Source organism: Vanessa cardui, chromosome 24, assembly GCF_905220365.1.
Source record: "Vanessa cardui chromosome 24, ilVanCard2.1, whole genome shotgun sequence".
In the NCBI taxonomy this organism is placed as follows: domain Eukaryota; kingdom Metazoa; phylum Arthropoda; class Insecta; order Lepidoptera; family Nymphalidae; genus Vanessa; species Vanessa cardui.
Window position 1 is genome coordinate 2,327,572 of NC_061146.1, and position 59,432 is coordinate 2,387,003.

The following is a 59,432-nucleotide window of genomic DNA, read 5'->3' on the forward strand; positions in this document are numbered from 1 at the left end:
TTAAAAACTTAAATACTATTAAAAACTTATATAATATTAAAAACTTATATAATATTAAAAACTTAAGCTAGAACAAACATAGGCAATTACGGTTTAACCAACACTTATGTAATATGTCTTTAAAACCTAATCCATTTTCAACTTATTTACCACATAACAATTCTACATTTTCTATATAAAGTTCTACTAAATATTCTTAATTTCTGTAAATTCTTTATAGAATGACAATTTCCTTAACCTTTTCAGTAAGATTTTTTCACAGCATGTACGTACGGTTACTGTCGATTAAAAGCTTATCACAATCATTGTTACTATCGAGTTTAGCAATGCGTTTTATTATTATGATCATATTTTAGTTCGATATCAATGAAATGAATCTAATATCGCAACTATCTATATTCCTAAGGATACTACAAGGTAAGTTATTTTGTTCTTGTTCCACCGAAAACATCACTATAGTTTCGACAGTATATTGTCCTATAGTTATCATCGTTGAGGAGTTCCGCAAGGAGGCGTTCTGACGCCATTGTAATTTTTTATCGTTATTGCTCATTACTTTCTTTAGTTAACAATCATTCGTAAAGCCGATTTTATTATATTTTTTTTACATAATATAAGCCTGGTGAAAATTTGAAAAGAATTAAAAGTCCTCTAGTTTTATAAAGACTTTAAAGTGTAGAAGCCGAGATGACCCAGTGGTTCGAACGCGTGCATCTTAACCGACGATTATTGGTTCAATCTCTCAAAATCTTAATTTATTTTTATAATTCATCTCGTGCTCGACAGTGAAGGAAAACATCGTGAGGAAACCTGCATGTATCTGATTTCAACGAAATTCTGCCACATGTGTATTCCACCAACTCGCATTAGGACAGCGTGGTGTAATATGTTCCAAATTTTCTCCTCAAAGGGAGAAGAGACCTTAGCCCAGATGTAGGTAGTTTACAGGCTGTTATTTTAAAGTGTTTAGTTTTAGTAACACGTAATTATGAAACATCATATTTTATACACTTTTGCATTTATTGTCACTTTGGAAGAATTGTTTGTATTAATTTATAGTTCTGCAAGACAGTAACGATCCTTAACAATTTTTTAACTACTCATACGAAGCTAGAAAATCGCTCAAGAGAATATTATTTAATTTCAGTTTTAATAATTAATCTGTTTACGAGCCTTGAAACACATCGTGGGACAAATTAATTCTATTTAGATATAACTCTGTTAGTTTACAACTGTGATAACGCATGTATTAAGGGTTTCACTTTAATAATTAAGATAATGCTATAACGCTGTAAGCTGTTTTTTTGCTTGGAACTGGTTTAATCTGGTTTAAACCAAATACATTTTCCTGTGAATAAAGTAAGCCCGAACTTGATAATTAATTCAATACCTTCTTCATTTAAATAATTTGAATTGTAAAGACAAAAGCTCTGCAAATATATTTAATGGATTAATAATAGTACTTTAACATAGAAATTATCTGATGTTAATACTATATTATTTTTCGTTTTAAAAATAGTAATATTTACTTCAAAAAGATCATACACAAATTATTCTGTTTAATTTATACTCCCGTAACTTCAAGCATTAAAAAAATAACTTAACAACGACAGACAATGGAGTTTTTTTACACGCTCATAATTCTAATTCCAACGGTGCCTTGTATATAAGTACAAAATACGTGTCTTTTATGACAGAAGCATATGAAAAAGCGAAATAACCTTTTGTTACGATCTTCCAATCTGCATACTGACGTGACCGAGAACACATAAGTAGACTTATACGACTTACATTGAAATGTCTCTTAAGAACACGGACAGACTATTTTGTGTCTCTTTCTATTTATGACATACATAAATAAGCTTCTTCCTATTCTAGATATAATTGTCTTTTTTTTTTACTTTAGAATTGAAGTTTAGTAATAAGTTTTAAATATAATTTGATTTGATGTTGATTTTGCATACACAAATTTCTTAATCGATTTTCAATTTAGAAATAAAACAACCGCGAGAACAGAGAGAAAGAGGCTTATAGACGTGATTCCTAACCAAAAATTTCAGATTCAAAGTACTGAATTTTCATACATTTATTTTATGATATAGGTGGACGCAAAAATGAACCACCTAATGGTAAGAGGTCACCACCACCCATAGATACTACTGATGTTATCGATAATACTGTAAGAAATATTAACTATTCCTTACAGATATATAATGCTTACCCTTGTGCTTCTTTGCACTAGCTTACTCACCCTTCAAACCACAACACGACGAATATATGAAGAATATGAAGAAAACTGTCCAGGTGGGCTTTTCTGAAACTATAACAACAAGTCGTATATAATTTATTTAATTCATCTTCAGCGATTAAGGAAAGCGTCATGAAGAAACCTGTATGAACAAAATAAGAGTCTCCCACATGTTAATCTGATTTGGTGCAATGTGGGTAATCTTCAAACCTTCTTTTTAAAAAGAAAGAGCAAACTTTAGCCCAACAGTGGAACATCGAGCGTTATATTTTTATCTTAATTTGTAAAATATCTTCTAAAATATATTCTCCGAAGAGATTCAGGTAAATTCAATTTCGATACATTAAAACGTCATTAAGCCTTTGACTTTGATATCAATCGAAAGTAATTCGAATATCTTTGTGGTAACGGGCAGAAAATTGCCTTTACAAAGTGATAGTCATCATTCCAGCCGTCTATCACACCGAAACAGATGTGTCAGTGAAATGGCTAATTATTTTTTATTTTATTTTTGGAAAGGTGAACAACTTCTTGTGACTCTAAGATCTGCATATATATCTATATACCTATAGACTCAAAAATTGCCAATATTTTTACTTCTTATATTATCAATAATCTAGATCATAGTAAATTGCCATTTGGTGATAGAATGACGATTATGCCTAATATGTAAAATTCCATATATTACAGATCGTTAGAGATTGAAAAATTTCACTTTCCTGAATCGTATATTATCCCAATATTGAGGGATTGAGTGGAGAAAATTGAATGAAACTAGGGAAGTGCGCTCCGCTGTACAGAGATGAAATGTGATTTGTAATTGAAGTAATAAGAGAGGTAACCAAACGCCACCTTGCGGAACGCTTCCGCAGATAGTACACCAGATTGATTGTTAATTATCACTGTATATACATTGCCGAAACTATCACAAGTAACTAATTAACCAGTCAATTATTTTAAGAGATATATTAAGGGTACTTAAATTGGCATGTACTCTATCGAAATCTATAATAGTGTTAAAGAGAAATTTAATTATTAGCGTTATTGAAATCAAACAGCGCGACCTGTTGATTGTTTATATCAAGTTTGTTACCGTCCGTCATCTTAACAAAAACAGTGGGCGTACCACAACGGAATCCAGATTGAAAAGGGTTGAAGAGATTATGCTTGAAGAGAAAATAAAACAAGGAATATCTGTATTTTTCCAAATGAAAAGAAAAGTGCAACACTGCTATGGAAAAGATGAAAATTAATGATGATGGGAGCTAGAAGGTCAATAACCGGTACGCCTAAATCAGCATCAAGGCTGTCATTCATAATGTTCTTATTAATTTCACATCTTAAACTGGCTAAAAGTCTACATTCTTGACCGACTTAACACCAGATTGAATTAAGTTTATTGTGTGTAATTTTCAAAAGTACACATAAAAGCCTCCATGAAATGAGAATATTATGATTTTGAATGGCAAATAAAAATATAGCACATGCAATTTAAATTAAAAATGAAACGTAACTGTGTAACGTCAGAACCGCAAAGACAAAGGTCTGTTAGATAAAAGGTAATCTGAATAATTTAAAGGGTTACAGCTGCCCTTAACAAGGCAACCGGTGACGTACAATCAAATTTCTCCAAAATTCATTCCACAGATTATTCTGATCGATTTAACATTAAACCAAGGTAATTATAAAAACCTTATTTTTAGTCAGTGTGAAGATAAGGAGACGAGATGGTCCAGTCGTTGAACGCTTAGAACGCTTGCATCATAACCGATGATTGCTGGTGCAAATCCATGTAAGCACCACAGAAAATTCACGTGCTTAATTTATGAGGAAACCTGCATGAGTGCAAATGTCATAGGAATTCTGCAATGTTACACACATTACATAATTCCAAGTCAAACAAGACGCATTGGAACAGTGAGGTGAAATTATAGTGCGTGGACATATTTAGATACAGCCCCTATTCTCTTGAACTTATTGTACGATGGAATTTAAATCTAATATCCGGAAATAGTTAAGTCGCAAAATAACATACGTGCTATCCGAGGTGCCGAAAAGAAAAAAAAGAAAAGAAAAGAATACTTCACACTAGTGAAATTGCCTGTGTCTAAAATACATTGTCTTTGATTAGATCTGACAGTTCACCAAAAGTTTATGCTCGACTACTATGTTCCCTACATAGTCTGTCATACTCTGTCGTAGTAATGAGTATGTAGTGTAAATAGTAACTAAACAAGACTATGAACTAATATGTGATAGTTATGTATGTGCTCGTACAGACCAACTTCTATTAGTTTAGAACTAATAGGTATTTCTGAGAAAGTTTTGATAAGAACCTTATTCTGAGGTTATGTAGCCAAATAAGTAACTTCTTAATAAATTAATGAAACATAAACATGTATCTCAGATACAATTCGATTGAATTTTAATTTTATTGCTTTAGGGTGTAACATTATTAAGCAAACAGCTAGCGGTACCCAACGCACTCAAATCTTGCGTTGATACCATCTACTCAGAATTTGGGAGCACACCGGAGTCGGTACTCGGCTCTCGCAGCACCCCGGTTCTTTCTTTCAATGCTAAAAAGTCCGTTTTAATAATTCTCAAGATCAGTAATAATTAGTTATCCTGATATCTAAATTCTTTATTTATTATTTTTACTCATATATAACACATTTTTAAATATAAACTACAAAGTATATAAAATATATTTAAAAAATATAAAATACAGCGGCCAACCAGTGGCGGGAACAGGGTCCAAGCCACCGGTGGTCAGACTCCAGCGAGAGGAACTTCCTCACAATACGCGCCGTGCCGAGGAGTACTGCCTTCTTCATCAGGCCCTTGACCCAGCTGCCTAACGAGAGTCCCTTAAGGTGTTAGTCGAGGCTCAAATCATCATATCTAAATTATTGTTATTAACAATTCTGTAAACCATAGTACCGTAACTGTATGTGTTTTCTGTGGTTATATCTAAGTTCTGATAAACATACATATATTACTGAATTTTTGGTTTCACGTTAACTAGAGTTTGCAAGAATAATCAAGCAAACGTAATATTTATTTATTTGGCAATTTATTCACGAACAAGGACAGTTCAATAATGTATGTATTTATTTTCTCGAAACAGTACCGTTTTCAGTTACCATATTTCACTCGTGTTGCAATATCGGCTGCAATATATTGTATCGTATGATTACTTAGCGTGTTTTACGGTTTACGTAATGTATTTAACAACATTTCGAAAGGTGACAATAAATATTTAAATTTCATATTAAAAATTGCTATTTTGCGAGAAGCTCTTTCGATACTTAAAGGTGAACTCGGTCGTAAATATAAAAATTTACTGTTTGCTCTATAAAGATACTTGCATAGGTTAATGTAGTTATTATAACTGTATTATATAAAGTGCATTTTTGAGAAATGCTTTGAGTTCGCATGTCAAGTAAATTAAAAAAAACAGCCTGTAAATGGGATACTGATTAGCTAAAGCTTCCTTTCGCTCTGAAAAGAGTTGGAACTTCGAAGGGGGGGGGGGGGGTAGTGACATTTTCCTACCACACGATTCCCAAAATATCTTATAAAATGGAGATATTCTATGATTTCTTGGAAAATTCTTATTGAATTCTGTTATTAGATATCTTCATCAATGTAAGGAAATTAAGATGAGGGAAGTAACTTCACTTATCATGTGTACATTTAACAAGGGCTGTATCCTTAAATTCATTCAGCACTGTCGATCAGAATCTATATGTAAATTCGTGATAAAATAATTAAAATTAATTAAAGCCATAAAATTTGCACGTGTTACACGAATTACAAAGCACGAATTGTACCCCTTTTTTTGACCGTACGATATTTGTATCACACATCATAAAATAATACCATTCGAAATAATAAAAATTTAATATTTTCCATATTAAAAAAAAATAAAGGAACTTTATTGAAAAAACAAATAGATAATATGAATAAATAGTAGCTTCATCTATCCGAAAGTAACTTGAAACTTCTTTGAAATTCTGGTATGCTAAGAAATTCTAACTTTCGATAAGTTATTAGGAAGATAGCAAGGGCTAAAGAACTTAAGGGCGAGGGCTTAAGAAACTTTATTCAAGTGGGCTTTTACAAGCGATTTTGAATCGTCATTTAACAATAAGGTGAAGCTACCACCCGTTCAAGAAACTCAGTAGTTACTCTTTTTGAACATTTAAAAAATACAATTACAATTAGTTAAATATAATTATATATGTATGTAATGTATCCTGCCTGGCAGTCAACAGGTATTAATTCCAAGCTTTTTTATCATCTACAAAATCTTGTATCCAATAATATGCCTTTTTTACCAATGTATTTTTTATAAGCGATTTAAATTTACGAAACGGCAAAGTTAAAAATGTCTGCGGAATTTTATTATAGAAACGGATACCTTGCCCTAATAAAGATTTATTCACTTTGCGGAGGATAGGCTGTTGAAACGATTGTTTAGCTGTATTCACGTAAGATCAGTATGGTTAAATAAATAACCCAACCAAATATAATAATTAAATAATATTTCGTTATTATTATTATAATACATACCGTAACGAAAATATAATTCGGAACACACTTTCTGAACGCATTCGTAAACGTCAAACATGGCCGCCCATTGAAATGTCATGCCATTGAATTTCACGGATTTTATATCGAAATATCTCGTTTATATAAATTTTGCGGATATATGTTATCGAAAATCTTTATTTTTTAACGATCTGTAATTTGTGTATAGGTTTCGATAGGGTACATTTTAGACCTAAACGAAATTGTTACTATAAACGTGTTATGAATAATGACAAACGTTAAAATTTATTCAAATTTAGAATCATGAAAACAATATATATATAACTAGGTAAGTCTTAATATTTATCTAAACAATTTGCATAATTAACAAAGGTACAGTCATAGTAAGAAAACCTTCGTCAGTTTTCAAATACATTCCTTTATCGAGTCTTAAACTTAGTACCTTTAGAATCTAAACATGAAATCATTGCGACGCAATATGTCATTCTCAATCTGAGCACACGAAAATAGATCTTAAGGTAAAAAGAACCTTTTCTTACCCCGACTGTACATTACTATAACCGTTACTGTTTGGTGTGTATTTCTCTTTATTTTATTAACGCTGTAATTCGCGTCTTCAATTATCTCACGTTAACACGCGCCGGCTACTAGCTACAGTTATTAAGGTAGTGATATTACTTCCATCCCATATACTGCCCATAAACAACACTACTCAGTATTATTGTTACGATTTGAAAGGTGAATGAACCAGTGATTACAGACACAAGGAAATAAGAATTTATTCTTAGTTCCTTAGCTTTTCGGGCACACTGTACTTAGGCACGTATATTCTACTGCCCAGCCGCAATACTTATTAATACTGTGATCCAATTTTAAAGGGCTAGGGCGCATAATATAATACGCGACTATCTCGCAGACTGTCTTGTAGTAAGTCCGAAGCTTCGAATGCATGGGTTTAGATTTTGGTAAAATAAATATAGACAACGAATAAATCTAATCTCAATGGGTGTCATAATCATGAACCTTCTTCAATTTAATTGTCTTTCAATTTCGATTTTCAAGTACATAAGAACTTGAAAATCGAAATCAGAGTGACATTATTGATGAAATTCTAATGAAATTAAAAGAAAATTATAAAGATGATCGTATTGACACCTACAGTCACTAAGGACAATTGACTGACGAAGTGTTTTTCAAAATACGAAACACTACACTACACTACACTTCGAACTTCCCAACTCCGAAACTCCGGAAAAGCCTGATAACGCAATAATATTGCCCTGAACCATTGAAAACCATTAGAAGGTACCCGGTCCCCTGTTGATGAACCGGGTTATGTGGGATTCCTTAGGAGAGGCTGCAACCGAGCTCCTGAGTACTGCACTCGTGCTCCACTGTTTGTTCCACTCCTGGCTCGATGGAACAATCTTCAGGAAGCGGACACAGGAACTCCACGCTAGTGTGTACAACAATATGAAGGCACCCTTGACGCTATCCTCCTCAGGGCCGTCTGGAATATGGCTCGCGAATATTCTAGCCGAACGAACGCAGACAAATAAGAATACAATAATTTTGAATGGATTGAGAAGTAATAAGTAATAAAAGCGTATTTCCGTTAGGAACATCTCGTAAATAAGTAAATAAAAAAGGGATGCGCCTAAAATAGGGTTAAGAGGATAAAGTCTAGACACGTTTCGCTTAATTTCATCTCGTACGTTTCGTCACTCGAGACAGTTCTGGACTTAACAAACGTAACCTTGATAATAAATTGTATTTTAATGCAAAACCTTTTCTGTGAAACATATTGGTGAAACTTGAAGTAAAAGAGTCAGCTTTACTTAGTGGTTAGAACTCGTGCATCTTACCCAATGATTGCAGATTCGAACCCAGTTAAGCGCCTCTGAATACTCATGTGCTTAATTTGTGTTTATAATTCATCTCATGCTCGGCGGTGAAGGAAAACATCGTGAGGAACCTGCATTTGTCTAATTTCATAGAAATTCGGCCACATGTGCGTTACACCAATCCGCATTGGGACAGCGTGGTGGAATATGTTCCAAATTTTCTTGTATACTTAGAGAGTAATTCTTCGTGTAAAGGTGTCCTTATGAAATTTTTCTGACTACTAAGGCTATTTACCTAATAATGCATTCTATAAACGTTTACATATAAAAATATTTGAACTTATTTGTATTTAATTAAAAAAGATAATTCATTAATTCCGGATTAATGAATAAGATATTTACATGTTTTATTTTAATTATTGCTTCGAATATTCGTTTAAGAATAGTTCGAAATTCAAGACCATTTTTATTATGAATAAACAATGATAACAATAATGTCTTTTTCGCCAATTTTAAGCGACCAATATCACGAGAGATCAGCCAGTCACACAAAAGCCATTATAGTGCATAAGTGTATTCAAACACAGACTTTTCATAGAAAAATTTTCTTTTCCCCAAATTCCTTGTGATTTGCGACTAAAGATACAGCCCTCGGTATATATTTAAATAAACATATTTTATAACATTGTTTAGATATAAGCCAATGCATAGAAATTGGTGCTAAAGTTGGTGCATTGGTTACAAATATTATCCAAACAGGTATAGCCACTTGACTGTAGAATAAATTAAAATTTCAATTGAAATTTAATTAAATAAACGATCAACGTTATATTACTTCATAATGAAAGCTAATTAGTTTCCGTTTAAAGTGTACAAATTCAATAGTTTCAATTTCATCATTCAATAAGTAGTATTATTAACAATGTTTTGAACTTTAAATACTAAAAACATCGAAAGTAAATGCGACTCTCTGTTTTTATTGAGATTCATTAATCATAAATTCGAATTAGATATTATGTATACATTTATAAAAAGTCGAGTAAAAAAATAAATGAAGATTTGGTGTTTATGCAGAATATCAGTAGATCTGGTTGCAATATCAAAGATCACCTTCGAAAACAACCGTGAATATATATCACACGGACATAAAAATAACGTACAGTAATATTGTTTTACAATATTTAGAGATGGTACTTGAACTTTAATTTATAACTGTATACTATTTATATAGTTTTAATATTTACAACAAATTGTATAAATTTTTCGCACATTGTTAATTATAATCAAATTTCCAAATTCCAATTTAAAAAAAAATACGTATAACAATTAAATAAAACTATTTACAATAAATATAATGCATTTATTCATAAATTCAATAGCGGTATCCTCTTCATTTGTTTCTCGATTTGTCTGACGCTCTTGCCTTTTATGTTAGGCATGCTTGATAACGTATAAATCGCTCCGAATATATTGACGCAGGCAAACATATAAAATAATGTATAAATACCTATACTATTTTCCAAATATTCAAACGTTAATACATGTACCAGTCTAATTATTTGAGAGTATGTATAGATGATTCCTAAAACAGTTGATCGGATCTGAAAGGAAAGTAATTGAAGATTATTATTAGCTACTCGTAGCGACCAAGCTACGAATGACAGCTACGCACATATGTAGCCGCGTAGCTGAGATTCGTAGCTCATTAAGCTGTCTATAATTATCTAACGCAAAAATAAGTGATATAAAAGGATTCTGAAATTAAAAGGGAGACTAGAAAATAACTAAAAATGTAGGATAGAATATATCAAGATTATTTAATAATTATTATTTATTTATTTGGTATTGTAGTAGTACTTAATTATTGACGATTCAAAAACGCTTCATTGTGTAGTTTTCTTGAATAAAATTGATTTGATTTTTTTTATTTACTATCCATCAAGTAAAAATAAAAAAATATTTAGTTACTTTTTTATTATTATAGATCAAAAATATTTCTATTCATTAGTTATAAAAATTATATATTAGGATATTTTTTTATAATAATATTAAAAATAAATAATAAAATGTATTATAACCCATGGAGACAACGTTAAAAGCTCAAAGTAAAAATAGTATATATTTTCTAGAGCTTTAAGCTTGAAAGTAGCGGGAAGTTGTAGGGACACCCTCCGGGGTGAACCGCTTATGTAAAGAGTTTCTTTGTAGTGGAATATTATGTACAATGATACTTTTTTGCTCTTTTATTGTGTCAAAATAATAAAATTATTAAGAGGAATTCCGAATTGTTTTAATATTTTAATAATGTATTGTGACATGTGGAATCTTTATGTGCGCTTAAAAGCTTAATAAATAAATATGAGACATCACATACATTACTCTGATCCTAATGTAAGTAGCTATAGTCCATTCCAATGACAAAAGGAAACATTCAAAACATACCGTATTTTTCAATATCACAAGTGTTTTGTTGATAATTCTACTATAAGATTAACTACAAACAGTTCTTGATTAATATATCTTCATTTGTAATACAACAATATTTCACTAAACTACATAGATCCACTTTAATTTCACTTCTAAAGTAACGAAAACAGTTTTGTCGACATTCAAGACGCCATTTCTCGATGACGAACATTAAAAATAGAGGCCTCATCTAGGCATGTTCGCTAAACGAATGTAGACGAATGAATTTATACAGATAAAAAATATATTATTTTAGTTTTACAATTCATAATAGATATTTTTTTTAAATATATTTATTTAATTGGTTGTAATATATAACATGAATTATTTATTACAAACGTAAAAAGTTACCTAACGATAGATAAAAAAGTTATTTTTATACAGTAAGGTTTTTACATAAAAATAATATTTTTAACAAAAATGTTAAAAGAATTATTTTACTTAAAAATAATCTCTTATCTCGAAATGTAGATCAGTTTTGTGCATAGCAATTTTATAGTTTTGAAAATAATACAATGTTAAGAAAGACATTCGTCTCTCATCTTTCGTATCATGTGCACGGATGCATATTCGGAATTATCTGAAGTTTTTTATTACGACCTGACTTTGTTTAAACGGAAAATTACTTTTAAAATCAAAAAAAAAATATATCGTTCTTTAGCATTAATTACCCATTCATTCAATTATTTTCACCTCACTAGTCGAACGCAAATGACATATCAATTCAAGGTCAAAGTTGTTTATTTACCTTTTCTCCTCTTCCCATTGGAATAGACTATAAAGCAGTTGTGTTATAGAAAAAATCACAAGTAACGACGGTACCACAAACACCCAGACCCAAAACAACATAGAAAACTAATGATAATCTACATCAATTCGACCGGGAATCGAACCCGGGACCTAGAAGTAGCATACCCATGAATACCGGTGTACACACCACTCGACCACGGTAGTCGTCAAGCTTATAAGTAAATGATAATTACTAAAGTTAGGTTAAGCGTTTACATGCATTTTACCAGATCAGTAAATTGTTTTAATGGAGTCGTTATGGTCCCATGTTAATCTTTAGGCTTAACCAGAGAATTAATACTGTACAGTACCGTATAATAATATGAGAGATTGTATTGTATTGATAAAATAATGGCATACATTAAATTAAACCCGCTGGCTCATAAAAATATTGGAAGATAAAATTGTGCACTACATATGTAAATGTACAATAATGACTAAAAATAGTAATAATCTTGCTTGACTACTATTTCTATGATCTAATGGAATCTCGATAATCGACCGATAAGAAATCATGTGTCGGACTATTACGTTTTATTGCTTTTCGAAAACTATTGAATGATACTATGTGTTAACAATACACACTAATCAGGGAAAGGAACATAAGACACTGAGAATTTTTCATCAAAAGAAATCCATTTTCCTTTTATTAGTCAAGCTCAGCAATAATACCGAGGACTCTTTGGATTTAAAGCTTAATAGCCTAGTCAGTCAATTAAGAACATTTATAATAGTCTTTTAGTTGCGTTGGGTTAATATTCATTGCAATTTAAATTATCAAGAATAAAAAGTCGAAGTATTCAATTTGCAAGGAATGAATACATACTTGCAAGTTCAGCATTTCTACCATGATCATAGTTGGCAAGCCCCATGCTAGACCGTAACCAAATACAAGGACACCCAAAGCCGCGACTGGAAGCCATCTTAGTGACGTCACTGTGAGATCAGCTTGCGTAAATACACCTAGTGTTCCCATTGATAATACCATCACTGAATAGGCGAACGTCAAGAGATACTGAAATAAGAAAATTACAAACTGTAAACACATCAATACCATATCAATAATCCTCTCATTTTAAGGATAAGGATTGAAGTGAATTCCAGATATTTGCATAATATTATATCACGATCATTTCCTTTGCCGTGTAATAAGGAAATTATAAAAAAAATTACGATAAAAATTGATTGATGCGAATTTAAATCCTAGAGCCTTCTGTTAAGGTTCAAATTCAACTAAATAAGAAGAATTAGTAGATAAACTTGGATAAGTCGTGGTCAAATCTAAATAAGATTACAAGAGTGCTCAAGTGATTTTTCCAATAAGCATATACAAGTGCTTAAGCGCTTGTGCCAAGCAAACACGAGTGCTTCAAGTTATTGTGCGAAGAACGTGCACTCAGTGAATGAAATCGTCGCAGCGAATTTCGCATTTTAATATTGGATGAAATTAATATCATCACAATAGCTAAATATTCTGTATATGTAGAATATAATTTCGACATTCAGCAAAAAACAATTGGAATATGATAATCAAATACTATGCATAAAAGTGCTTTTATAAGCCTGTATGATTTTAGAATAGATTAACGAAATAAGTTAAATCCAATAAATATAAAAGGTTTTATCAAAGATTTAACTACTATTAATATACTCATACTATTATTCTCAACAATAATATATAATACTTATGCCAGAAGATACGTCAATTTTTAGAGAAGATATAAATATATAGTATTCTTATATACAGTATTTCGCAGTTTTATCAGTGATATAAATATAGAAATCAGTATCTGCCAAATCATACTTACTTACTTTTCTCTCAAATAATCTTACTAAAACAACGCAAGACATCGTTCCAGCAAACAGACAGATAGGCACCAGAATATTCTCAGGGTCCGCTGACGTTTTTAGTTGAATGAGGGTTTTCCCCTGGTCCAAAAATATGATGCAGCCGCTAAGTATCGTTATCGTATATAACATTAGACCAATCTTCATTTCGTCCCGCCATATTCGATTAGTCCCTAAAATATATTGTAATTAATAACGTTATGAGTTTATAATATTAATTCGCTTGCAAGGCTGCAGATTCCAAAATTCTGTGTTCAATATGTTAGGTGATTTTTCCATCAACGGCGATTCCCGTGTCCCGGAAGCCAATAAAGTCGGAACACACGCACACACACACACCATCGGAACACATCGTAACATTTGAACTCTTTTTTATGTCACATCGGTAGGAATTGATAAATAGGTCATCTGATTAAATTTTGATCAATCATCATACCAGCAATACGCCATCAACATTAAAATTAAGATATACAAACAACTACGAACCAGATTATGCCTGTATTTATTGGTACACTGGGTTACTCACGCTCAAAACATAACACAGTAATGGTAATCGTCGTTTTACGGCCTACCCAAAAGGATTGAAAATTTTATATAAAGAGACCACCACGTATAAGACTGCCGGAATAGAGGTGCACCTGAATTCACGCACATAATACGCATTGAGACAATGGTTACAAATACTTAAAGACAGTTAAAAATCGGATCCAAAAGTCTAACGTTAAATAAATAAGACTACCCACATGGGTCATTATAATCTAATATTAGACCATTTACAATACACCGTCTGATGTTCTTCAATGCCATATCAATGCTGTGATTCAAAGAGAAAAAAAAAATCACGAGAAATTAATCAAGATAATACTTAGAATTCTGTTATGAAAATATTGCATTGAGAATTGGAATACACGTTCAAAATATTTAGAAATTTTCTTTTAGAAAAATCTCGTATTAAATTTCGTGGAATATTAATATCATCAGATCATTTTTTTCTAAGTCTAACTTTTGCTCTCGATTGATTAAAAAAGTCAAAAATCAGTATTTTTTATGCGTCTCTTACGACCTTTCTCCAGCAATTTTTAATGGTTGAGCAAGAAGTGGATCTGATTTGTTCAATCCATATTATCGTATATCGAGCACGTGGACTTATTCCTTCCACTCGACCAAGATCCATCAGATACTTAATCTATTCTTCCTGCAATTGAACAGACGAAAAATTTTTCTGGTCTATTTTTTTCTGCATTAAGAAGAAGTTTAATAGGGTTTCACAGTTCTACGAAGTTAAGGGTGTTGTGTTTGAGAAACAGTTCGACTATTTTTATGATTTTCTAAGAAATTTTACAGACATAGAGTGTTGTAAATTTGTATAAAATTTTAGTCTTGTATTTTTTTATTTCGTAGACGAATTTAGTGTTAAGGAATCTTACATTAATAAATTATTTTGTTCATTATTATCTATGATATGCATTTGGATTGGTTTAGAATTGAACAGGTTATCTCTCTAAAATTGGGTGTTTTTTACCATTAATATAGAACTAATAAATCCACTTAGACTGCAAGAGTCAAATCCATATTATACCTCTTTTTTACTCTTGCAAAGCTGATGTATATTATTTGGGACTGTGGCTTTTTTACTACATTCAAGATAAGATAGTAGATCCAAAAACTTTCGATATTTCGATCTCGATATTCTAGAACTCGCACATTTTAAGTACAAGAACGACTTTAACAGTTCCAGTTCCTGATGTACAAAATTATGTATGAAAAATGAATACTTACAAATGTCTGAAAGCTTCAATTGATCATTTGGGGTGGCACGAACACTTTCCTCCTTCAGTAATTTTACTTCGTGTAGAATATACGTATCGTCGATTGACAGACATTTTAACTTTGCCATATTGACTATTGCAGCCTGAAAATATATATAAATAAATAAATATTGGACAACATCACATACATTACTCTGTTTCCAATGTAAGTAGCTAAAGCACTTAGAAAACAAATGAATTTTCTACTTCGACTCGGCCGGGAATCGAACCAACGACCTCTGAGTACGGAGGTCTTCATGAAACATGTTATTTAATTTTAATCAGTATATTTTAAAAATTCTAAATTGATTTTTTATAATTTATCAACTAATTTCAAACCACCAAACAGAATTTCATTAATTCCAACGATATATTTTAAAATCTTAAAATGTATTTTAAGATTTTAAAATATATCGTTGAAATTTTAATACAAATGTTCTTCCCGGAAACTTATTGCTACAAAGTTATCGATATATTTTCAAATGTGTTCAGGGTTGTCAACGATTCGATTTCAAATCCAATCGGAATTCTGAAATTATTAATTTGCGGTCGATTGTTAATAGAGCAGGCAATTAATAGCGTGGTAACGTTTTATTCAGCAAAAATGTGGTGCGGGTGCTATATTATATAACGTCCAAGAATAAAGAAAATAATACAATGTATTATTGAAAAAAATATACATATAGAAAGTATAGATCAACGTTTATTTATTCGGTTATTTTAACCAGAGGGAATCCGGGTTCTCATCTAGCTTTTTTTTTTTTTTTTATTACGCTGGAAAAACGCTTTGCGCGCTTCCCCCACGTGATGGAAAGTGGGGGGGTGTGTGGGACTCCCCGGAGCCCTGAACGCCGAGTGCGCCCAAGCACACCGGGTTTACCCACTAAAAAACCAGCGGTGCCCTCTCCGTCTTTCGGCGGACGCCACGGGATCGCTTACGCATGCTACCGTGACGCCCTGACGGTCGGCCCGCTTATACGGGCCTTCAACAGCTAGGGGGGATTCCCAGGGTACTGGGACCCCCCCTGGTCCCTACGGCGCCTATTGAGGCGGAGGGAGAAGATGCGCGTAGCGCCTTTTCCTTCTCCCCGGTCGTCTTCTGCGGAGCGAGTCAGCGGCGGCATTTTTTTCCCGCTCCCGCTCCGCTGCTTCCTTCTGCGACATGACACTTTCGCAGAAGGAGCGCATCTCTGACCAGCACACCTCGCTACCGAGCATGGTGTTGATAACGATCGGTAGCGAGAGGTCTCCGCCCATAGGCGCCGCAAGGATGTGCCTCTGGGGCCCCCACGCAGCACACTCGTACAGGGTTTGGTACGCCGTGTCCACTGGCGCACCACACTCGTGACAGGAGGGTGACTCCTCCCGCCGCGCTATCCCGTGCAGGTACTTACCGAAGCATCCGTGTCCGGTAAGTACCTGCGTCATTCTATACGACAGTGTGCCGTGCTTCCTCTCGACCCAGCGACTCAAGTGGGGACGGATCGCCTCCACTGTCGCTAGGCCCGCCGTGGGAGTCCCCAGATCCTCCTGCCATCGGGCGATCAGGGCTTGCTGGGCTAGAGCCCTGATCCGCCCGATCTCCGCCGACCCTGGACGGTCGCCGCGGTCCCTCGCCTCGACCCGGAACCGGTACACTTCCGCGAGCACCTCCGCCTGGAGCTCCCAGGGCGGATCGCCCGCGAGAAGTGTCGCCGCAGTCCACGACACCGTACGGTACCCTCTGATGCCTCTCACCGCTATGACCCTCTGCGGCTTTCGCAGCAGAGCCCGATTTTTAGCGGTGAGGGCGTCTATCCAGATCGGGGCACCGTACAGCGCCATCGACCTCACTACGCCGGAATAAAGACGCCGGCATAGCGACCCCGGCCCTCCCACATTCGGAAGGAGGCGACCAAGAGCGGCAGCGGCGTTGATGAGCCTTGGGCCGAGATGGGTTCTCATCTAGCTAGGCAATATTGGCATTCAATTCAAACAGGTTATAATGCTACATTACATTGTCGTCAACAACAAACAACAGCAGCCTATAAATTTCCCACTGCTGGGCTAAGGCATCCTCTCCGTTTTGAGAAGAAGGTTCAGAACATATTCCACCACGCTGTTCTAATGTCGGTTTGTGGTATAGACATGTGGCAGAATCTCTATGAAATTAGACATATGCAGGTTTACTCACGATGTTTTCTTTCACCGCTGAGCACAAGATGAATTATAAGCACAAATTCAGCACATGAATATTCAGTCGTGTTTGCCTGGGTTTGAACCCGAAATTGGTTAAGATGCGTTCTAACCACTGGGCCATCTCGGCTCGGCTCATTGTAGTCTCTGTCGTACAAAAAACATTGATATTTTTTAAGGGGAATATTTGTCTGGGGTTCACAAAGCGTAATAACTAGGAGAATTGGCGAAATTAAAATTTAAATAGTAGCCATTTCATGACGCCACTGTTATAATAGAATATTCCGGCAGCCATTTTGTTTTGCAAAGCGTAATTTCCGTTCCCGACAGCCTAATTGTGCTGTTTGTGTATCCGCATAAATTAATTTACGTTTCGTCTTAATTTAAACTCTTCTGCAGGAACGTTAGTGTGGTCCCTAACAAGCAGCGCTCGTTTGTAATGTTACAATCTAATACTTGAATTTGAACATTCTTTTTAACACCTTTTTAATAGGGAAATGTAACAATTCATATAATATTTAAATACAATAAAAACAGAGAAACCCATTATCCTAAATGGGTTATTTAGGTGTGATGCTTTTGGTTGTAGGGTTTTGTGCAAGCCCGTCTGGATAGGTACCATCCACTCATCAGTTATTCTACCACCAAACAACAGTACTCAGTATTGTTGTGTTCCGGTTTGAAGGGTGAGTGAGCCAGTATAACTACAGGCACAAGGGACATAAAATCTTAGTTCCCAAGGTTGGTGACGCATTGGCGATGAAAGAAATGGTGTATGTTTCTTACAGCGCCATTGTCTACGGGCGGTGGTGACCTTTTACTATCAGGTGGCCATATGATCGTCCGCCAACCAATAGTATGTAAAAAAAGTTTACATAGCCTGCGTCAGGATGTATGTTAGGATACCATGTAACAATTATTAACTTAAGCTTAATATATATGAATCAAATACATTATTTATGAGAATCACTATATAAATAAGTAAATCTTATCCAACGTTGGAATTTAACATATTGGTTGAATTTTTCATATATTAAATTTTTGCGGTTCTGAAATGTTTATAAGCTTCTACAGTATGTACAGCACAATCGCCAACCCTTTTGAACCGGTCTCATATATCATAGTCTTGTATATCTTCAATATATCCAAGGAAAGATGATTTCGGTACTCTTTTCTAAGAACTATGCTAACTAGAGTATCCTACAAAGTATGTCCCTTCGGGGCGGCGTATTGCGGACGTTCGGTGCTATTTTACAAAAGACAAAAATATTTTTATCGAACAAGGTTCTACATTAAATTGTATGCACAAAAGAGGTTCTATGCAATTGTAAGAATGACTAATAACATGAATTTTGTATAATATGACAATGATTTTCAGCCAGGCAAGTCAAGAGTTGTTATACGGGTTTTTGAAGCGTCTTTGTCAAAAACTGAATTGGATACAACCGAGGCCGCGAGTTAATTTATTAGACAATAAAAAAGCTAAGGATATAATATATATAATATAATACAGTTACAATATAATTATAACAATTAAATATACTTAATAAGTAATAATCCAATTTGCAACTAAAATTATAAAGTAACTGCCTGTAAATGTCCCACTGCTGGGCTAAGGCCGCCTCACCCGTTTATGGAAAAGTTTCAGAGCCTACTCCACCAATGCATTATGCCTAACGATGTTTTCCAATGTGTGTGTGCGTATGTATGTGTGTGTGTTTGTAAATCTTTGTGTGTTTATGTTGTAAAACATATGGTTTATATATAACGCTACATATAATGTTAATTTAGTGTCTCCAATGTTATCGTTGTGTTGCACATCGTATTAAAATAAAGAAATAAATATTAACCACATGAAAATTTAACGGTGCTTGCCTGGGTTTGAACCCGCAATCATCGGTTAGATATACGCATCACTGGATCATTTTGTCTAATTCATTGTTTATTTATTTATATGATACCATTAACTACTAATTATACTCAATATAATCTGTATTCCGAACCATAAGTAGGTATTTTTTTATTTAATATTAGTAATGACACTGGTTACTTATTACAATTTATATTTATTAAGGTTCTATTTTAATATACATAAGTGTTTGTCAATCTTTGAGTGTCACATAACATACGGTTAATATATAACGCTACATATTATTTTAATGTACTGTTTTCACTGTTAGTATAATGATGCACAGAGTATGAATTAAATAAATAAAATAAATTACACAAAAAATAGTCTTATAAAACATTGTATTATGACCCTATACTATACAACTACACTTATGTAATTATATAAATTGAAATCAACTTCGAAATACAATTTATTAATATGTATAAACAGCGCTATAGACTTTATCCTTCACATTAGTAACGGTACGTATTTAAATAATAAGTTACTGACTAACTTACTAACTTGCAAATAAATACTTTATCATTCAGTAAAAAAACAACTAAGTCAACAAAATACAGTTATGTTAAAATTAAACAAATAATTTTATATAATATATTTAAAATATAACAAGGTTTTTTTTTTTTAATTTCATTATTTTAATATTATGCGTTATATAAGTTGAATTTTATATCAAGCCTACGATAAATTATGCCACGTCTACAAGCGACCGTGTGGCCTAATGGATAAGGCGTCGGACTTCGGATCCGAAGATTGCAGGTTCGAGTCCTGTCACGGTCGAATCGATATTTCATTTTACATATCAAAATATTTTTTACATTATTTTTTAATCGAACATAAAAAGTTAGCAAGTAATAAGTGAGCTCTTTTTCTTTTATAAGGTACATAAAAGTTTTTTTTGTGCAACATCTATTTTATTTGACACTATTTTGTTAATAATAATCGAATAGCGTCATATAAATCTATTATTTCAGGTACAACTCAAGCAAAACTACCCCTAATTAATTATACTCTTAAAGATTAAATTTCCATGAGTATGCTTACGATATAAAATCATGTTTAAAATTTCACCTCTCTAGACTATGTTGATAGTTATGCAGAGCAAAAGACTTTATAATTATTTGTTTCCCACTATATGCTTATGTTTTGTACTTATATATTATACGGTTAACCGAATATCGTACATATATGTATAATACTATGGTTTTAAGTGCAATTTATGTTATGCCTCATCGCACAAGCGGTTCTCGGTAGAAGTGAATTCAAAGTAACTCTTATTTTTACCCGGCAAACTTCAGAGCCGGATAAGTTGTTCTTTATCTTACGATTCTTAATAAAGAACGCTTAATGTTCTCAGAATCTATCCTTTCTGAGAAGAAATATTAAATAACGACTCTCGATTGTTTCCTAACTTAACCAGCAACTGTGTTTTTGTTTACAATGCCGATATAACCCAGAGATTAGAACATGTAGATCTTAACCGATGAATGCAGGTTCAACCCCGGACAAATATCACTAAATTTTCATATGCTTAATTTGTGTTTCTAATTCATCTCGAGCTCGGTGTTGAGGGAAATCAACGTGAGGATACCTGCATGTCTAATTTCAACGAAATTCTGCCACATGTGAAGCCATCAACTTGCATTGGAGCAGCGCGGTAGGTAGGAGAGGAGGCCTTTGCCCAGTGGTAGGAAATATCCGGGAAGTTATTATTATTATTATAATTTACAAAATGTGACGATATTGCTGTTATTACTATAGATAATATAAAAAGAAACATTTATTAAATCAGTAAAGTATGACAAATATTATTTTTACATGTTTATTCTAAGTCGGATTCAGCATGCATTGGATTTTCAGATTGTGACACGTCAGATGCACAGTCAGAAAAATTGGCAAAAAATTTATATTTTCATTCAATAATTTTTTTTTAATTATTTCTCTTAACATTTATGTTTTATTTTCTACTTAATTTTATTGAATATAAAAGTAGATCTAAAAGATTGTTTACATAAATTGAAATAAAATACGGAGGTATTCATATTTAATTTTATATTTTAATGCTATCCGTACTCTAAGTTTTCTACACATACTAAGATATATATTAAGTACAAACGTCACTCACACCAACACCTCACTCACACACACACACCAATAATTTAGCGTAGAGGGCGCGCCTTGAAATGAAAATCAAATATTTTGCCTGAATATTCTATTTACAAGCTCATAGAGTCGAGGGGCGCTAACATAAATATCTTATAGAGATAAACATTCCGTTTTCTTTGTAAAACTTTTCTCATGTTAAATATGCATAAGGTCATAAAATAAAAATCAATATATTCTTCATGCAAGTAGGCTTTTACAAGCATTTTTATCAATATACATAAAATTGTTACAAAAATATGTGGATCATAGTAAAGGTTTTTGAACATGTATTTCGTAGTTTTGTAAATAATAAATGAATTACCTAATTAAATAAATTAACAAAGCAGGCTCACTAGCACATTGAATCGTCGTATTAATGTTTAGTAAAATGTAAAACTACGACTGGTTTGGAAAGTTGATTCTACAGAGAAAAACAGGAAAGAAACTTAGTTGTTACTCTTACCAACATTTTAATAAAAGATTATGTCAATAATGTAAAGTTCACTTTAATTATAGAGTATAAATAACGTACTAATAAAATAATGTTATATAATTATACTGCCTAGAAATAAACAAACTCTAGCGCAACGCTTTTAATAATTAATATAGTAACGAGCATATGTTTTATTCATTAATATTTTTTCGACATAAGATTTTTTTTTCTTAATGTCAGGTTAAGAAAAAGAAGGATGTATTAGCTCTTCGAAGTCCGAAACTAGTAGTTAGTTCACCTTTCCTACTCATATACACAATGAATGGCACTGTTTCAAAAATATTTATATTTTTGTGAATATGCATAATATTCTTGTAAACTGTAATTGTACCCACACTACCAAAAACATCCTTGAGGGAGCCTCGAACGTAATTAGTACGAGAAGAATAATTTCTAATTAAATATTAGAAATAGAATAGTGTCGTACGCCATATTTTCAACCGACTTCAAAAAAGAGGACGTAATCAATTCCTCTGTATTTTTTTTATATTTGTTACCTCATAACTTTTCACTGGGTGGACCGATTTTGATATTTTCTTTTTGTTGGAAAGGTAGTGCTTCCCGTAGGGTAATTTTATATTTTTCCGATGATGGTATCCCTATGAAAACGATATAAGTCTTAAATTTGCATTAAGTCTATGCGCGGCAAATAGGTGAATAACTCATAATTGTGCAAACCTTTGTGCAAAGTTTTTTTTTTTTAACAACTGTATGTTGTTTTAAATCTCACTCAATCAAAACTTCTTCACTACGTATCAACACTAAGTATTGCTTTTTCGCGGTAGAATGAATGATGAGTATAACAGGGAGAATCAAATGGGCCACTGGTAATAGCTCTGACTAGTACTAGTTCCAAAACATTACTATTAAAAGGTTTCCAAATTAATCCATCCAATTTATAAAACTGTACTAGCAAGGTCGACAATAGGATAGGCTTTGTAGAATAAATTATTTTCGGAAAGCTGGAAATAGTTTAAAAATTTTCATTTGCATGTTACGAGAGTTTGTTGAATTTTCTGCCAATTTTCTACTCCATTAAGATTAGGGGACTTCGATAGATTTAAGCCTAAGTGGTCCTTTTGGATTGTGGGTACGAACCCAGGCAAGCACTGTTGAATTTCATATCATTTTAAAGAATATTTAAAATTCCCCTGTTCCGATAATTGTTAATGTAACACACCCCTCCATTTAGGCAGATTAGGAACATATTGCACCACGCTGTCCCAAAGCAGATTGGTGAATACGCGTGTGGCAGAATTTCTATTAAATTAGACACATGCAGATTTCCTCATGATGTATTTCTTCACCTCCGAACACGACATGAATTATAAACACAAATTAAGTACATGAATATTCAGTGGTGCTTGCCTGGGTTTGAGCCCGCAATCAACGATTAAGATGAATGCATTCTAACTACTACACAGCCCAGTAGAGCTTGAAAGTCGTATAATTTTATAAAGTTGCCTTAATCCTGTAAGAGCCTACTCAACATTATTTATACGAAGGTTGCAATAATTTAAATTTATCTTATTATGCGTTTATAACATTAAGTTCTCTTCCTACTTAACTAAATGAATAAATGCGAGATCAATTATAAATTCAAGAAGCTCAATAAATTTTTATTGGCCTAACCTAGGGTTTGAACTTATGACCTTAGGATCTGTTGCCATATTATCAAGCCACTAAATCAACGCGGCAGTTGTTTCCAATTAATTTATAAAGATCATATACATGTTTGTTAGTTTAAACGAGGTCTACGAGTCAGATTAAAAAATATGCGTTAGTCCATTAATTGCGAAAGGTTATATCACACTGCGACCTACGACAGCGTAGCAGTGACGTATGTGTGGGTGAAACTCGCGCGAAACTACAGAAAGGTTTTAACATCTCGCTACGAGCCGACAGCGTAGCAGTTACGATTAATGTGGGTGAATTCCACACGAAATAGAAGTGCTTTAATGAACAGGCAGTAACTAGCTTTATATTTCATTCAATTATTACTATTTTATACGGCTTGTAACAACCTATTAAAGTAACAGTCAATTAGTATCCCAGAGCTGGGTTAAAGCATTCTCTTCCTTTGAGGATACGCTTCGGAGCTAATTCCACCACACTACGCCAATACTGGTTGGTTAATACTTTTAACCGAATTGCATTGAAAGTAGATGTAGATTTCCTCATATTGTTTTCTTACACAGCACGAGATGAATTATAAGCTAAATAAAGTGCATTATACGTAGTACAAGTATATAATTCTGTGGTGGTAGTCCAAATTGGAACCCGCAACTATTAGTTAAGACGTACGTGGAACTGGGTCATCTCGGCTGAAATATTTTCATTACTCAAAAACATTTAAATCTAAAAAGTCTTAAGTGATGGTTTTATCAAGCAGCAAAAAGGTTTAGTGACATTACTTTTATATAGTGCTTATTTTACTATATATAAATTTAAAAAATCTAAGTAACTATTTCCAATAAATACGCACTGAATTGAAATAAACTGTTATTCATTTTTGAATCTTTTGAATATATGCTTAGTTATATGCTTAATTATCACGGGACGGATTGGCAATAAGCCGGAATAGACCCCGTTAACTTCAGCTAAAGTCCAATAAGCTTTTCATTTGTCTCTAATTGTAAGCTTGCTTGTATGAGCCGAATATTGTCGATTTAAAAATTATACTCGTAAAACATGGTAAGCTAAGCATCAAGCTTTTACTGAAATGAGTATGTAGACCGTGTGGCCTAATGGATAAGGCGTCGGACTTCGGATCCGAAGACTGCAGGTTCGAGTCCTGTCACGGTCGCGTGATATGTTTTTGGATAAGTATTTATCCTTTTTATTTTTTTATTTACGAACAATTAGCAATGATTGATTAAACCATAAGTCATTATTCAATTTTTTTATAATTTCTTGTATATGAACTTCTCACCAAAAGAGGAGGCATTTGCCCAGCTGTGGGACAGTTATATGCTAACGTAATACTTTCCTTGAATTTGAGTATGAGTATAATAGTATAAACTGCCAGTTCAAATCTGCTACTTGACCTCCAGTTTCGGGATTAAAATTGCTCGATAACTAAGCGTTCAGATTAAACACAAATCAGTTAATCGTACTTTGACCAAAGTTTCGGTAACTGGAGTTTAGTTTTTCCAAGCTGATCGTAGTTTGGATTTCAATTAAAACATAAAGAAATAATGTAAAAAATCGACAATAAACTTTTAAGTCCGAGAGTCGAGATGGCTCAGTGGTTAAAGCGCGTGCAGGCAAGCACCACTGAATTTTCACGTGTTCTTTCTGAGCTCAGCGGTGAAGGCAATCATAGTTAGGAAATCTGCATGTTTCTAATTTCAACGAAATTCTGGCACATGTGAATGCATCAATCCGCTTTGTAGGTGTAAAATCCTAACGTTCTTCTCAAAGGGACAATAAGCCTTAGCCAAGCAGTGGCAAATTTACAGGTTGTTACTATTATTATTATTTAAGTAAATATCCTACCTCAAGATTTCCAGACTTCACCAAGTAGCTCGGCGATTCCACCACAAGGAAAAGTGACACGAACTGCACCATCACCATCGCAGCTATCAGGTACAGAACGTTTTCACCATCGAGGCCGAACCTTACTAAATATCCCGCTGCTGTCATCGCCGTTATAAGACCTATTGCCATTCCTCGGCCATTTGTGGGTGATATTTCTCTGATATAGATCGGAATACAAATAAAAAGACCAGCGGTAGATATTCCAGACAGGATATGTAACACGATTGAACCAATTTCACTTGGCTCCAGGAGAAGCGGTATACAGGATGCCTGAAACAACATTATTATGTTACTACAAGTATTTAAAACGGGATATTTACCATGTTACTTGGTGGACCTCGATATTTCGATATTATTCACGAATGTCTTGTTCACGAGACTGAACCAAATAAAAATAAAAGACGTGTTAAATAACCCATATTAAATACTTATCGTAATAAATATAAATATGCTAACGTAAGATCGTTAGCATTATTATGCTGTGCTTGATTGACAGTAACTAATAGAGATTCACTGGCAGTTATCATCTTTAGCCATAAAATTTAATTATGTTCAAAAATGTGCAAATATTTTTATGACCTTGGAGAAACTCTACGGAGTTTCTATGTTATCTGATCGAAAGTGACTACCACCTCTCGGGGTTATTGCAACATTTGAGGGCTTGCAGGTATATTGAATTTTAATTACAATTTGCATTGCTATTCTGTATGTACTAACTTCATTTCTCTCTCGTGAAATGTTGAAATGCTATTTTAATACGTGTACCCTATAAGTGTGTCATATATATTAATAGTCAATTTGTCGTTAGTTTCCGAGCTCTCACAGAATAGTTAGTAATATTACAAATAAACAAACCATTATTCAATTTATTTTTCTTTGTTTAGATTAACATTATTTCAGCAGATTTTATTAATATGAACGAGATAAAAATTAATATTTCAATTACTTTAAGTAATATAAAGTAACGTAAGGATGTCGCCAATCTTTAACTAATATTTTTAATCGAGTATTTTCGACAAACAATTATTATTAATCGATTTCCGCCAACAAGCTGTCAAGGTGATCTATTCAATCGATCAATTGGTAAGCATTGGAATCTTAATTGTCACTATGTCTGCCTTCTACTTTATATTTAGAGTAAATTATAATGCCTATAGTAATACTGGGTAACTCTCTTCACAATGAAACTCAGTATAAGGTATTGCAGCAAAAGAAAATTTGATAAGAGTGTATAATTACGAAGACAGACTGTGCAAAAACCTGATGATTTTGACTGGCTTCAATCACACCAGTAATTCCCAAGATAAATTAGCCAATCTATATTATAAATGGGAAAGTTACTTTGTCTGTCTGTCGTTCTTACAAGACAAACTGCTCAACCGAATTTGATGAAATTTGGTATGAAGCAAACTTGAACTTCAAGAAGGATATAGGCTACTTTTTTGCCCAACACATGACAACCAAGACTCTAAAATGCGAGCAAAGCCGCGGGCGACTACTGGTTACTCATATTGTAAACAAATGTTCTCACTTTCCTGTATGGCAGTGTATTTGGCCAACAACTGAAAAACTTGACGAAAAACGCAATAATATTTACCTAAGGTAACCAAGTAGCTCTATATGGACAGCCATTTATATATTAATCCACTTAACTACAGGCATAAGGGACATAACATCTTAGTTCCCAAGGTTGGTGGCACATTTACGATGTAAGGAATAGTTTATATTTCTTATAGCGTCATTGTCTATGGGCGATGGCGACCACTTACCATCAGGTGGCCCATATGCTCTTCCGCCAACCTATACCATAAAAAGAAAAAATAATCGATAAAATCAGAATTCACTCACCCCTTGCAATAGAATAACAATATAAATTCCAAATTTTCTACCCCATCTGTCAATACAATAACTCTGTACTAAGGCACTGAATACTGATGCGAGAATAAGCGCCGTGGTCGTCCAAGGAACTGTTGCTGGTGTTGTGAAGTGGCCAGCGTGAGCTGATATAGTAAGATTGTTGCTCTCCACGCCATGTGTGAAGAATGGCAGGCTGACTGCAAGGAGAAATAACTCTTAGGTCCGATATAATACAGCTTGTTTTCTTCTGAAAAATAATAATTAGCTTAATGTATAAGTATTCTAAAATTTTTAATGAAATTAGGACACATACCAATCTTGTTTTGGGTTAAAACAAAATCCCTTAGATATAAAAAAATGAAGAAATAACAATAATTGAAGTCAAGAAACTAACATCTAAATAAAGATGTACATAAGGTGGAGCCGAGGCTTAATTTTGAAGTGGACATGTTCATGTATATGATGAAACTGGATATAGTATATGATTTTAATGCTAAGGTAGCATAGGGTATACATAGGACACTATCATGCGAAAGCGGTTTTTTTTGGGTATTCTAGGGCACCGATGAGTCCCACATACCCTTGCATTACCACGTGGGGGAAGCGCATAACACGTTTTTCCAGTGAGTTAACAAAAGGAGTACCTAACACCTGCGACCGCCGACTGCGTGGGACGCAGGAGGAAACGAGTTTATCACAAAAAATATAATATATCTTAATAATAACAGTCAGGTCAACTAAAGATACACTTACGGTACGGTAACATTTTTGTCAGGGTATGATTAAAAATAAAACAAATGTATGTATGAATTAAAAATACATATGCTTTAATTTTGAGATAGAAAATTTTAAAAGATTTTTTGAGTGCCAAAAGTGTTTCCTTATGATGTATACAGGAGTTTAAAAAAATAGTTTTATGTACAGATATTACGCAAACGGCTCCGTGTTGGTCAAAAAAATCCTTTCAAATTAAAATAGTCCTCATAACATTACGAAGAGTTATCGAATTAAGCATTTTATACGGCACACACAGTATAGAAAAGAAATACGAAAGTATAGTTTGAACTTTGATGAACGAAATTATATAACATGTTGGTATAACGTATTTGCGAGGACTGAATATAAATTGGATGGCATTATTTTGAAGGCACCTAAACTTCAGTTGGTCTTCAGATAAATTAAGATCTTGCATCTGTAGTATCGCATACAACACATTTATACAGAGATTCAGAAATTTACAAAAGTGTGAGTGCATTATCAACACCTTAGTGTGCTTTTTTAAGAATTACTAGTTGTCATCATGAGTTGTTTGTCATAAGTTAAGTGAAACAAGTTACATTCGCTGTCGAAACCCTTGGCCCTTGGAGAAGTGGTGCAAAAAGCTTCATCAAAAGTGTAACACCTCGCCTCATTGCCTCCACTGGTGACAGGAGGGCTGGTTCGTTAGCCCAGAGGATCGGAATTGCGATTCAACGGGGAAATGCTGCTAGCATTCTTGCCACCATTCCACGGGGTCAAGATTTATACAGTAACTAGTTTTAGTTAATATTTGTATATATTTAAGCATTTAATGTTATTAATTCTTATGTGAAACAAGTAACATATGTTCTTCCTTGGAGTTCAAGCTTTCTTCACAACAAATTATATTAAATTCGGTTCATTGGTTTGGCCGTGAAAGAATGACAGCCAGACAGACAGAGCTACTTCCACATTTACAATATTAGTATTATATAGATCTGTAGACAAACGAAACACTAACATTTATCCATGTTTTGGCGATGGGCGTTGACAAATGACGAGAAAGTTATTACTCTCCCAAAGTCATCGTTCTTCATGAAATTTAATTTCTTACAAGAAACATAATATCTTACTTCCCACAGTTGGGAAATAATAACTGCTACTTGGAATATATACTATACCACATAGATGGTCATATTTCAAATATAATTATATTTGAAATATGACGTGGTGTAGCATCGAATTGGGACAACATCCTGTAATTATATGTATACAGTTTGCATTATAAATAAATTGTTAATGTGTTAATTTCCCACTGCTGAGATAAAGCCTCGTCTTCCATTAAGGAGAGGAAATTATGAAATTAGACACATGCAGGTTTCCTCACGATGTTTTTTTTCACCGCCGAGCACGAGATGAATTACAAACACAAATTAAGCACATGTATATAGTGGTGCTTGCCTGGGCTTGAACCCGAAATCATCGGTTAAGATGCACGCGTTCTAACCACTGGGCCATCTCAGCATTATAAGTAAATAATATTTTTTGAGGACGAGGTGAATAGAAGAATTCAGCTAGGTTGGGCAGCGTTTGGAAAATTACGTCGAATCTTTACATCGTCGATCCCACAGTGCCTTAAGACGAAAGTCTTCAACCAGTGCGTCCTACCCGTCATGACATACGGAGCCGAAACGTGGACACTCACGGCAAGGCTGGTCCACCAGTTTAAAGTCGCTCAGCGTGCTATGGAAAGGGCTATGCTCGGCGTTTCTCTGCGGGATCGCATCAGAAATGAGGCGATCCGCCAGAGAACCAAAGTCATCGACATAGCCCACCGGATTAGTAAGCTGAAGTGGCAGTGGGCTGGCCATATTTGCCGCAGAACCGATAACCGTTGGGGGAAACGTGTTCTAGAGTGGAGACCGCGTCTCGGCAAACGTAGTGTAGGACGTCCTCGGGCACGGTGGAGTGACGACTTACGCAAGACGGCTGGCAGGAGCTGGATGCGAGTAGCCCAAGAACGATCTCAGTGGCGTGCAATTGGAGAGGCCTATGTCCAGCAGTGGACGGAAATGGGCTGATGGATTGGATTGGATTGGAATATTTTTTGTTAAATACAAACGAGCACGAAGTCGCCGGAACAGATAGTAGATTTAATAATTGATTATAGAGTGGCTGTATTTGTACAAAGATTAACGCACTATATTTTTCCCAAGCAGTTGACAGTCAGGACATGAAAGACAGAAATGGATCGATTCTTGTTGATTTAAAAATAATTAACAAAAAACACAAAACAAAGTCATTGTGAACTTCAGCAAAATGTCAAATCAATTGCAAGGATCAAATGGAACTATGAAATGAATTAGTGAATATTTGATAGCCAGCTGCCTGACCAGACTTGGTACGGCTAAATTAATAATGAGATGATAGGGGTAACTTTACCCCTCTCATTATATGAATCGATGTCGCAGACGGAATATATTTGCTTAATTTTAAATCAATTGAACCTATAATTTCGGAAATTTCATCATGAGTTAGAAACACAGAATGTGAGGCCTTATCCCAGCAGTGGGAAATTTACAGACTGTTTACTTTACTTTTTTTAAAATAATAATAATAACGATGAAGAGGTAGGGCTTTGTACTAATCCATATAAGTACGTACCACCCACACATGTGTCAATTAGCCAGTGTAAGTCCAAGTCCAAGGGCATACCATATTTTCTACATTAGCTAATGCCCGACGTCCGTTGTAATGCATCTTCTTTACTTGTTAGCCATTATCAGATACGACTTGCGCAGAATGTTCTCGTATATTATGAACACTAATATTATAAAGAGTTTAATTTTAATTTTTGTGTATATGTTTGTTATGAGTAACCTTGAAAACTACTGTGCCGATTTTAATAATTCTTTCACCTTTGGAAAGCTACATTTACCTTGAGTAACATAGGATATATTTATTGCTAGAAACGATAAGGGATCCTTACAAAAAGTGTCCTAAAACATCTTTCGTCGCATGCACTGCGGAGACTAATGATGATAGAACTAAAGTAGGTATGTTCTATAATATTATAAAACATATTAATATCTACAAAAAAAAACTTCACGATACCATTCGTCCGACTATTGTCACTATGACACAATATAAACTTTTTAATTTTTAATCATAATTAAATACCGATCAATATAAGACAATGTTATTCATACTTCTGTTTAAATCTTTATCCAAATAAATCATTTTATTTTTTAGACTGTTTGAATTCATATAGATTGTTTTTTGAATTATTCAAATCGGCTTTTCGATTCAATAGCTATTACGAATATAATAAATCATAGAAATAGAAAAATAAACTCTCTCCCTTAAGATTAAATCCGTTACTTAAATAAAACAAAAGAATGAACAAATTGAGATTGTGAGTATAAATAAATAATGTGGTACTGTATTAAAAATATATTAATATAAATAAAAGGTAACAATATAAAAAAGTCTTATATCCTTGCGAAGCCTGGACGCGCCGAACTATATTTATACATTATTTAATTTGTCTCTTACCTCTCTCTGTATTTTAAAGCAATTTTGTAATTAATTGATAATTAATTTCATTTATCGCATCTACATATAATACTCTATTATACGTTTTAATCAATCATTGGAAACTTTAATTGGTAATAATTTAATATTTATCAAATTTATTATTTACTCTTTGTTTCACCAAATTAAATAATTATATTAAAATGTATTTCATCTGATCGATTACCGTGAAAATAATCACTACATATTATTATCAAAGGCGCCCGGCCGCGTCTGTCTGTCTGTATATATATTTTTTTATGGTATAAGTTGGCGGACGAGTAGATGGGCCACCTGATTTTAAGTGGTCAACCATAGACCCATAGACAATGACGCTGTAATAAATATTAACTAATTCTTACATCGTCAATGCGCCACCAACCTTGGGAACTAAGTTGTTATGTCCCTTGTGTCTGTAGTTACACTGGCTCACTCACCCTTCAAACCGGAATACAACAATACTCATGAGTGTATACTAATAACTATATTCGCGATGAACTCCAAAACTACTGAGCTTTCACTAATACGCAGAGGAATTAATAACTTAGGTTTAGGTATTTACTTTATTAAGGTTTTTGTCTAAAAGTTGAAATAGAACGACGATTTTTTTAAATGTTGAAAAAAAATACAACAATTTTTTTTTAAATAAAGGGTTAAAATATATTAAAAAACATATGTCCACCAGTGCGAAGCCGGGACGGGCCGAGCTACTATCAATTCCGAAAGAAGATTCTATCGAGAAGAACCGGCAAAAAAGGAAAGTCAGTAACTATCCTTTTTTCACTATTTTATCTATAAAGTATGTCCATAAAGTTAAATTAAATTTACACTTCAATGCCTTAAGCTAGCTAAACCTTAGAAAATAAAATAAATAATGTTTTAAAAATTAATAAGACCTTCAGAGCATTAGACCTTCGAGAGAGTATGTATCTCCATGTCATCTAATAATAATCTACGAATAATTACAATTTAAATATATAATAGTTGATATTAAGTATGCAGCAGAGATGGCCCAGTGGTCAGAACGCGTGCATCTAAACCGATGATTGTGGGTTCAAACCCAGGCAAGCACCACTATATATATGTGCTTAATTTGTGTTGATAATTCATCTCGAGGTTGGCGGTGAAGGAAAACATCATGAGGAAACCTGCTGTGCCTAATTGAAATTCTGCATTGCATGCACATGTGCATTCCACCAACCCGCATTGCAAAAGCGTGGTGAAATATATTCCAAACCCTCTCCTTAATGGAAGAGGAGGCCTTATCTTAGCAGTGGGAAACTTACAGGCTGTTACGTTAATTTACTTTTTTACTTTAAGTATTCACTTTTAAAACAGTCTTGCCCAAAATCCTACCCTCAAATAAACGTCATAAAATTTAGTGGTGTCGGGGCTTGAACCGGCAATTATCGGTTAAGCTTAAAGTTTTCTAACGACTGGGTAATTTTGTCCCTCAGTCCATTAAAACGAGAATATTCATTCTAAAAATAAGCTTCCCGAGAGACGAACGTAGAGATTCAACAACTATACGCAATTAACTAATTGCAAAAACTCTAGGCTAAAAAAATATATAGGATCTCACTTCGTACTCCAATTTTGAAATGTTGTAAGTTCACTTACGATGATACGCTATTAGGACACGTGTATCTAATCATTTAATTGTTATAATTGTAATAACCATTGGCGCTTATCACTTTCTGATATTTCATAACATCGTACAAAAAATCTATAGGAACTCAATTCGTACTTCAATTGTGAAATGTTGTAAGTCGGCTTGCGATGATACGCTATTATGACACGTGTATCTAATCTTTTAATTGTTATAATGGTAATAATCTTTGGCGCTTATAACTTTCTGATATTTCATAGTATCCTACGATAAGCTTGGATTTTGTTTTTAAAGAATAGCTGTACTGTATCGTATATGATTAAAAAACGAAACAAACGTTTATTAATATGGGTCGCATGAAATTGTTGTGTTGCCGATTGCGTTTATTGTTCACACCATTCATTAGACATCCATGAGAATATTCACTACATACATCATTTCTCATTTCGAACTTCTAAAACATATAAATTTAAGGCGTGTTCTCAAATATGATATTAACAACATTTGACGATTAAAAATATATCATTTACACTTGAAAAATAATCTTCATATAAACTTCCATAATCTTTTTTACAATTCAAATCTTATTCAATAGTAAAAGGAAATGTGCCAGGAAACCTGAATGTTATGTTGGGTAATAATCACATGTGTACACTATGTATGTAACTAACAAACATTCGATTAGTGTTGCGGTCGTAAGTGCTCGAAATCCCCAAAGTCTTGTCCTTAGTGGAGAAGAGGTCTTAGTAAAATGGTAAATAAACTAGTACTGTACTAACTTACCTATAACAGACAAAGCGTATCCTTTAAAAACAGACCCCTTATCTCCCTCACTTATTCTCACATTTTTAGTTATAGTAAACATCACAGCGACACACAATTAAGAAAACAAACACGCTACCGCGCAAAAGGCACGATAAACTTCAGTCGCTCTTATATATTCATTCCTAAATTAACACCACACAAACGAAAATACATTCTAAAACCAATACAATAAAGTACAATTTTGAAAACAAACAAATCGAAAAATTTAAATATTTACACAAGAATTTAAACAGTAAATTAATTGAGAATAGAGGCTGAAACTTGTTGATAATTAGTATGTAATTTCTGTACGTTTAAGCCGATTATTATGCGACGATAAAGAATAAATATACGTGAGTCTGGCTGAGTTTGTCAGCGCGTTTGAGTCAATAGACATTAGTTTATCAAGACTAAGCTATTGACGTCGTTGTGCCTCGTTTGAATTGGTTACAACTGGATGTGTATCATGCAAGTAATGCTAAATGCTACAGATCAAATTGAAGGCTAAGTACCATTGATGGCGTGAGGTAAGTATTACAGGAAATTTCATAACGTATGGATAGAGTAATATTGTACGATTTCTCTTAATATCTCATAAGGCATGTAATATGATAAATGTTAATAATCTCTGTCTGATTTAAATGCTATAAATCAAATTAAACGTCATGGACTATATTGATGAGATAGAGTAAATATGTGAGACATTTGATGTAGAATAGAAAGAGCGTAAGAAACGTACGATTTAAGATCTCTTAAGACATATGATATAGCGGTTAATAATAATCACTGTCAAATTTTTGGTCATAGTTGTTGTCAGTAGACTAGTTTAATGTGAAAAATATAGGTATTATAGCTCATTAAAATAAAAGTATTTAAAAAAAAAATTGTTTCTAGTAAGTAATCCGTAGAATACGAGTATGTGTCATCCTTAAATAAGTAATAAAATTATGGTAGATAAAAATAAATTAAAGTTGAAATTTAAATTTCATTTTATAAAGTTACCCAATTCATTGCATACAATATTACGTCTAATTAATACCACGTTATCTGTTCTGTTGCAGATAAAAAAGAAATACTTTAACGCAAGTAAACTTACCCGTTCAAATGCTCCCAAGTGAACAATCAACCTATGCAATGGAGTTAACTGACTCTTCCGGAAATTTCAGGGTCCGTTGAGAGTAATTGCTTGAAAAACTACTTCGATAGCGCTAATGCTACTTCCAGTAGTTACAATGAACATTAAGATAATTTTACAGTGTTAGTCAAACGAGTTCCAACAATCGTTTGTGTGGACGTTGCATAAGGCTGCTCTTACAAAGTTTTCTTTTTTTTTATTACACATCATCACGTGTTATTAAATAACATGCACAAAAAGCCGCACAGATAATAATAATCAAAAAATATTTTCAAAATTTTACCCTAGATTACGAAGCGAAATAATTTTTTTTTATTTGCAAATTCGGCATTAGTAAATGTGTGTAAGATGTAGTATTTGTATGTATTTGTGATATTCATTCCACACACACACATACATTTATTCCTAAATATATATTTTAAAACTTTTTCTATTTAAAAACCATGACCAATGTAGAAACAAGGTTTTTCCTCCATTTTATTTATTTCATAAATAAATAATCAGTACAAAGCGTAATTAAAATAATCTCGACAAAGATATACTTTATCTTGGAAAAACGTTCGTGATATCTTAGAGTCATTATATGATCCACGAATGATATAATACGTTGATAAAAATCAGGGGGTCGATTCTACTAACTTATAATTGTTACTACACGTAGCTGATTTTATTATAATCTCATTTTAATTGAAACGCTATTGAATCGTTAAGTCAATTAAAAAAGAAAGCGACTTAACGGCAACGATGACGTTTCGATTCTATTGCGATGAAATGAGAATTTGTTAGTAGAATTGCCCTAGTATAGTTATCATAATATACAATAGCTATTTTAATATATTAGGAACAGTGGCCATCCACGCGTTTTAGATCGTCAGGTGTTAGTTCTAAAAAGTCGAGATGGCCCAGTGGTTAGAACGCGTGCATCTTAACCGATGATTTTCAAAACCAGGCAAGCACCGCTGTTTGATGTGCTTAATTTGTTTTTATAATTTATCTCGTGCTCAGCGATGAAGGAAAACATCGTGAGGAAACCAGCATGTGACAAATTTCATAGAAATTCTACCACATGTGTATTCCAGCAACCCGCATTGGAACAGCGTGGTGGAATATGTTCCAAACCTTCTCTGTTGTCTTCTGTTACTCTCGAATTTATATAAGTATAGGTTAAGATCAAATTTCATGAAAGATAAGATCGCAAAACAACAGCGGCTAAAAGGCGTTCCAATAAATATGCATACTCATGGCTCGACGACCTTTTTTGTATGTGTGTAAGTAGTGAATTGTCGGATTTATTTTTTATTAATTTTTGAAATGTCCAGTACAGTAACAACCCATAAATTAATTTCTCACTGGTGAACTAAGACCTCCTTTCCCTTTGAGAATGTTGAGGCATATTCCAAAACGCTGCTCTAATTCATGGGATACACATGTGGCAGAACTTCTTTGCAATTAGAGACATGCAGGTTTCCTTACGATGTTTTCCTTCATAAATTAAGGACATGAAAATTCAGACATGCTTGCCTGGGTTTGAACCTGCAATCATCGGTTAAGATACACGCGTTCTAACCACTAGGCCATCTCAGCTAAAATGTATTACAATATAATTCCTAAATAACACAAAGCTCTCGAAAATATCGTAAAACAGTATGAATGAGATTCATGTGTGTCAGCGACATTACGCTGAACAAGTTCGTGACCTTAAAAATGGCCCACTTATTCATGTGCCGACGTAGAAGTAAGCAGAAATAATTACCTGTTAAAAATGAAGACTCTCCGACTTTCCGGGACAATACGACCTTTTTTCATTTTCTTTATCGCTAAGATCAGCAAAGGTCATTTTAATTTAAACCTTGCAACGTGATTCCGTAAAAAATCACTTCTTATATCACTTGAGAAATATTGGCAAGTGACTTACAGTACTCCATTTTGGTACGTATCATAATTATGAATATAGTCAATGCTACCTATCGTATTCTGTTATTTCATGTTCGAATTTTGCGGTGAGTTCCGACTTTCTTCTTTAAGAATACCGCTAGTAATTCTCCTGAATAAGTTCAGCACCTACTACACGTGGTACAGCTGATCGTGTTTTTACGAGAGGGTGCTGTCACCGTCGTTCCAGCTCTATACTCAAACTCAAATTCCTTTATTCAATATAGAAGCATTTCACTTAATTATTGATAGTCAATTTAAACACTACCGGTTCGGAAAAGGAAACACCCTGACCTGAGAACAACCGACGAAAGAAACTCAGTGGGTTTTCTCTTGGTCCAACTAATACATAATAAATATGAATAGAAATAGGGAGGAGGCGATCGTTTCATTCCCAAGGCTTGCTATCAATCATAAACTCACTAGTTGTATACCTACTCCTTAACTCTAGCTCTGATGACTGGTCACATTGACGAAGATTATTATTTACGTGTCATTCAGGGCCTTCAGCAATTGGAAGCCCTGGGCATAGTAGGATAATGGGGCCCCATATAACTTTAACAAAACACTATTTTGCTAGAATAGATAAAGAAAGAAGATAAACAAGATTATAGATTTATTTTTTACTTACAAACACATATTTTACATTATACAATTTAATCTGAAGGGGCCCCTATTGAACGCGGGGCCCTGGGTGCCCAAAGTGCCCTATGGGAAAGAGGGTTCTGGTGACGTGCAATTTATTCAATTTTGTGTAGTTGCATGACAACGTGTATTATTTTTATTTAAGAATCATCAGATATAAAATTAAGAAATAGAGATGTTGAAAAATTTATGATTCATAGACGACGAAGGCAAGTAAGTCTTGGAAATTAAGGTTTGTTTTCAAACGTCAGTGCCATTTCATTCCAGCGTGACTCGAACAGCGTACTCGTATGAGAGCTACGTTATCTACATATAATAAACAAAACAAATATTTTATTTACATAACTAGCTCCCGTCCCGGCTTCGCATGTATTATATATATAAACTCACCATCACACTGTTTATTAATGATAGTCACATTAAAATCTATTACATAGATTAAAAGATCTAAGTGTAGAGGCGACTGGAAGATGACATTGTTTCATGCTATCACTGTTATACAAATGTAGTTCATTATGTTATATTAATACATTTACTAAATCATAATAATATTTTTAGGATAAATATGAAATGTCTTTTTCTTCATTAATCTATGTCATAAAAATGTTGTTAAGATAAAAAATAATTCAAGAGTCTTATTTTATTATAAAGCAATCCCTAATGGACTCAACATGTGTTCAGGGCTGAAGTAACTTCCCTTCAAAAGTAATAACTTCACGAGGGTAACGCCAGATATGACCATTATCGTACAAAAGAGATTATGTAAATAACAGTCCTTGAGACTTTGTTTTTAATAACCTAATTATACTTGTTTTAACAGTTTTTTAGGATTTCGTATCTAAAGGGCATAACATCTATTATAAGACATAAGACTCTGTCCTGTCAATTTTTTATTATGTAAAACTTCCAACTTCAACTTTATGTTCATAGAAAGAAAGTCCTTGACTACTATTGAACTTCTCCTTTCACATCCAGATCCGATACTTTCTTCATCTTTGATCCAAATGGGAGGAAATCTACAATTTTGCCATCCCGAAATCTCCATAATAGATGCGTCTACGCCAACGGCTGTTAGTACTTTTGCAGAAGTGACAAGGTACTGCGTATATAAGTAATAACTACACAAAGTCGGTTAGTTTTGTATAGTTAATTCCTGGATGATCTTAAATAAAATAAATAAATAAATATCAGATTTACATACATTTCTCTGATTCCAATGTAAGTAGCTAAAGCACTTGTGTTATGGAAAATCAGAAGTAACGACGGTACCTCAAACACCCAAACCCAAGACAACATAGAAAACTAATGACAATCTACATCGACTCAGTCGAGAATCAAACCTAGGACCTCGGAGTAGCGTACCCATGAAAACCGCACACACCACTCTACCACGGAGATCGTCATAATCTTATATCTGAATAACTCTTTTAAAGTTTTTTTTAAGGTCTAGGTTGACGGACAAATATATGGGCCCACTGATCTGATTGACCTTGGGAAGTGAGATATAATGTCCCTTGTGCCTGTAGTTGCACTGGCTCACATTGGAACACACCAATACTGAATACTGTTGTTTGGCGGTAGAACATATGATGAGTAGGTGGTACCTACTCAGACGGACTTGCACTAAGCTCTGTCACCAAGTAAAGTAAAATTACTTCCTCCACCCAATTAACCAAACTGTCACTCAACAAATCCAGTAAACATTGAATTTTCACTGAGATTGTGTTCTATTTGTGGCTGAAAGACCCATATTAAAAATAAAAACAAAATGTTTTCTTTCATAGTTTTAATAACGAAACTTTAATGAAAAGCTGGAACATTTTAAAACTTTTGAGACCTCGCACATATTAAATGATACGCGGGCGAAATGAAGAGGTTATTATGCTTATATATCAAAGTACACGACGAACTAGCTACGAAAAGAGTTTGCTTAGTCAAATTTAAATATTTCGAAGTCAGCTCACGGCAGCGACTTGTGCACTAATTTTAAGTATTAAGATTTCTCGTTGAATTATTCCTGTCTTTGCATATTTTATGAAAATAAATATTGTTACGGGACGTGTCTAAACATTAAATGTTTTTTGAAATGGTTAATTGTGATATCTTTTGAATGAGGACGATTATAAATCCCTATTTTTTAATAATAGCCAATACATACATATATTTTTTTATGGTATAGATTGGCGGACGAGCATATGGGCCACCTGATGGCTCGTGGTCACCATTACCCATAGACAATGACGCTGTAAGTAATATTAACTATTTCTTATATCTTCAATATGCCACTAACCTTGGAAACTAAGATATTATGTCCCTTGTGTCTGTAGTTATACTGGCTCACTAACCCTTCAAACCGGAACACAACAATGATTGCGGGCTCAAACACAGGCAACCACCACTATATATATATATATATATATATATATATATATATATATATATATATATATATGTGTGTGTGTTTATAGTTCATATCGTGCTCGGCAGTGAAGGGAAACATCGTGAGGAAACCTGCATGTGTCTAATTTCATCGAAATTCTGCCACATGTGCATTCCACCAACCCACATTGAAACAGGGTGGTGGAATATGTTCCAAAGAGGAGAAGGAGGCCTTATCCCAGCAGTGGGAAATTTAAAGGCTGTTACTTTACTTTTTTTTACTTTACATTATTTATGTATCTAGATATGGTATCGTACTAATAAAGACCTAAAACAAACAAAACAACTTTATTATCTTGGTCTACGTGACAGCTATGCTTTACACCAAACATCGAGTTACTTTACTAGTCTGCCTATACTTATAGGACGACTGTTGTCATTTTGATTACGTCTATCTAGACATATAAATAATAAAAGACACTTTTTTTATGATGAGTAAGGCGGAGGAGCAATTGGGTCAGCTCATTGAAAGTGGTCACCACCACCACAGACAATGACAAATTTTTAAATCGCCAATGCGCCACCAACCTTGCCTGTAGTTACACTGGCTCACCTTTCAAACTGGAACAATTTTTTTATGGAATAGGTTGGCAGACGAGCATATGGGGCACCTGATGGTAAGTGGTCACCATCACCCATAGACAATGACACTGTAAGAAATATTAACTATTCCTTACATCGTCAATGCGCCACCAACCTTGGGAACTAAGATGCTATGTCCCTTGTGTCTGTAGTTACACTGGCTCACTCACCCTTCCAACCGGAACATAACAATACGTACGTACTGTTGTTTAGCGGTAGAATATCTGATGAGTGGGTGGTACCTACTCAGGCGGGCTTAAACTTACACTACAATACTTTAAATATATCTTTGCCATGATAAATATAATACTGAGACCTAAGATTCACGTCAGTACATAATATATTATAATAATCAATAAATAAACACAAAATATCGAATATCGTATTATGTCAATACACTGAATCTTAATTTTCCAATAACAAATCTGTCAGGATTATCTAGACATGAGATGAAAATATAATTTGACGTTTGTTATATTGCTTTAGAAGTTTTGGAATACAGATACAAAAAAATAAATTAGGTACTATTAGGAAACATTGAATTACGAAAAATCCTGGTCATCTGCACTGTGGTCATTTTTAATAATAAAAACTATTAACAATGAATAAGCACCGTTTTCCAGAATAAAAATATCTAAAAAATAACTTACATACTAATTTTCATCCTAAGTTTCACTCCCTTAGGTGATGATGAATTTTTATACTTCTAACATTCGATCGCAAATCACCCTTCAATTAACTCCCTTAGGACATGAATTAAAAACAAAATCCTCTTTTAGTGCTCATCTACGATCCGTAAGGAATTTCTGTGAAACATTTCATTTTGTTAGACCCACCATAGGCTGTGCATTTTATGATACTCATCCATTTTAAAATTTTATTAAATAGATTAATTTCAGCAAATATATTTATGAAAAACTATACAATACTTATACTATATAATACAAAAATATGGAATGTTGTAAAGCAAACGAGTACAAAATCTCATTTCAAAGATGGCTTAATACGTTTGAGAGATTCATGCAAACATTTGGGCACGTGTTTATACTTGCAAACGCGTTCTCACGTATGCCATCACACAATATTATTTTGCAATATCCTACGCGTACAATGTTATCTCTGGATTTTACGCGTAAAAAATACTTCATAGGTGTTTCTTGGCTAGCCTTTTGTCAGTAGTGTAAATATCGTAGAGTTTTTGTCCTTAATCTTCGTTAGGATCATTACATTTTTTTTTTCATTTCTATTTGTAATTAATTGCCAATACGTACATATATTTTCATGGTATAGGTTGGCGGATGAGCATATGGGCCACCTGATGGTAAGTGGTCACCATCACCCATTGATAATGAAGCTGTAAGAAATATTAACTATTCCTTACATCGTCAATGTGCCATCAATCTTGCGAACTAAGATGTTACGTCCCTTGTGCCTGTAGTTACCAACCTTGGGAAATAAGAAGATTTATTCTCCGATCAAACGTAACTCCTAATCTTGGGCACAAAATGAACTAGCTCTCTTCTTACCAATGAAGGCAATATAGATTATCCTTTTAATGACATATCTTAAGTAATGTTATTGTATATCGCGAGACTCGCCATTTTTTATTTTTTTATATTTATCTATTTTAATAAAATTAATAATTAGCTACAATAACTATCATAATAATAACAAAGACATAAGTGTCAATATTGCAAATCAAAAGATATCAGTTATGTCATTTCAATTTTAAAATCGCGCACAAATTTCGCTGCCCTAACAGATTAAGAATTTATTAGAAGACCTTTTAAAGTTTGAATAATGTAGACAGCAAACTTTCTTTTGGAGCAGAAAAATTCAATTAAGATTTATGTTAAACATGATATCTTATTAATATTTTAATTAACAATCATTATTTTATCGCTTGTTTGAAACAGGGTTTTTCTTGAAAATATGAATTACGATTTAAAAATGGAGTTCTAGTAATATTGCAGTTATTCGAAGAAACTGTTTGCAATTAAAATTACGTTAATTAATAATCGAGTTGCCTCATTTGTCAAACCATCTCGCCGTCATAGTTTTTTTCAAGCTTATCCACGAATTTCTGCCGAAAGTTCCATTCCATCATTTTATGGTATTCCACTGACTCGTTGGATGGATTTGAGGATTTGAGGTTGTTGAGGTTCTGGGTTCAAATCCGTAATTCATTTCTACACTATTCGATTATAAAAGTCAGGGAATAGAAAAAGAAGTTTAGTTGCAACAACTTATTCATATCACTTTGGTTATTTCAGAATAGTAATCTTCTCTTCAAACTAAAGACTAGTATAGACCATGAGGTACGACGCCTTTTTGATTTCCGGTACGAACCGGATCAAACTTTCGCGATACATAAACATGATATGAGTCTATCACGGATGAAGCTTTCGATCAAATTATAACATGCTTTAAAAGCTCTTGAGATTATTTTCTATTTTCATAATTATTTTTCAATTTTGTTCTCATGTGAGTAAGAATAATTTTTTAAATAAAATATTGATTCGTATAATTTTAAGAAGTTCCCAATCACTGGCATTCCTTTTTTGAAATATAAAATCAATATAGGAAGAAAAATCGACTGATGGTAGGTGGTCACCACCGTTCACAGAAATTGTAAGAAATATAAACCTCTTATTTTTATAAGACAGTGTCGATAATATCCTACCACTTGTCATTTTGCGTTATTTCTTTATTGTTTATTCATGATAAAAATTAAATAATAAATAATAAATATCAACATAAGCTACTGACATTATTATATAAGTCCTTTTAACCTTTACATATTCTATTTATTTTAATTTTATAATGTCAGTCTGACGAAGTTATTCCCGTGGAGAATATGTTGAAAATCTTAAAATGTATACATTTTTTAATTTAGTGCTTGCTTCAACGAATATGATGTAGTTAAAAATGTATATCGTAATATGTAGTGACTTACATTAAATAAATTGCCTTAGTTTTAAAATTTTTAGTCGCGCTATAAGAAATTTCGTTACTGTACCTGGAAATTTTTGTTCTCTAATTTATCATATTATCCTATTATATTATATTATTTGTAATGATTTGATGCAACTCTAAGTTTGTTTTCAATTGTTTATTACTAACAAAATCTGCTTTCCTGATGTTATAATATTTTTTGCATAAAAATCCAAAAAATATTTTAACAAGCAACACTATAATATACCTTTTTGACTATTTATCACATTTTCTGTTCTCAAAGTCATATCAATATCGAAATTCTAACGCGAACCGAAATTATCGATTTGAATTGACAGTCCAACATTGGAGGTGTTGCCAGAACATTAAAACATTATAGTTTCTAAAAAAATTACATTTAACCTTTTTATGTAACGATTTCTTTTTAAATGTTTTAATACAATTTTATTCAACTGTTTATCAGATGATTAGACACTTAGACAAAGAAAACTAGTAGTTTAAAATACATTCTAAGCGAAATTATATTTTCAAATCAATTTAGTTAATATTTAATATTGTTACTGTAAAAGGAATTATTATTTTGTGCCTTTAATAGAATTTTTTTTACTTTTATTTTTTGGTCAATAACATAAAGTCATGAAGTGGATAAAAGCTTTCCTAAAACGGTAAACTTCAAAAAGATAAGTGAGTCTTACCAAATATATATAAATGTTGAATAACATTAATTTAAAAACTTAAAATCGCTCCATGAAAATGTGCCTTTTTGAGTTAATATCTTGTGCATACACACTAATGTTATATTAATACTATTTTTATAAATAATTTTTTGAAACGAGTAAATATACTGTTATATAGGTACCTGGTGGTATGGCTTTGTGCAAGTGCGTCTGGGTAGGTACCACCCACTTACCAGATATTCTACCGCAAAATAGTAATGCTCAGTAGTGTTAGTATGTTCCGGTTTGAAGGGTGAGTGAGCCAGTGTAACTACAGGCACAAGGGACATAACATCTTAGTTATCGTGGTTAGTGACGTATTGGTGATGTAAGGAATGGTTAATATTCTTACAACGCCAATGTCTGCGTGGTGGTCACTACTTTACATAAATAATAAATAAATAAATAATGAGATAACATCACATACCTTACTCTGATCCCAATGTAAGTGGCTAAAGCACTTGTGTTATGGAAAATCAGAAGTAACGATGGTACCACAAACACCCAGACCCAAGGCAAACTAATGATAATCTACATTGACTCGGTCGGGAATCGAACCCGGGGCCTCGGAGTAGCATACCCATGAAAACAAAATAAATATGGTGGACGAAATTCCATAAAAATAAGTAGGTACTCCTTACCGATTATTTTTTAACTATCACTTTAATGAAATATTTTTGTTAGAAAAATGGTAGAACTGAGTTTTAGTCTACAGAGCTTCTTTCCGGTCTTTCTCGGTAGAATCAACTTTCCGCAGCTATACATTTAATTCAATACTGTAACATGAGGATTCAAGTGCTTTTTTGATCCCAATCCAATAAAGAATATTTTGATTTTATCCATATCGTGTATTTGGTTTACCTTTTACATACATTGTATTATTACACACTTGATTACATACATCCAGCTTCTGGCTGATTCTGAGATCAGAGGAGTCAAAGTTATTGTCAGAAATTAAATTTAGTATTAAGAGATCTTATGTGAAAAGGTAGGAACCATTCGCGCATAACATGTTCAACTAATAGTATTGTTGGTTTCCGGATGAAATGGTGGTATAATCCATTGTAACTACAGGCAAGACTCAAGGTTAGTGCACATCTTAGCATCAAGTGTCCCATTTATCTTTATTATATACGTAATACAAACACTTTAAGCGTTTATTATACTGTTTCCCACACGTAATAGACCCCTCTACATAATGGTGTCTTTAAATGCAATTACTGGATGCTATCCACAAAGCCAGCTTACCGAAGCCAGGTTTTACTCTGTTACAGATAAATTTATGTTACCATTGTTTGTGTACATAGAAAGAATTTCTCAATATTGTTGAAATATGAGAAACAGTTTAACAATCTGCTCAGTGTTGCCATTTTAAAGATTTCTCCTTGACTATACTATATTTACGTAAAAACATAAGCTAGGTGTTATTTTGGGCCAAATATGAAATTATATCCAAGCAGACAAATCATTAAGCGCTATTTATGAAATTCCAAGTCTTTGTTATTGAAAAAGTTATATTAATATTTAGAGTAAAAATCTCGAAAGAATTATTAGAAGCAAGATTAAATTAATTAGAACTGAAGCTTTTTAACCTACTTTTTGGACTAGATATATGATTTAAGATGTGAAACATACAGTACATCTAGGTCGGGCTTAGCTAGGCTTCCGATGACGTTTAAACGATTTTAAGAGATATATCTAAATTGATTAGGTATTTAATGAATATATTTGGTTGTCATGTGATGGCAAGAAAAGTAGCCTTTGCCCCTCGTTGGAGTTAAATTTTGCTTCATACTAAATTTCATCAAATTCGGTTCAGTGGCAGTGAAAGATGAACAGACAGACAGACAGACAGTGTTACTTTCACATTTATAATATAAGATAAATCCAGTGTTTCCCTTTTCTTCCTACTTCAAAATCGGTTTTCTATACTATGATTCGTGAAATCGCAATACTAGCAGCCTATAACTGGGCCGCTGCTGAACTAAGGCCTCTTTTCTCTTTGAGGGGAAAGCTTGGAGCTAACTCCATTATCCTGCTCCAATAAGGATACACATGTGGCTGTATTCATTGATATTAGACGTATGTAGGTTTCCTAATGATGTTTTCCCACACCACTAAGCGCAAGTTTGAAATTTAAAAATGAACCCCATTAACATAAAGTATTGCTTTAAATTTCGGATGAATCAAAGATTTAAACGCGAAGTCATCTGTTTAGATGCTCTAACTACTGGGCCATCTCAACTTGTAGCTCAGTGTTCTGACTTATTTGCTTTATTTCTCTGATATGATATAATTCAATTTGTGATACTGCATAGAAGAAATACATCAAACCGTTCAATAAGCAAGTATGAAGTGCACAATCCAAATAAGTTGGCTAATTATCATTTTGAGCAGAGCTATAATTCATTATTGATAAATATAATTTCCCCTTCGTTCATTTTAAATTACCCGTACATAAGCATAGAGGTTTTATAAGCCGACATATTGACTTAAAAACCCAAAATTTTACAGAGGTGATAAAAGAGTTATTCTTGATGATAAAATCGCTTCTACCCGATCAAGATCCGGGCATAAATTCGAAAGAATTTAAAAGTTTGTGAAGAAGGAGGATATCTTCACTGCAGTAGATGCAGCGTTTTCGAATGATATAAATGGACGGTTGGCTCGTGCATTAGTAAAAAGATAAGATAAGCTTAGGCAACTATTGCAGATAAATTTGTAAATGTACTCAGAGATACAATTAAACTGAACACACCGAAACACATTGGAAATCGATGATATATATAATTAAAATCCCAATTTATTTCACATCACAGAACTTACACCAGTATATGGAAAATTTTAGGAAATCTTGGAGAATGACTTTATTTTAATTTAATTTAAATTACCTGCCGCATTAACATAAAGATTTTGCATCAAAATGTTATCCATATCAGTAAGTCTTTGCTCTAGAATGGTCTAGAAATTAATTGATAAAAAACCATCTCTGGCATGGGACAATAAAACTCGGTTAAAGGAAATAATTTATATCAAGATTGTAATAAATAATTTTGAATAGTACTTTTTCAGAACTAATATTAATAGTACATAGCTGTCTAAAAGTTTCTTGATATTACTACAATTGTTGGCATTACTCCTTTAAGCACTTGGCAAACGTTCCAATTTTCCCTTCCAATGAAGCGTAAAGGTACATAGGTAGGACAATTACAGCCCAAGGTATTAACGTTAGACCGTTCGACTTGATATCATTAGGCGACTTGAGCTCTGTTGATTTATTCAGCTTAAACGTAGCTTAAAATGTATTATCTATGTACATTAAACCTTTTTGTATGCTGCCTTAACATTAATTTAAATTAAAAATAAATCCTTCTAAACTTTGAAAACCCTTGTCTTGTCCAAGTTCATATCGAAATCAATACACAAGTATGACTAGCTACATATATTCCCTATATTAAATTAAAAAAAACTAGTAAGTCTCCCGCCAAACATCATTTATTCAAAAGATTTTTAGGGTACATAATATACTGCGGAAATAAGTATTTGTTTTAATTTTTTATACATTCGAATACATCGCCTCCAAGAGAATGTTTATTTTCTGCTTAGAATAGGTATTATTATTACAATAGCCGGAGATTATTCCGAAGGTCGTATTACATGCGCATTTTTATCATCTTTCAAAACTTCAAAGGTAGATAATATTTGTTGTTGCTGTGAATGTATTAATATTTTATCACTACATAGTACAAAACAAAGTCGCTTTCTCTGTCCCTACATCCCTATGTATGCTTAAATCTTTAAAACGATACAACTGATTTTGTTGCGTTCTCTTTAATAGATAGATTATAGATTAATTTGAGAGGAAGGTTTTTGTATGTAATACATGGACAATATAGCAAAGAAACACTGATATTTTTTGAAGTTTTTAATGCGATGTTGTAAATAAACAAATTCTGTAGTATATTTAGTATCAGTATTGCACTCGTGCGAAGCCGAGACAGGTTTCTAGTACATTACTAAGTCAAAGTCGAAAAACTAAATCTTTCTATTGCCAAGATTTTCTCTCATGATTTAGGTTTCATTGTTGATATTTTCGTATCACATAGTTGATTCTATATATGGACTGTGATATAAATATAATGTAATTTCGCCACAAAGGTCGGATAAAGCAATATATTCTTCTTAGTGAAATTATTACGCAGTACACGTCCAAACTGTTTCCGGGACCGGAAACGAGATCCTCGTCCCGCCAACGGATGTTACGGTAAGCCGAACTCAGGTGTGATCTACAAGACACCCTCACCTCATTGTTCAGGACTCATGATGTTCAAATTTCAAGGTCAAGTTAAAGGAGGATCACATATCGATAGTCCACTATCGATAAACTATCGATAGTATATCGTAGTATTTTCACGTGTCAATAGAATCGACAGGATCTATACTATCGATAATTCAAAATCAAAATAAACTTAATTCAAGTGGGCTTTTAAAAGCACTTTTGAATCGTTATTTAACAATTAAGTGAAGCTACCACCGGTTCGGAAAGTCGATTCTACCGAGAAAAACAGGCAAGAAACTCAGTAGTTACGCTTTTTCAACATTTAAAAAATACAATCATATTAGTTAAATACAGTCAACAGTAAAAGTCAACAGGTATTAATGTACAAAATCTTGTATCGATAAATATGCCTTTTTTACCAATGTATTTTTTATAAACGATTTGAATTTACGAAACGGCAAAGTTAAAAATATCTGCGGAATTTTATTATAGAAACGGATAGCTGTCCGTAAGCAATACTATTGGCACTATCGATAGTTTTGCAAAAACCATTACTTTCAACCTAAACCGTCGATATATTATTTGATAGTACTTTATCAAGATAGGTATATCAAAATATACCTAGTATCTTAATAAGTTTATTGCATTGTGGAATACGCTGCAAACCTTCTGCTCAAAAGAAGAGGAGGCTTTCAGCGGTGGAAAATTTACAGGCTGTTAATGTAAAAAGTAAAAAAACTAAATAAAACTTCAATAATAATCATACAAATAGTACTTGTTCTCTGTCGTTGATGTTTTGAATAAAACCAACAGCGATTATTGTCAGGAAAAAATAAGATAATAATATAAGAAACTTGATAGCAATCAACAATGGTGTTATCATAGAAAACGATCTTGCTTAGGCAACCTGACAATTTATGCAATTTTTTCAGATAAAATAATAAGAGACTTATTTAATACTAGAGACCCGCCCCGGCTTCGCACGGGTGCAATGATACGATCAGTGTCCATATATCGTATATTAAAACATTCTTCTCGAATCACTCTATCTATTAAAAAACTGCATCAAAATCAGTTGCTTAGTTTTTAAGATTTAAGCATACATAGAGATATAGGGGCAGAGAAAGCGACTTTGTTTTATACTATGTAGATATAGACCATTAAATAATGGAAGAGTTGTTTCATTGCTTCGAAGTTATTTTATACGGCTTATGGCTGGCAGAAATGTACGGGAAAAGCAGTGTCTCCCCACCTGAGGGCTTAGCCAAGTTGACATTCTACAATCGTAATCGCCAATAGAAAACTAAACAAATGTATGGGCATGACGTCATCTCAACGCTAAGTCGTGGTCAAAACAAACGAATAGAAAAGTCGTAGACAAGTTGTATAAGATAAATCCAGTGTTTCCCTCTACTTCAAAATCGGTTTTCTATACTATGATTCGTGAAATCGCAATACTAGCAGCCTATAACTGGGCCGCTGCTGAACTAAGGCCTCTTTTCTCTTTGAGGGGAAAGCTTGGAGCTAACTCCATTATCCTGCTCCAGTAAGGATACACATGTGGCTGTATTTATTGACATTAGACGTATGTAGGTTTCCTAATGATGTTTTCCCACACCACTAAGCGCAAGTTTGAAATTTAAAAAATGAACCCCATTAACATAAAGTATTGCTTTAAATTACGTTTGAATCAAAGATTTAAACGCGAAGTCATCTGTTTAGATGCTCTAACTACTAGGCCATCTCAACTTGTAGCTCAGTGTTCTGACTTATTTGCTTTATTTCTCTGATATGATATAATTCAATTTGTGATACTGCATAGAAGAAATACATCAAACCATTCAATAAGCAAGTATGAAGTGCACAATCCAAATAAGTTGGCTAATTATCATTTTGAGCAGAGCTATAATTCATTATTGATAAATATAATTTCCCCTTCGTTCATTTTAAATTACCCGTACATAAGCATAGAGGTTTTATAAGCCGACATATTGACTTAAAAACCCAAAATTTTACAGAGGTGATAAAAGAGTTATTCTTGATGATAAAATCGCTTCTACCCGATCAAGATCCGGGCATAAATTCGAAAGAATTTAAAAGTTTGTGAAGAAGGAGGATATCTTTACTGCAGTAGATGCAGCGTTTTCGAATTATATAAATGGACGGTTGGCTCGTGCATTAGTAAAAAGATAAGATGTAAAACTTATGAAAAAAATAGCTTAGGCAACTATTGCAGATAAATTTGTAAATGTACTCAGAGATACAATTAAACTGAACACACCGAAATACAATTGGAAATCGATGATATATATAATTAAAATCCCAATTTATTTCACATCACAGAACTTACACCAGTATCTGGAAAATTTTAGGAAATCTTGGAGAATGACTTTATTTTAATTTAATTTAAAGTACCCGCCGCATTAACATAAAGATTTTGCATCAAAATGTTATCCATATCAGTAAGTCTTTGCTCTAGAATGGTCTAGAAATTAATTGATAAAAAACCATCTCTGGCATGGGACAATAAAACTCGGTTAAAGGAAATAATTTATATCAAGATTGTAATAAATAATTTTGAATAGTACTTTTTCAGAACTAATATTAATAGTACATAGCTGTCTAAAAGTTTCTTGATACTACAACAATTGTTGGCATTACTCCTTTAAGCACTTGGCAAACGTTCCAATTTTCCCTTCCAATGAAACGTAAAGGTACATAGGTAGGACAATTACAGCCCAAGGTATTAACGTTAGACCGTTCGACTTGATATCATTAGGCGACTTGAGCTCTGTTGATTTATTCAGCTTAAACGTAGCTTAAAATGTATTATCTATGTACATTAAACCTTTTTGTATGCTGCCTTAACATTAATTTAAATTAAAAATAAATCCTTCTAAACTTTGAAAACCCTTGTCTTGTCCAAGTTCATATCGAAATCAATACACAAGTATGACTAGCTACATATATTCCCTATATTAAATTAAAAAAAAACTAGTAAATCTCCCGCCAAACATCATTTATTCAAAAGATTTTTAGGGTACATAATATACTGCGGAAATAAGTATTTGTTTTAATATTTTATACATTCGAATACATCGCCTCAAAGAGAATGTTTATTTTCTGCTTAGAATATTATTATTACAATAGCCGGAGATTATTCCGAAGGTCGTATTACATGCGCATTTTTATCATCTTTCAAATCTTCAAAGGTAGATAATCTTTGTTGTTGCTGTGAATGTATTAATATTTTATCACTACATAGTACAAAACAAAGTCGCTTTCTCTGTCCCTACATCCCTATGTAGGCTTAAATCTTTAAAATGACACAACTGATTTTGATGCGTTCTTTTTAATAGATAGATTATAGATTAATTTGAGAGGAAGGTTTTTGTATGTACATGGACAATATAGCAAAGAAACACTTTTATTTTTTGAAGTTTTTAATACGATGTTGTAAATAAACAAATTCTGTAGTATATTTAGTATCAGTATTGCACTCGTGCGAAGCCGAGACAGGTTTCTAGTACATTACTAAGTCAAAGTCGAAAAACGAAATCTCTCTATTGCCAATATTTTTTCTCATGATTTAGATTTCATTGTTGTTTGTTTCGTATCACATAGTTGATTCTATATATGGACTGTGATATAAATATAATGTAATTTCGCCACAAAGGTCGGATAAAGCAATATATTCTTCTTAGTGAAATTATTACGCAGTACACGTCCAAACTGTTTCCGGGACCGGAAACGAGATCTTCGTCCCGCCAACGGATGTTACGGTAAGCCGAACTCAGGTGTGATCTACAAGACACCCTCACCTCATTGTTCAGGACTCATGATGTTCAAATTTCAAGGTCAAGTCAAAGGAGTCATATCATATATTGATAGACCATTATCGATAGACTATCGATAGTATATCGTAATATTTTCACGTGTCAATAGTATCGACAGTATCGATACTATCGATAAATCAAATCAAAATAAACTTTATTCAAGTAGGCTTTTACAAGCCCTTTTGAATCGTCATTTAACAATTAAATGAAGCTACCACCGGTTCGGAAAGTAGATTCTACCGAGAAAAACAGCCAAGAAACTCAGTAGTTACTTTTTTTCAACATTTAAAAATTACAATCATATCAGTTAAGTACAATTATATTTGTTTGTAATGTATCCTGCCTGGAAGTCAACAGGTATTAATTCCACGCTTTTTTATCATCTACAAAATCTTGTATCGAATAATATGCCTTTTTTATCAACGTATTTTTTATAAATGATTTGAATTTACGAAACGGCAAAGTTAAAAATATCTGCGGAATTTTATTATAGAAACGGATATCTGTCCGTAAGCAATACTATTGACGCTATCGATAGTTTTGCAAAAGCCAATACTTTTAACCTAAACTATCGATATATTATTTGATAGTACTTTATCAAGATAGGTATATCAAAATATACCTAGTATCGTAATAAGTTTATTGCATTGGAGCTGCGTGGTGGAATACGCTGCAAACCTTCTGCTCAAAAGAAGAGGAGGCTTTCAGCGGTGGAAAATTTACAGGCTGTTAATGTAAAAAGTAAAAAAACCTAAATAAAACTTCAATAATAATTATACAAATAGTACTTGTTCTCTGCCGTTGATGTTTTGAATAAAACGAACAGCGATTACAGTCAGGAAAAAATAAGATAATAATATAGGAAACGTGATAGCAATCAACAATGGTATTATCATAGAAAACTATCTTGCTAAGGCAACCTCACAATTTATGCATTTTTTTTTCAGATACAACAATAAAAGAGACTTATTTAATATGGACGGTTAATAACGAAAGAGTTGTTTCATTGCTTCGAAGTTATTTTATACAGCTTACGGCTGGCAGAATAGTAAGGGAAAAGCGTTATTTGCTATTGCTATCTCTTTCTCTGTCTTTTTATCTCTTTCGTTTTAATTCACTTGGAAATTCAACAACATTTTTGTCACCGCCATTTAGCTAAAACGCCAAATAGCTGAACCAAATTTAATGAAATTTGGTTTGAGACAACCTTAAACTCCAAGAAAGGACATAGGCTACTTTTTTGCCTGACATATGACACAATACTCTAAAACACGAGCAAAGCTGCCGGCGATTACTAGTATATTACATTTATCGAAAGCAACTTCCTTCCAACTGGGTATTCCTCAACAAGTCTTTTTTTAATATTTCTAATTCCCACATTATTATCTGACCAAATTGAATATCTACTATTTTCTTTTATTTTATTCCAAAATATTCTCCAATTAATTCGGGAGTGTATTAAACGAAGCAAAAATTGTATATGTATATTATATATCTGTGAGCAGTAATCCGTTGTAATCACAAGTGCGAGGATCATAAGAACTGAAATATTGTGGTGACAGACATACAGAATGCTTAATATCAAATTGCAAATGGTTATAATGTACACTGACAATGACTGACAATACAGTGTATGACGGTACATTAAAATATAAACTCGAGTTAACCGGTTAACGTTACGCTGTCCGTTCAAATTGTCTACAAATATAATGCTTTGTCCAACTTGTGTTGAAACAATTATGTTAATATTATATACTCTCAGCTGAGACGGCCAGCACCGCTCAATATTTATGTGCTTAATTTATGTTTATAATTCATCTGGTGCTCGGCGGCGACGGAAAAAAACCGCATGTGTCTAATTTCATAGAAATTCTGCCACATGTGTATTCCACTCATCCGCATTGAAACAGCGTGGTGGAATATGCTCCAAAGATCTTCTCAAAGGGAGAGGAGGCCTTAGCCCAGCACTGGGCAATTTACTGGGCCGTCTCGGTTCATCATTCTTTAAATCACACCAATGACCTACTAACCTTAGGGGTTGAGATGTTATGTCTCATGCGCGAGCAGTTACCATTGTATTATATATAAAACTAAGGATAAATTGCGAAATTATTCCAGTGATTACAGATAAAACAGCACTTCGCTGCTCCATATTGTTGGTAAAAGAGCCATTCGTTTCATACAAATCTAATCTTGCATTTGATAAATAGCACGAACAAAAATGCCATCTAACAACAGCTGATACTGTCAAATTTAGTTACTAAAATTCTTCCATCTAAAAGTTATAAATAGATCCTAATTTTATCCGTAACAATCAAAATCAAAATAAATTTTATTCAAGTGGGCTTTTACAAGCACTTTTGAATCGTCATTTAATAATTAAGTGAAGCTACCACCGGTTCGGATACATTCTACCAAGAAGAACCGGCAAGAAATTTAGTAGTTACTCTTTTTCAAGGTTGTTAAACAATAATTTTAGCCTTTTGGAAAGATACGGTTACAGTCATTCAAGAGACAAATGGATAAAATATTCCGCAAAGTCATACATCATTCTTGGGTTATTGGCCAGATTCCGCATTCATTTTTAACTTGGCCTTTTATTTAATGTACCTAATGTCAAAAAAAGCATTGATAAGTCAAGCGTTATAACTCAATACAAGATTACATCAATGATGGACCTGGAGGTCCATCCGTAGAGGCTGGTTGCCTGGAAGAGATTGCCGTTTTATCGATAACACCGACTCTTGTGTAATATATTTGAATGTGACTTATGTATGTTTTATTCGTGTAAAATAAAGAGTAATTTGATTTGATAGTCCATCAATTTCCGAGCAGGATAATTTTCTATCGATTTCCAGATGGGATACGTATAAATTTAATTATTTTTATATTTTAGTAATGGAAAATAGTTACTTTTGAGTTTGTCAGTTCTCGACAGAAGCTACTTTCTGAACCAGCGGTTGCTTCATATTTAATAGTGTATCATTTTTTTTTTATGTGATAGGTGGCAAACTAGCAGGAGGCTCCCCTGATGAAAAGTGACTACCACCGCCTAGGGACATCTGCAGCACTAGGGGGCTAGCTAGTGCGTTGCTGACCTTTGAGGAAGGATTACGCTCTTTTCTCGAAGGTTCCCATGTCTTATTGGTTCGAAAAAACCGCCAGAGAAAGTGATTGTGCGAGGCAGAAAATGTCTTATAAATCGCCCTTTTGTGGATTTTTAGTTGTTTTGATGGTTCAACAGTGATTTTTATCAACCTATTTCAATAATGAGTTACATTTCCTCCATTAAAAAACTACCATACTTCTATACACATTCATTCATAGATTTAAGTGGACCGAGGATACTATGTACCTACCAATGAAATCGAAAAGACAAATTGGTAACCTAATTGCCTACAATATAAAAAAATATTTTACAAATAATGTTACCAAGGATCATATGTATAATAATAATAATAATTTAATTTATATTAACACCGACAAAATTAAAAATACTCAAATTAATAGTTTAAACTAAATAAAACGACAACATCTGCGCCCTCTTACTTAAATATTATACATCAAAATATACAGGGCATAGGTAGCAAAGATCATGAAATAGAATTATTTTCGAAGTGTTATAAAATTCATGTATTTTGTTTCACAGAACATTGGGTAAAAAAAATTGACATATTTAATATTTCAAACTTTAAAGTGTCAAGTGCGTTCGTAAGAGGGAGTGCTATTCGTGGTGGCTCAATAATATTAGTACGGAATGATATCGTTTGTAAATCTCGAAAAGATATTGTGGCCCTCTCTATCGAACGTACTATCGAACTATCCTGCGTGGAATTTCCACAGTACATTATAGTCTGCGTGTACCGGCCCCCATCGGGAGATTATTATTTGTTTGAAACCACTATGGAGGATATACTTAAAAAGCTATGTAAAACTAATAAATATATAATTGTATGTGGAGACTTTAACGTCGACTTACTTAAAGAAACTACGTTATTCGTTGTTCGGTTGGTCGCCTTGTTTATGTCATTTAATTTAACCCATAGAGTTAATGAACCGACGCGAATAACCGACGATACTTTTACGTGTATTGATAATGTGTTTTGTGACTGTGAAATATATGAAGTATCAATTATAAATAATTTAACTTCTGACCATTCATTTTTTGAAGTAATACTAAAAGAATTTAACAATATATTTAAAATGAAATCATGTTATAGTAACACAAAATTAAAGTTTAGTGACTGGGCTACTGTTGGTATTTATATAAATAAAATTTTAACAAAAAGAAAAACCGACTTCAAACAAAACACTATTTTAAAATAAATGTATATAATTATTGTTATATTTGGAGTCGGTGTCAGCCAATAAAACCCTACAGTATATCTATCAAAAAACAATACGAGAATACTTTAACAAATATGTTTTTTACAAATTACCTTTAACACAATAATATACTGGATCAATCAAGGGGCTCGTATCGCTTCTTTCTTTTGATTGTTGGGGCAAGGGCACCGTGGCTGACACCGGCTCCAAATATACCAATAACTATAACTACATGATATAATCGTTAATCGACTTTTAAGTAGTCTAATATTTTTCATTTCATTTAACTTAGGAAGACTCTAAAAAATATGTTGAATACGCAATTATTTTTATTACTTTTTCGTGATATTCATTTGTTTTAAAATAGTGTTTTGTTTGAAGTCGGTTTTTCTTTTTGTTAAAATTTTATTTATTTTTTGATTTTAAGTGAAGCTGATGTTGACTAACTAATTTTTTTTAACATGGATAGATTAAACGTTACATTTATATGAGTCAGAAACTACTTCGAGGACAATTTCAAAGGAAATTTGCGAATAAAGCAAAAATAGACTTTCGAAAATGCGGATTTAATACGTCACGCGGCGTAAACTACAAGGATCCCTCGAAAGAGCTGTAATCGAACTCAGCAAAAAAACTTTGAAAAAGACCAACTATATTTCGTACATCATATGACATCATATCACATACACAAAATTTGATTAAAGATAGTAAGAAATTCTGCCCCATATCGCACCCTAACTGCGAGCCGTATAGGAGTTCCATCACTACATAATATAAAACAAAGTCGCTTTCTCTGTCCCTATATCTTTAAATCTACGGAACGGATTTTGATGCGGTTTTTTTTAAAAGATAGTGTGATTCAAGGGAAAGGTTTGTGTATATAATACATGAACAATATAGTAAAGAAACACTGATAATTTTAGAAGTTTGCGATGTGATGTCGTATATAAACAAATTCTGTAGTATATTTAGTATCAGTATTGCACCCATGCGAAGCCGGGGTGGGTAGCTAGTTGATTATAATATTCGACTATGATAATTACATAAACATAACCACATTACGGAAGGTGACTCAAATATCCAAATAACCTATAAATAAAAGATTCGACCGAGTATCGCTAACGTGCTCCTCAGAATTGTTCCGTTCCCTTCCGTTCCGTCACTTTGTCATGGATCCTGTGCTCAGAACCTTACCAAACTTTCATCATCAATTACCCTTGAAGTATATATTTTATAATAAAAAAAGAATTATCAAAATTGGTTAACGTGATTTTCAGTTATTCACCTATTTGTCGCGCATATACATAACGCAAATTTAAGACTTATGTCGTTTTCACATGGATACCATCATCGGAAAAAAAAATAAAAAAAATGGGACCCCACGGGAAGCACTACCTTTCAAACAAAAAAAAATTTATCAAAATCGGTCCACCCAGTGAAAAGTTATGAGGTAACAAACATAAAAAAAAAAAAAAAAAAAAACAAAAATACAGACGAATTGATAACCTCCTCCTTTTGGAAGTCGGTTGAAAAGTAGAAATAAATTATACGACTTATATGATATGAGGCGGTGGAATCGAAGCGAAGCCTTTTTAGAATACGTCAATAAATATTCCAAATTTTTTAAAACAGTATGCATTTCTGCTAAGTCCTTATATTTAAAGAAAAAATCCTGAATTCTGATAATAGAATTAAAGCCACATGGGATGTTATTAGTAGTGTTAGTGGAAAACCCAAAAAGGAAATGATACCAATAGAATTGAACACAGGTAGTAGATACACGAGATCTGAATTAGAGGTTGCTAATTTATTTGAAACATTTTTTGATAAAATACCCCATAAAATAACATTTCATTTAAAATCATCTACATCAAGTGCAGCTAGGTTATTAAATAGTAGTGTTTCTAAATGCGTTATTGATTTTTCATTTGAAACGGTTTCTGCAATAGATGTCATAAAAGTATTTAAATCTGTAAATATTAAAAAAACTAACGACATATGGGGCATTTCGGTAAAATTTTTTAATAACATCATATACGATATTGCTCCATATATAGCAGTAATTTTTAACAAGAGTTTGGACACGGGTTCATTTCCTAACTTGTAGTAAGTTTTATCACTTTTTAAAACTGGCAACAGAAGCCATCCCGGTAATTACAGGGCTATTTTAATACTCCCATCCTT

The 59,432-nt window shown here is 33.2% G+C and overlaps 1 protein-coding gene and 2 non-coding genes across 3 annotated transcripts; 2 read left to right on the forward strand and 1 right to left on the reverse strand.

Annotated features, from left to right (window-relative positions):
• Positions 1 to 9,994: 9,994 nt before the first annotated feature.
• On the reverse strand, positions 9,995 to 34,749 carry LOC124540156 (solute carrier family 2, facilitated glucose transporter member 2-like). Its single transcript, XM_047117608.1, has 7 exons — positions 34,383 to 34,749; positions 27,671 to 27,876; positions 25,781 to 26,092; positions 15,532 to 15,664; positions 13,717 to 13,925; positions 12,731 to 12,919; positions 9,995 to 10,250 (listed from the first exon to the last, which is right to left on the reverse strand). Exons 1-7 carry the CDS (start codon positions 34,462 to 34,464, stop codon positions 10,014 to 10,016), a joined length of 1,368 nt encoding a protein of 455 aa, XP_046973564.1. The 5' UTR covers positions 34,465 to 34,749; the 3' UTR covers positions 9,995 to 10,013.
• Trnar-ucg lies at positions 20,352 to 20,424 on the forward strand. The gene has a single exon. It is a non-coding gene; the product is annotated as a tRNA-Arg (tRNA).
• Positions 25,016 to 25,088, forward strand: Trnar-ucg. Its single transcript has one exon. It is a non-coding gene; the product is annotated as a tRNA-Arg (tRNA).
• Positions 34,750 to 59,432: the final 24,683 nt, after the last annotated feature.

What these genes read in the sequence shown, in the direction of transcription:
- LOC124540156 (XM_047117608.1), bottom strand. Translation starts at nt 34,464, where the DNA reads ATGTTTACTATAACTAAAAATGTGAGAATAAGTGAGGGAGATAAGGGG. An exon ending in ATACGCTTTGTCTGTTATAG is followed by an intron (nt 27,877 to 34,382) that starts GTAAGTTAGTAC and finishes TTCTCCTTGCAG; the next exon opens with TCAGCCTGCCATTCTTCACA. An exon ending in TTGTTATTCTATTGCAAGGG is followed by an intron (nt 26,093 to 27,670) that starts GTGAGTGAATTC and finishes ATGTTGTTTCAG; the next exon opens with GCATCCTGTATACCGCTTCT.